At 35.9% G+C, this 72089-nt stretch overlaps 2 protein-coding genes and 3 long non-coding RNA genes across 15 annotated transcripts; 1 reads left to right on the plus strand and 4 right to left on the minus strand.

The window, feature by feature from the left end:
* The first annotated feature begins 16943 nt into the window (after positions 1–16943).
* Positions 16944–17708, plus strand: LOC113333269. Its single transcript, XR_003351839.1, has 2 exons — positions 16944–17119; positions 17337–17708. It is a non-coding gene; the product is annotated as an uncharacterized LOC113333269 (long non-coding RNA).
* Positions 17709–18497: 789 nt separating this feature from the next.
* LOC113332784 (anaphase-promoting complex subunit 11-like) lies at positions 18498–22567 on the minus strand. The gene is made up of 5 exons (XM_026579297.1): positions 22537–22567; positions 22135–22214; positions 21656–21678; positions 19533–19651; positions 18498–18905 (listed from the first exon to the last, which is right to left on the minus strand). The coding sequence occupies exons 1-5, from the start codon at positions 22565–22567 to the stop codon at positions 18793–18795; spliced, it is 366 nt and encodes a 121-aa protein (XP_026435082.1). The 3' UTR covers positions 18498–18792.
* Positions 22568–35176: 12609 nt separating this feature from the next.
* Positions 35177–36588, minus strand: LOC113332707 (chitinase 10-like). Its single transcript, XM_026579224.1, has 3 exons — positions 36118–36588; positions 35847–36003; positions 35177–35725 (listed from the first exon to the last, which is right to left on the minus strand). The coding sequence occupies exons 1-3, from the start codon at positions 36440–36442 to the stop codon at positions 35359–35361; spliced, it is 849 nt and encodes a 282-aa protein (XP_026435009.1). The 5' UTR covers positions 36443–36588; the 3' UTR covers positions 35177–35358.
* Positions 36589–44211: 7623 nt separating this feature from the next.
* Positions 44212–47125, minus strand: LOC113333273. Its single transcript, XR_003351840.1, has 3 exons — positions 45666–47125; positions 44900–44984; positions 44212–44376 (listed from the first exon to the last, which is right to left on the minus strand). It is a non-coding gene; the product is annotated as an uncharacterized LOC113333273 (long non-coding RNA).
* Positions 47126–59040: 11915 nt separating this feature from the next.
* LOC113332737 lies at positions 59041–63504 on the minus strand. Of its 11 annotated transcripts, none has more exons than XR_003351697.1 (13): positions 63147–63501; positions 62879–63045; positions 62699–62806; positions 62032–62181; positions 61700–61851; positions 61337–61456; positions 61196–61229; positions 61021–61102; positions 60427–60498; positions 59888–59924; positions 59592–59763; positions 59393–59461; positions 59041–59254 (listed from the first exon to the last, which is right to left on the minus strand). It is a non-coding gene; the product is annotated as an uncharacterized LOC113332737 (long non-coding RNA). The 11 variants fall into 11 exon arrangements; XR_003351693.1 differs by having other exon boundaries at positions 61640–61851; XR_003351700.1 differs by having other exon boundaries at positions 59592–59669; positions 61337–61851; positions 63147–63504.
* Positions 63505–72089: the final 8585 nt, after the last annotated feature.

Consider the following 72089-nt stretch of genomic DNA (forward strand, 5'->3'; position numbering starts at 1 on the left):
TTGGAGGAATTTCGAACTTTGGCGAGGTTGAAACAAGAACCTGCAAAAGGTGCATAGACATTCATCCAAAGGTCCTGCACTCAGGCAAGTCTCATTCCTCTCATGTCTATGTCATTTATTTCCTCACATGCTATTCTAGCATGGGGACTCAATTCTGCTAGCATCTCTGCTATTGCAAGACGCTATAAGTGGGTAATCTCACTTCAACATTATTTTACCAAGTGGTTGAGTCTGACATTTATCCGAACCGAGCATATCACTGAGACATATATTAATGGGATGGTGTTCAAGCACGGAAAAAAAACAATTTGGGAATTTCTCCATAGCCTTGTACAAGTGTCCTTGCGTACCACAAAATCAGAAAGCTTTGATGTCCGCACAAGTGTTGAATCCCACTACCGCAACGAAAGGAATGCTGAATCAACAGAGGATACTCGAGGACGAGACGATTAAACCTACGACATCGGACGCTTAAAGGGTGTAAAGCCTCAACACTCGAGCATCTAAGAAAATCCTTACAACAGCTGTCAATCGCCTACTTCTCCAAGGCCAACTGAAAGTAAAAAACCTCTCATCTCTGAATGCTACATTCTTCAGAAGCCTTAAAACTTTACTCCCAATCAAAGAGTACACCTTCGATAATAGCTCCTCTATCTTCAGCACAATATTTCTACGGTGACACACTGATTCAACACCGACACGATCAAAGTTCAATCGATGGGTCTTCATTATCCCGTGATAATACTTCTGGAGCAGATGCAACGTTGGCACAAACTCCTTCAACACGCTGGGGACTTGATCTTATTGAATAAATTACGATTCTGCTATTTGCCGCAACAACATCAATTCCCTGAAAAAGCCACTTCGCGGCTCACTGGATGGAGGAGCAACACTATGTTGATAATCATGGTTCTAGCCTTCTCGGTCTCTGAAGCAACTCCAACCATGGTATCAGTATCAACAAGGATATTTGGAGGAACTATGTCCATGGTCTCAGCATCAACAAGAATGTCTGGAGAAAATTCAATCAAGATCTCAGCATTAACAACGGTCTCAAGAGCAACATCCTCATGACAAAGCTCCATCAACTGTCCATTCTCTACAACCTAAGTATGGAAGTGTTACTCGATGGATCATACTTCTCCAAGCACTAACGACTCATATCGAGACGTGTGGACATGAAAACATGTTAGCATCAAAGTCTTCCCAAAGCTTGCACGATGGACAGGCACAAGCCAAAGTCTTCTACAAGATGTTCTCATCACCTCTAAAAATGAGATACAACATGCTTCATGGGTTTACAAAAACGTACCAATGGGTGAGGAATGGGACAATGCTTCCTCAACAAAAGATGTTCGTTTATGTCTCTGCTACAACATACCAAAAGGGCGCATCAATCGAACATACAAGCTGAAAGATATGGCCTTTACTGTCAGGTCTACGAAATCTGAAAAATTTATACGGGATTACAAATTACAAATGTGCATCCTTCGTTGGGTGACCTCAACAACTCCAAATGATTCTTTTCTCATGTGATAACTCAGACTCTTAGCTTCAAAATTTGGGGTCAAGCGTCGAATTCCAACGTCGTATGAGGTTCCTACAGCTTCCAGAGCGTACATGCAAGCATCAATTCTTAGACGGGATTCATAACTTCCACAGTCGATCGGTGTCCACCAGGTATTTCCACCAAGTACTCTATCAAGGTACCTCCAACTTCGACGACCTAGGTCTTTACATCAATTTTTCTACCTGGGTCCTCTATCCAAGTCTGTCCAGAAGAAGAGAAAACGAAAAGGAGAGATTCAACAAGATACTGGGGACTGACGGTCCACTGATCATGACGATCAGTTTCACAGTCCAAGACCCGTGGCACCAGACTCTCATATGCTAATCATTCATAATAAAAGGAATGCTACCACTGAGACATGAAACCATGATCATTACATCATCCCCTCTCGAGAGAAACCTCTGCTAGGGTCCCGTGACCAGGGTTTCAGAAGTGATGTTTCTACGACTGAAAGAAACAAGATGGCACTGCAAGCACCATGCTCATGTATGAATCAAGGGGTTCATATTTCAAATTAATGAATGGAATTAAAATCCTTCATCAAGTGTTCAAGACACGAGAGAATGGTCTAAAGACACAACAAGGGCGTTTTACAACAAGCTCGTCTGAAACGATGTTACACTATCTTGCACAAAGGGGTGAGCTGGGAGAAATTGGTGAATAATCTAAGGATGGATCATATACCATTCTCTTTGAATGGATGTCCTATACAACATATCCAAAATTCATAGTAATTGGATGAACGAGCAAAGAGATGTGGTCGATATATTGGACTACATGCCAGCTGAAAAGTTTCTGGAAATCTCCTGGAAGTTTACTGTTTCGCCTATTTCAGCCCCTAAACATGCTCAAAACTCGAAAAACTTCTTTGATAAAGCTTGGAAATATTCTGAGGATGAAAAAACATGGGTAGAGCGCGGAAATCCGACATCGAACGAAGATTCTACAACGTTTTTACTGAAAGACCGACTTCTGGATTTTCTGATGACGAATTATGATGAAGTTCATCGTTCGTCCACATTTGAATCAGGATCTGCACCATCAACGCAAATCCTGACTTCATCTTCATCCGATAGTATCATTTGCTGAAGTCGGCGGTGCTTCTACTGATAAGGGACGACTCCCAGATGATCGAGAGACATACAAAATACCAGCTTTCCAGTGTCTCTGAAAGGTTGATTCACCTCGGCATAAACATCTGAAGAATTCTTCATCTTTGAATTCATATTTCTGGAACATTCGCCGGAAGATCCAGAAGGGTGGTTGTAACCAGAAGTCGGCAGTATCTGAAGCGAAAGACATGGAGTCATGGATGTACCGATAACAAACACGCAACAAAAATGGTAACAATCCAACTCTTACCTATTTACAATTTCACTAGCTGTAGTGATTATAACGTCGGAATTTCGAAAAACTTGCTCGTTCCTTCAAACTTGCAAAGACGAGCAAGATTCATTATTCAAAATCATGACTTGATTTTCATAAAACCATAAACAACCCACGTGAATTTTCACATCCACTGGTTTTTCAAAAATTGGGCAGACGTCCATTCTACAATTGTGAAAACTCACATACAGACATTATTTCACCATGTATAATTGTTTATTTTCACCAGTTGTTTAAAATCAAAACATTGATTTTACAAAAATATATACATATTTTAACGTGAAACTCATGTAAGTTTGAACGATATATATATATATATATATATATATATATATATATATATATATTGCTCCATTGCATGAGCATCTGTCTTTGAAGCGAGAGTATAATTTTTAAAGATTTCTGAAATCTCGAAGATAAAAAATTTCATGAAAGCTCATAAACAAAATTTTATTACTAACAGACGCACATCTGTTCAAAAATATTTTTTTCTCTTGTACGAGCATCCACCTTCGAAACGTCACATATTTAAAAAATAAAGTTTTGTTTTTCGTGAAAGCTCATAGACAAAATTTTATCATTAGACTCAGGTCTATTTTGTTGTTTCTTAAACTAACGAACGAACGAGCGTCCGCACTAAAACGGATTCCTTTCTTAGGCCCGGATCCTTGAATCCTAGACCAACCAAGGATCCACCATCAAACCAGCGGTTCTACACCAATTTATGCTCGCTGGATGACGCTCTATTATTCCACTGGGGTTTTCGCTCAAACCATGGTTTGCTCATTCAGTCGAAATCCGGTAACGTCTTATCTTATGACTAAGTTCAATTACTTATTTTGTCTGTAGCAGGAAAACCACCATTCAGTGCTGACTGAGGAACATGACTGTCCCTCACTAAGCAGGGGGGACTTAATGTAGATGGTGGATTTTCGACAAAGGCTAAAATCGTAGACCCATAATTATACGAAGTTCTGATCCAGCAATCAGACGCGAGTATCGAGACACATGTCTCTCATCGAATCTCTGACTGAGAATACTGTCTCTCAGAGTACATGCAGATATGTAGTCTCTCGGCTAGGCAACGGCATATCTCATGAATATTGAACACTTCAGTAATTACTTCTATATAGAATCACGAGATTGGACGACTCCTAGATAGCTTGCCTGCTAGTATAGACCAATAACGTCTTAAGGATACAAACAACAGTTTTCGCTGACTATATAAAGGATATGACGCTTCAACTAGCTCATGTCGCTCAGAATAATTAATGCTCCTAGACGATCGTACTAGTATAGATCCATCAATTAATTATTCCTAAATTCTTGGATTCATCCACTGAATTTCTGAAAGTATTCAAATATTTTCGTAATATTTCGTTACTTCAATCTATGGTTCTTCCCAGCAGAATTCCATGGGTTAGTAATAAATATTCAACATACGGGCGTCTGATTAACCTTATGTAGATGGGGAAAAACGATTTGCTGGTTTTTAAGGAATTGAGGAGACGACCGTACGGAGGAGACTCCTCGAACCGAGAGAAATGTTAAACCTCACACAGATGCACCGCTACAAAGGGGGTGCTTTAGATTCGAGAGATCAATCTGTAGTACTCCGGGCTAAATCAAGACAATGACCGTTCCAGAGTAAATTCGGTCACAAGAGAGGATGGGTTGATCTGTAGGAAGGAAGCTGAGAAATGTGTGGAATCAATGGTAATCAAATATTGTGGGTGTGTGAATTCTGAATACGATAAGCTCTGAGTGATTGAAATTGTTCAATTGAGAGTAGTTGCTCAATTGATGAGTTGATGATCTCGTGTTTTCAGTTTGACGTGAGGTTGATTAGATAAGAGCGAAACTTTTCTAAAGAAAAAACAATAGCTAATAACTATTTTTCAGTGGTTGTATAGTTTTGTTGGGCCTCATTTAACGTTCTAGAAGCATAATAAATGGCATGAGGAATCTTCCCCACACGCTGCCCAAGCACCGCACCAACCGCATAGTCACTTGCATCACACATGAGCTCAAAAGGCTTGCTCCAATCCGGTGGTTTAATGATAGGGGCTGAAATCAAAAGCTCTTTCAAGCGATTGAATGCCTCCATACACTTTTCATCAAAGTTAAAAACCACATCTTTTTGCAATAAATTGCAAAGTGGTGATGCTATCTTGGAAAAATCCTTGATGAGCCTACGATAAAAACCTGCGTGTCCAAGAAAAGAACGTATCTCCCTCACCGTAGTGGGAGGGGTTAGAGCACGAATAAGGTCAATCTTAGATTTATCGACTTCCAAGCCTTTAGAAGATATTATATGGCCTAAAACTATGCCATGAGTTACCATAAAATGACACTTCTCCCAATTTAGCACAAGGTTTGTTTCAACACATCGTTTAAGGATTAAAGACAAGTTGTTCAAGCAAAGGTCGAATCACCAAAGACACTAAAATCATCCATGAACACTTCGATTATGTTCTCAACATACTCTGAAAAGATACTCACCATACACCTTTGAAAAGTAGTTGGAGCATTGGACAAGCCAAAAGGCATCCTTCTATAAGCAAAAGTACCAAAAGGACAAGTGAAAGTGGTTTTCTCTTGGTCCTCCGGTGCTATTACAATCTGATTATAACCTGAATAGCCATCAAGAAAGCAATAGTAAGAATGTCCAGCTAAACGTTCAAGCATTTGATCAATAAAAGGTAATGGAAAGTGGTCTTTTCTAGTGGTAGCATTCAATTTTCTATAATCAATACAAACCCTCCAACCGGTTTGCACACGAGTTGGGACGAGTTCATTCTTATCATTCTCCACCACCGTAACACCTGATTTCCTTGGTACTACTTGTACCGGGCTTACCCACTTGCTGTCGGATATGGGGTATATAACACCCACTTCCAAAAGCTTGAGTATCTCCTTTTTCACAATTTCCATCATGGGAGGGTTCAAACGACGTTGCGCTTCCCTTGTAGGCTTTGCATCATCCTCCAAACGAATCTTATGCATACAAACGGCAGAGCTTATACCCTTAATATCAGCGATTGTCCATCCAATGGCCGTCTTGTATTTCCTTAGCACCCGTAGAAGTTTTTGCTCCTGTAATTCACTAAGATCGTTAGAAACAATCACAGGTAACTCTTCATTGTCACCCAAGTACAAGTACTTTAAGTGACTTGAAAGAGGTTTCAATTCTAACTTAGGAGATTTAATAATAGATGGTAAAAGCTTTTCATCACTACATGGTAAAGAAATAAAAGAGATATTATGAGTTTCCGTACATCCTTGTAGCGAATTAAGATCACCAAGGGCTTCCTTGACTTCATTACCACACTCTACACCATTATCTATGTATGTAGTTAACACGGTTTCCAAAGTATCTTCACCATTCAATTCGAACATTTTTTGCGCCAAAGTATCCATCACATCAATGGAGAAACAAGAGTGGACATCACTAGGATATCTCATCGTCTCGAAAATGTTGAAACATATTGTTTCTCCATCAAACTCCATAGTTAGCGTTCCCTTGTCTACATCAATAATGGTTTTCGCCGTTTTCATGAAGGGACGCCCAAGTAGCAATGGAAGAGACGAATCCGGTGAACCTTCATCCATCTCCAAGACACAAAAGTCAGCTGGAAACACAAGTTGATTAACCTGCACAAGAACATCTTCCACAATACCCATTGGGTAAACATTAGAGCGATCGGCTAATTGCAACACAATATTGGCCTTTTTCAAAGGACCTAGATCAAGTGAATTATATATGGACGCAGGCATAACATTAACGGATGCACCTAAATCCAACATTGCTTTGTTAAATGTAGTGTTACCAATAGTGACGGGAATGTCAAAGCTACCCGGATCCTTGCATTTCAATGGGGGTTTGTGTTGTAAGATAGTCGAAGCATTCTCCCTCACACTTAGCACTTCATTACCTTTGAGCTTTTTCTTATTGGTACACAAGTCCTTTAACACCTTTGCATACTTTGGCATTTGATTTATAGCATCTATGAGTGGTATGTTCACATGAATTTTCCTTAACACGTCCAACATCTCCTTTTCTAGTTCCTCCATCTTGGACTTTGCAAATCTGCGAGGGAAAGGTAAAGGAGTAACATAAGTAGGAATAGGAGTTCTAGAGTTAGGAATCGGTACCTCGGTTATTTGGGGAGTTTCATCCCTCTTTTCCTCCAATACCAGCTCCTTGGGTGTGTCCACCTTGCCCGAATCAGTAACTTCGGGTTGCACAAGTTGTGTACCACTTCTCAACGTAATTTCATTGACACCCTCTGTTGGGTTAATAGATTGAGAAGGGAGTTTCCCACCATTTTGTGCTTTCAATTTGTTTATCTCACTCGCCATGGATCCCATTTGTGTCTGCAACTCTTTGATAGCGCTCTTGGTCTCTTGTTGGCTTTCTTTAAACATGGTACCAATTCCTTGCATCATCGTTTGAAGCTTTGCATCAATGTCCGAACCTTGACCTTGCATTGATTGTTGTGGTTGCTGAACTTTTTGTTGTTGCGGCTGAAATTGTTGTTGTTGTGGTTGAAATCCACTTGGACGGTTGAATGTAGGTTTTTGGACCGCTCCTTGTTTGTTGGCATAGCTAAAATTGGGGTGATCTCTCCATCCCGGATTGTAAGTGTTAGAGTAGGGATCATACCTTCTTTGATGATTTAGAAAGACCGCATTAGCTTGCTCATTGGAATCTTCATACCCTTGAGGAGAATTTGGTATCACCGTGGCTGCAACTTGTTGCAACATTGCTGTCACATTACCCATTTGTTGACGAAGTTCCTCCACCTCGTTCACTTCATTTACTCTCCTTAAAAGCACGTCCGAACCGCGACTCAAGAATTGTTGGGAGTTTGCTTCCATGTTCTCAATCAACTCTCTAGCTTGTGCCACCGTTTTGTTCACTAGTGCACCACCACACGCAGCGTCAAGAAGACTCCTATCACTTGAGTTGAGTCCTTCATAGAAGTATTGAATGATCATTGCATCGCTGAATTGATGGTGAGGACAGCTTTCCACCAATCTCTTGTATCGTTCCCAACATTCATATAAAGATTCCCCCACACTTTGTTTCATTCCACAAATCTCCTTGTGAATTTGAATAGCCTTTGCTGCAGGAAAATATCTCTCTAAAAAGAGTTTCTTCATCTCATTCCATGTTGTGATACTTCCGGGAGGTAAATAACACAACCAATCCTTAGCATTATCCATCAACGAGAATCTAAACACTTTCAACATTGCACCATCCGCATCGATATCCGCTGGAATCATGGTCGTGACAATGATGTGGAAGTCCATAAGATGCTTGTTTGGATCTTCATTCACCATGCCATGGAACTTAGGCAATTCTCTTAGCAACCTCGGCTTGATCTCAAAAGTAGAATTGGATTGAATACACCCCTGTTGTGTATCCAACTTGTGAGAATCCAAGTCCTTGAGTGTACGATTTTCGTCACCCATTGCTTGTTCTTCAAAAGGTGGTTCTTGTTCAACCGCCTCCTCTTGCTCTACAACTTCGTGTTGTAACTCTTCTTCCACTGCTAGCTCTTGTTCTTCCGTTGTACCTTGACTTGGTTGGAGTATTGTACCTCTTCGAGTGGCTATTCCGCACCTTGGATAGTTCCAATCTTTAGAAGCCAGGGATTAGGTACCTGAAAAAAATTCTCACAAACAAGTAAGTAACAAGACAAGAAACAAAAAGCAAGTATGGAAGCAAAAATAATAAAAAGAAACTAAAAACTTAATAACAAGCCGGACCCGGGTTCGTTCCCCGGCAACGACGCCAAAATTTGACCGGTTGTCAATCGTCAAATATAATTTCACTTCCTTACTCAACTACAATAATGTAGAAAGTGGTAGGAAAGTGTTCGTATTCACAAGGAGGCTTTTGTTGTTATATAAATTTAAGTTTCTAAGATAACCAAGGGTGATTTTTGTTGTTTTAGTAAAAATAAAATAAAACAAAGCAAAGCAAATAATTGGAATAATCAATAAAGAGAAGATATTGGTCATGGGATGGTATCATTCACAAGCATGTATTTTTCATCATTGAATAGAATTGATAATTTAATCTCATATTTATTACTAGTCCTAGAATACCTTGATCGCAAGAATATCCCGCTAATTCCTTAATTTCATCACAACCACATTAAAAGATGCATATGTGAATTCTTCCTAGAAAGCAACCCAAAGTGTAAAAGCACAATTAAGTTTAACTCCCTAAAAGCTTTAAGATTTATGGAATAAGACTAATCAAAGCAAACAAACGTGTAAAAGCACTAATTCATTTTAACCAAGGTTATGATTCATATGTGACTAGTAGGATATATCACTACAAGCACTAACCACAATTATGCTACTTAAAATCAGGGACAAATAACTTTTACGTATTGAAAACCCCAATATAGCTCTAGAGATGAAAGCAAAACGGATTGATTCCGGACTCAACCAATCAAACAATCAAATCATATGACAATATAAACCATGAATCATAAACAATAAAGTTGAGACAAAACTAATTCATAGAATCAAATAACATGCATTAAGAAATCAACTTTTATCCCATAACCAATAATTATATTTAGTTACTCATAATAATGGAGTTCATCATCATCATAATCAATAAAATAATTAAGAAGATGAAAGCAAAGCAAACCTTAGAAGTAGTTATCTCCAAAGCTCCAAAAAGAATAATAAAACGTGATATCCCAAAAGTTGTAGGAGTCTTCCTTTTATAGTCCTTGCTTTCCAAAATTAGGTCTAGTCTCCAAAGTCCTTTAGATGAAAATCTGCTTGGCCCAAAAGTCAATAAAACCCGTGTAGAAACTCTGCCAAAAAGTCACCGAAAAGTCGCCGGAAGTTGGACGGAGGGTCGCCGGAAAACAGCTCAGGTGACCGGCAAAGTCCGCCCGGTTACCGGTCAACGGTCCAACTCAGTCGGGTCAATGATTCGACTCGGTCAAACCACCGAGTCAAACCAGGTCATATGAGTCAGATGTATGTGTCAGCTGAGTCAGGGTCTAACTGGGCTGAGTAGGTTTTGGCCAAGGCCATTGCAGGCCGTCTTTCCAGGCTAACCACTGTTGCATCATCATGGTGCGGCTCACTCAACCCTGATGGCTGTTCCAATATAACACAACTCTGTTGCAAATACTGCCATCATCTCCAACTCTATTTCTTTGCATCTTCTTCAACAACTCGTAGAACTGCCAAACTCCACCTATGCTCTATCTGCCATGACAGCTCATCCTTATGCAATCAACACAAGCACTCTCCATCACCAGCTTCAGTTCACAACAATATCTGCAGCTTTACTTCATTAAATCCTCTTTCTCGCCTTCACCAGTTCTCTATCATGCTCTTCCATGTTATTTCTCAGTTGCAGACTCTCTCATTCAAGCCAAACTCAAACCACAACCATTCTTCTCATTATCCAACACCAGCTGAACTGCACCTATGCAGCACCCATTTGCAATCCAAGCAATGAACTGGTAATTAATCACAGATTCCATAATCTTCAACTCAAACACCACTTCCATTTCCCTGCAATTCAGCTCAACCAATTACTCTGCAGCTCAAATTCATGCCTGCATCATAACTTCAACACACAGCTCAACTTCAACCTCTGCACCTTGCACCTGCACCACTGCCACTGCAACTTCACAATCAAACTGTACTCAACCATCTGCTACACAGCTCCTCCACAAACCCATTAACTCAATTCTCATCTCTTTACAGCACCACCATCAGCTTCTAAGTCTAGCCTGCCTTGCTCATTTACTTGCAATTCAGTTGCAAGACTCATTATACACAACCATCACTGCTATCCCTTCTCAGCTTCCATGCTTACCTCAATTCATTCCAATTCAGCTTCACCAATCCCCTGTCAGGCCAACACTTCTTGTAGCCCATTTCTCAACAGTACCAGACCCTCTTATACTCAGGTCATACTTCAATGCACACAAGCATTACTTCAGCTCCATCTTCATCTCATTACAATTCATTGCAGCTAAGCAACTGCATTTCCAGTACCTGTTCCAACTCAACAACACCACTGTATCATTTCTTGCATTAATGAATCCAATCCATACCCCATGAATCTCATATCAAATCAACAGCAACGCCACAAATTCATATCTGCACCTGCACTGCCTAGCAAACACCAAGCACCAGTTCCATTTCATTGCTCATTGTAGCTGCAACATGTCTTTGTGGTCTTCTCCTGTTAAGAGTCCTAAGCATACATCTATAGCAATCAATCAATTGCAACAGTGTGTTGCTTTCAAGTCTCATCAATCACCCACAAATCAAGACGAATCTCATTTAATCTCAAGCATTTGCAGATTCATAACCACCTTGTTCATGGCAACATTCAGTCATATGATCCATTCTTCTTTCTTGGCTGAATAACTCGACCCCAAATTGTAGCAGACCCAAGACAACAACATCAAACTATGTTCTTCTTTGTTCTTCTCTGACTCAACAGCAAACCCTCATTTCAGAAACCCCATCTTCTATTTCAAAAAAAACCAGAAACCCTAGTTTCTATATCTTCTCAATCAACAGAATCGAACAACAACCTTCTTCTTCATTACCGACGAGAAAGACGAACCCAACACTAATTCTTCCTTCTAAGCTTCATCAATTTCATCTCTCCTGCTACCCATACCATCGTCTCCATCTCAGATCCATAACAAACCTTTCTTTGCCATAACTTCGAACCAAATTCAACAGCATCACTCTGAATCTCTACAGCATAATCATTCCTTCCATTTCCGTTTCATCACCAGCAATTCACCATCTCAATCTTCTCGATCTGTTCTCAGCCCCTGAATTCATGGTTGCTGTTCTTCCTCTTTCTTTCAGTTTAAGAGTGCTGAAAATGATTGAGAAGATATCATCTGATTTAGGGTGTAGGAATGGGGCTGGATATAGCCACCCCAACACTTGAGATAAGGGTCACCCTATCTGGAAACCCCTTAACCTTAGCTTGACTGTATTTAGAACTCCTCCAAATAGAGTTTCCCCTTAACCTTGACTGGGCTTCAGATAGTGTTCGCCCTGAAATAACATTTCTTCCCTTCTACACTCCATTGCTGCGCAACCTTAGCCTGTTCCAAGTACAACTCGCCTAGTAATTGCATATGAACTGACGCTTTTGCCCTTTTACTCCAATTGGGTGATTTCTTCTTCTTTTTCTCCGTATGACTCCAGAGTACCTAATAACTCAAAAGCAAACATAAGATACATAATTCACAAGAAAAATAGCAAAGAAAGTATAAATACTAGATATAAAATTAGGTGTTTTAGACACCTATCAAGAGGTTGGAATGTTTTCTCTAAAAGCAGAAGTTTTCCTGAAGTATCTAGGTCTAAGTTGAAAAACCCAAAGAGCCTTAGGTTCCTTTAGAATTCTCCAAGCCAATTTGGCTATAAGAGCTAAATTGAATTTATGGGCATTCCTAAAACCTAGTCCCCCTTTATGGATGGGTTTACAGAGACAAAAAAAAGAGGCTGGATAATAACCTTTATTATTAGTTTCTTTCCCCCACCAGAAATCTCTTTGAATAGCATCTATTTTGTTTGTTATTTTCTTTGGCAATATGAAGCAGCTCATCTGATAAGTAGCTAAGTTTTCCAGGGTAGCTTTGTTTAATATCATTTTGCTGGCTTGTGCTAGAGTTTTTCCTATCCATTTCTGAATTCTGTGCTCCATTTTCTCTATAATGTTTTCGAAAAGCTTTATTTTGATTTTATCTATAAATAGAGGTGTTCCTAAGTATGAATCTTTTAAATCAATATGTTTGATCTTTAGGATTCTACTAATCATTCTTCTGTGTTTAGGCTGAACTTTCTTGCTAAAGAAAATTCCTGATTTATCAAAGTTAATTAATTAGCCCGAGACTTTACTGAAGTTGTCAATGAGGCAGTCGCAGTCATCCGCGAATAACAAGTGAGATATTGGACTATTTTTCGGTGTTATTTTGATTCCATGAATTTCTAGTTTTTCTTCAGCTTCTACTAGGCTTCTAGAGAAGATTTTTATACATATAATAAAGAGGTATGGGGATAAAGGGTCACCCTGCCTGAGTCCCCTAGTAGGCTTGAAAAACTCGTCTGGACAACCATTTAACAGAACTGTTATAGAAGTTGTAGATATACAGGTATTGATTAAATTACAGAAGGCTTGATTAAACCCAAAAGCTTTTAAAGCTTTTAGGAGAAAATCCCAATTCACCATGTCAAAGGCTTTTGACATATCGATTTTTATTCTCATACCAGCGTGTTTAATTTTCTTTTTCTTTTTTAAAAGAGTGTATAATTTCCTGAGAGATTATAACATTATCAGATATCTGTCGGTTTGATAGGAAAGCATCTTGAAACGGAGAGATTATGGAGTCTAAATGCGGTTTGATTCTATTAGATAAATTTTTTGCTATTATCTTATAGATAGTATTACACAATCCTATTGGTCTAAACTGGCTAGGGTATTTGGGATGTCTATTCTTAGGTATCAGGAAAATAAAGGTTTTATTGAATTCCTTATCTAACTCCCCAGTTTTGAAAAAATTCTGTATTGTATGAGTTACCTGTTCTCCTACAATGTCCCAATTCATTTTGAAAAAACTTATTGGGAATCCATCCGGACCAGGAGACTTATTGGGTTTTAGTTTCCAAAGGACTGTCAAAATTTCTTCAGCTGTAGGGATTGCATTTAAGAGTGAGTTATCTGTATCAGATATGGAGGGGGTAATATTAGTTAAAATATTAATATTCACAGAAGAAATTATGTTATCCTCAGTGAAAAAGTTAGAGTAGTATTCTTTCAGCGTATGTCTAATTTCCTCTTTCTTAAAAGTTGGCTCTCCATTGCTCTTATTAATGCACTCAATATTATTCCATTTCCTTCTCTTGAGGGTTTTAGTATGAAAGTATTTTGTATTTTTTTCTCCTAACTGCACTGTGTTATCCCTTGATTGCTGTTTTTCTATTGCTTCTTGAGTGTCATAAAGTTTTCTAATATGAAGAGTTTATCTTTGATTTTTTCTTCTTTTCTATACACATGACTAGAATTCTTAAGCTTATCTATCTGTTGTAAAATTTTCCTAATTTCTTTAGTTGGTTTGCCGAAAATATTCTTTTTTCCAGAAGTCTAAATTCTGTTGTAACTCTTTTATATTAGAGATAAGAGTATTAGATGGATTATCCTGAATTAGGGGGTGCTTCCAAGTGTCTTTAATGGTTTGAATACACGACAGTTCTTTTTGCCATGTGTCATAGTATTTGAAAGTAAATTTGTGATTGGAAACAGAGGTATCCAGTTTAAGGGAAATTGGGCAATGATCAGAACCCACAGCTACTAAGTGATTTAGCTCATAGTTTTGAAATTTTGTAGTCCATTCATTGTTTGCTACAGCTCTGTCTAGTCTTTCCTGTATATTAGCATTTCCTTCTCTATGATTGTTCCAAGTGTATTCATACCCTGAGAAGCCTATGTCTAGCAAACCAGCATTGTTTAAAATGTTTTGGTAGTATTCACTATCAGATTTTTTGAAGGGTAGTCCTCCAATTTTGTCTTCTTGACTAAAGATCATGTTTAAGTCCCCTAGTAGGATCCAAGGTGTGGATTCTCTTTCAACCTGTTCAGCTATTTCTAGTAGGAAATCCAAAGCTATGTGTCTATTATGAGGATATGGACTTCCATAGAAGCAAGTTAGAAGCCATTTCTTAGACTCATGATTTGTCTGAACTAAGATATTAATCATGTTAGTATATCATTGCACTATTTCAAAAGCAAAACCGTCTACCCATGCTAATGTTAAACCTCCTGCTTTCCCAATTGGGTCTACAATGTGGATATTAGGGTAATCTTTCAAAAGAGATTTAACTAGGTGTCTTTGAGATTTTGTTTTTGAAAAAAAAAAAGAGAATTTCAGGTCTATCTATATCTATAATTTGTTTAAGATGGTTTTTTGTGAAAGGGTTTCCACATCCCTGCACATTCCAGGCTATTAATTTCATTGTTATATCTAAGTTCTCTGCTAAGGATGTCGAAAATTAAATTTCACTATTTAGCAGTACTAAAATGAAAAAAAAAAACTAAAGAGAGAAAGGCAATCATGGATCACAAGAAAAAATGGCAAAATAAATTAACAAGAAGCACTTCTGAGTAAGCTAAATCAGAGGGTTCAGTTTGAAATACCTGTGTCTCCTCGTTTTGCTGTGAAGGGACTAAATCTGGGAAGGGAATTGGTTGATAAGTACTTGAGCTTGATCGATGATTAGCCATGTTAGAACCGTACTGATTAATTTCAACAATCTTGCCGTCTAAAGAAGGGATTGAACATAAATGCTTCGACGAAGAAGAAGAGATAAAATCGCACTGAAATTTTAAAAGTTGATCTTGGCTGAGTCAATGGAGTATGCAATGAGGATGATGCGCTAGATGAATGATGAATGCAATTTGAGAAATACCCATCGTTGTTTATAGGCACTGATGGAGAAATTAGGGATTTAAGAGATTCCCCCAAAACAGGTGAAGAAAAGGATAATCTTCTAGCAATTGAATTGTCGGCAAAAGACTCTAAAGGTGTTAAATGGTTCTAAACCAGAACCAACTTTTCCGGTTCTATTCCATCATCGAGATTAGCCATCGCACCAGGTTCCATTTCGGCTAAGACTCGGAATGATTCCGAGTTAGCAGATCGGAACGATTCATCCGACGAAGGAATCGGTATGAAATTCTCAGGGATATTAAACGGGAAGATTCTCTTGCCCAAGACCGAAGAGGATGCAAGTGGCATATCACTCATCCGGCTGAGAAAAATGGATACTATGCAAGTTTTCAAGGGCATCATCTCGCAGCGCCGGTTCTTCATCAACATAAGTTCTAAAGATATCGTGAAAAGATTCTCTAACACCAGGTTGGCTGAGGTATTCTTGTACTTGAACAGGTACACCAGTATGATCGAAGTTATCTTTGGGGTTCCAAACTTGAACCAAGACATCATTCATCCAGTTCATGTCATCACTTGGGTAAGGGGAGTTAACAGATATATCATAAATATCTTCTAAAGGTCTGCCTAATTTTACAGCACAATCTTCAACCTTGTGTCCCAATCTCAGACAATGGGAGCAAAATTTAGAAGGAAGGTTAAGAAAATTGAAATAAATGGAAGTAACCGGGTATCTTCCTACCTTAACAAGCAAATGATGGACGAGTGGTTTCTCGATATTAACCCACAACAGTACTCTTGGAGTAGAATTTGGAGACGTGCTTCCAGTACAAACTCTAGCTACTTGACCTACTTTACTCGCAATTAAGCCTAACATTTCTTCTGTTTTATGTTCGAACTTTGTATTTAAATGGAAGCCCAAATAGGAATCTCTTTGACCATGTCAGTTGATATTTTCATTTCTTGGTAACCCGTTGTTACAGCTAAAACATTACCAAAAGGGTACCAAGGACCATTCATTATTTAACCTTAATGCAGTAATGCAGTAAAATTATCTACAATGCTAGTATTACAAAAATCTTACATGGAAGTCATTTTCTATTGGATCATTTATACAAAAATCTTACGTGGAAGACATTTATTCGTAAGTGTTTGTGGAGTCTACTTGCCTCAAAAGCTCGGATAGGGCAAAGCTAAGTGGATACAAACAGACACCAATTCGGTCAAACATCAACATCAATCCGCTCACTAGCTCGGTCGTTGGCAATCGCCACCATCTTCACCCATCATTCAAAATACATTGGATATGGGCCCTGCTAATCACACATGTTTGATCTGTCTTGATTCTTAAAGTCGCATAATTTTTATGTTTATGGCACAGCTAGGCGAATAAGTTACTTTCCAACTGGGATACGCCACGTGGTCCTCACCCATTCCTTCCCATTATAAATTGGGCAAAACGTTTTCTATTCAGTTTCATCTTTACAATTCTCCTCTTTTACAATTTCTTTAGAAAATTCTCTCTTTTAGTTTTTGTGCTGTTTGATAAATTCTCTCTTTTAGTTTCTGTGCTGTTTGATTTTGAGTAGAAGAGAAAAAAATGGCAGACGAATCAACTTTGAATTGCATAGACATCTTGTTGGCTATCATCCTTCCTCCTCTTGGTGTCTTTCTCAAGTTCGGATGCCAGGTTTGTGACTCCCTCTCTTCACCAATTTGTGTTGTTTTTCATAACTCTCTACTTGTTTAAGAATTAAAAATTCTAGTATGCTTGGTATACAAACAATAAACATGTTAGCTAGATACAAAGATATCTTGTTTGTACCTGAAGTTTTGAGTCAATCAGTCAGTTTCTAGTTTGTCTGTGAATTAACTTGTGTTTTTGTGTGTTGTTTTTGGATGTGCAGATTGAGTTCTGGATCTGTCTTATCTTGACATTCTTCGGTTACATTCCTGGTATCATCTACGCCATCTACGCCATCACCAAGTGAAGAAGAACAGACAACTGAAGCCTAATCTATTCATCATGTAAAGTTCTTGGTCTTACTACTGTGTTTCAGAGATGGGATGTGCTTATTTTAGTTTTAGTATATGGATACCATTAGGGTTTCAAGTGTGCTGCTAGCGTATGCTGGTGTCTTTCTTAGCTACAAGTTCTACAACTACTAGTTATTTAATTATTTATTGGGTGTGCTATTTATCTTCCGTGATCTTATGTTTCTATTGTTATCCAAAAGTTTGATTGCAGAATGATAAAAATTGGTGTTATTTATCTCTAATCTTCTTTATATCTATGTTTCTACTGCACAACACAAATTAGGGTTCCAAAATCCTGCATTCCACTGGAGATATGTTTGACAGAAACCGCCAATCATAGGGAGTATTTTGTTAACCTCACTTTCAGGCACTCAAAACATGTGTACTGAATTTTGTCTGATTTAAACAAAAGAAATCAAGATTCTTTAACAGTACTAGCTTCACATGCTTCCTGTCTTGATTCATACGAGAATGGACTAAACGATCTAAAGTACTGCATTGCTTTTACCAGTCTAAATCAGTTCAAAAGAACAAGTGGACTATGCACACAAAAAACCACATTCAGAAAAGAGAGATCCAAACTAAAACCGATCTACTTCACTAAACATTTTCTTAATGATGTACACAAGAGCTTTATTCGGAAAATCAGAAGCTTAAAGGGTCAGTGACTCGCACATTTAGATGAGCCTCATCGTAGAAGTAAGATCTAATTTGCCAAAAGTCCTAAAGAAAGATGCTTGTATCAGCATGAAAAGAGTTCATGGAGATTTTAATGCCTTGAATTCCTTTTGCCCCAGGGACAGGATGATTCATTAATTCTCCTTCAGGCATCTCTTTTCTTCTCTACCTTCTTTTAATTTCCTTTTTGATCTGTCTCTTCTTTCTTTCTTGTTCACTGAGTGTTGTGTGTGGTTTTAGATTAAAGTTTTCTGCCACTAGTAAACAGATTGTAACGAAGATCTAATCTTCATTAAAGATAAAAGCACATTCACATAGACATTCCTCCGTCTCTTGTTACCAAAAGCACTACATAACAAAATGAATTATACTGTATTGAACTATCAGAGAAATTTTTAATAATCATCTTCTAATCCATGAAATGGTTGCATGAAGCAAGTGTAACTACAATGAGATACAGTTACCTCTACACATATTCATTTAGACCCCTGATATGGAAAGCATATCAGAGAAATTTTTAATAATCATCTTCTAATCCATGAAATGGTTGCATGAAGCAAGTGTAACTACAATGAGATACAGTTACCTCTACACATATTCATTTAGACCCCTGATATGGTTGAACTATCAGAGGAAGCATGTCTTTCCTTATTTGAATTGCCACTCCCGGCGGCACATAGGGCAATTTGCTTGAGGAGTTTGTGAGTTCACCCATTTTAAGATGCAATGGAGATGGAATGCGTGGTCACATGCACCCCAAACTGCGAGAAAATTAATTTAAAATATAAGTTTCATTTGCTCCACAGAACACGAACAAACTAGACCAGAAATATCTACAACTCGTGAGAAATAGAAGCAGAGACATAAGACAGCAGGTAGAAATCCATGGATGATGGAACATATCTTCTAGAACTAAAACTCTAGAAAGGTTTATAAAGCGGTTCAAATGAAACTGCCAAGCACAATATCCTGATTATTACCAAGTGAGAGCTTGCAATTCTCTTAGTCCCAACCAAGGCTACAAATGATACACATCGAAAATATGTGGTGTATAAATCGAGATTTTTCATTTGCACTGGACTAGATGGAACATGGCTATAGTCTCTTAGTCCCGAGGATTCAATTAGTACACTTTGAGTATGCATTTGTGGAGTAAAATTTTGAGGTTATAATTCGCAAGGACCTAGATGGAACATGGATAGACTTCTGTTTTTCCTGCAGTGTCTCAACTAAAATCCTTTAACTAGGAAATTTCTAGATTAATTATTCCACTCTAAGCATTATGAATAAAAAGAAACAGAAGTTTAGATGCATCATGCCTTAGTTTCGACAGATAATTTGACAATATGCAAGTCTGTTAAAAAAATGAAACAGTTGATTATACTCACTTAGAGGACAGTCATCTCCAGGGCGTTTACAATCAGAGCAGCAGCCATCGAAGGCCATCCTACATATACCACATGTCTCATCTTGGGCATCCCAAGTCCAGGAAGCTACACCATGCCACCTACAAGTACAACCAGAAGTAATTATGGATAATTGGTAGGTATTGGTTACAACCAGAAGTAATTACAGTTAATTGGAAGGTATTTTGAAATTCAGTTCAAAAAAGTTGCAAGTGGTTCGGAGTACATACTCTGTTTATAATTAACGCCAAATTGCATCAAGTAGGAAGTCAAGAGAAAACTGCAAAGACGGATTGCCAAAATAGGGGAAACCATACAGAACAATGCAGGAGCCGAGCTTTAACTTAGACGATAGCAATTTCATTAAAAAAACAGCGACGAACATGTGATGACATAAATAACCGATCATACTGCTATCTTCAAGCGCTACAACACTGTACGAACTAAAAATAAAGAAAAATAAATAATAACTTGTAGTTACATTAAGGACAACTTCATTAATTGCAGAAGTCCAGGGGGCTGAGTTGTGTCCGAATCTAGAGATGTCAGAAAGCTTTGAGACAGCTATATAGTGTGTTTGATTCCATAGAAGAATGTGTGTCTTTTCTTTTTTATTGCTTGATTCCTCTTCCACTGAACGTGTCCCATTTTAGCTCAGGATTTGGTCAGCTCAAAGGAGAGCTGAGTGGAGTTGTAACAAGCCACATCTACTACCGGACAGATAGGACTACATACTAACTAGCAGTATGCATCCTTTTATCTAAGTGATTCTATTTAGATCTTGATCCATTTGGACAATATTTAATGAAGATCATTAGTGACACTAGATCATGGCAGTAACTAGCCACAAGGTTGTAGCATGATCACTGTAAATTTATTTTCAGATTATTGTGGTTCCCTTAGCCCCCTAATTGTTTCAACTTCAAGACAACAATGGGAGTATAAAACAACAAAAATGATAGCATGCTAGTGGCAGGCCACTTACTCGCGCATGATGAAATGACACCCTATCAACCTTCATATCATGGCATTCACCTCGAAGGGTGCACCATCAAAGAGGATTTAGGGGTTTATGGATGGGCACCATGCCCCTATCCACGTCAGTATGCAAGAATTTAGGGTGCAAGTGGCGTGTACCTTAGCATGGTTCATAGGACAACAAGGCAACGGTTTAGATATTGCATCATCATTCATATGCAAAGACCTAAAAGGCTAAAACTAGGTCATATCTTCATCCACTATTATCAATTAGGTGGCCACAAAACAATAGGAATTTGATACTTCGACAGCTGACATGTAAGAATGCATTCCGTCGGGAGACAGGAAGAATGAAGAACATATGGTGCTAAGTAGCGTGTACCCTAGCATGGTCGACAGGACAACAAGACAACAGTTTAGACATTGCATCATCATTCGTATGCGAAGACCTAAAAGGCTAAAACTAGGTCATATCTTCGTCCACTATTATCAATTAGGTGGCCGCAAAACAATAGGAATTTGATACTACGACAGCTGACATATAATAATGCATTCCGGTGGGAGACAGGAAGAATTAAGATCATATGGTGCTAAGTAGCGTGTACCCTAGCATGGTCGATAGGACAACAAGACAACAGTTTATCATCATTCGTATGCGAAGACCTAAAAGGCTAAAACTAGGTCATATCTTCATCCACTATTATCAATTAGATGGCCGCAAAACAATAGGAATTTGATACTTCGACAGCTGACATATAAGAATGCATTCCAGTGGGAGACAGGAAGAATCAAGAAAATATGGTGCTAAGTAGCATGTGCATGGTCGATAGGACAACAAGGCAACAGTTTAGACATTGCATCATCATTCGTATGCGAAGACCTAAAAGGCCAAAACTAGGTCACATCTTCGTCCACTATTATCAATTAGATGGCTGCGAAACAACAGTGATTATCCAACATGTAATCCAACAGGAGATAGTAAGTATCAAGATCAACATACGTTGCTAATTGCTAACCCTATGGCAACTAAGAAGATAGCAAATGTAACAAGGAGAAACAAATTCATGATAATTATAACAGCACTGACATCAAAGGAAAGGAGAAGCAAAAAGCCCAATCAAGGATACGTAATATTTTGACCTTCATTCTTCTACCCTGCCGAAATCAATAATACCATGAATTAAAAAATTAACGATTAAATCGAAACAATCTTATAAGTTATAACAAAATATCACCTCCTAGCATTTGCAGAAACAAAGAACTACAAAATTAAAATAAGATTAAATTGAAAAAGAAGAAGAAGGAAGATGACAATGGTGTAGCTAGGGTTTAAAAAAAAAAGATTGGTTGTTCTAGGGGAATCTGTTTTTTGAGCTCAAAAACACTAATTTGTATCCGGGATTGTAAAGGTGAGAATGAAATTACCAGTTAGAGGCTTTTAAGCTTTCAATACCAATTGATAATCTGGGTTTATACTTCAAAAAGATTCTTCCTCTCTTTTTGGTATAAAGACTTGGAAACGAAAGAATACTAGATGACCGCTGCCACGGTGGTGGGTAGCTGACGAAGAAATGGACCTGCATGCATCACTTTTCGTCGTCAGCACATTTCTGTGCACGAATTCAGGAGCAAGATAGCCATGTAATTCAACAAGAAAAAGTAACTTGAAATACATGCAATACTCACCTGTGGACAACACAACACAAAGTAAATTTATTCAGTTTTCTCTTGACTTCCGGATTTGGTAGGTATACCTAGAATTGAGAGCTCTCTTGTAGTAGAACTTTGTAAGGTGAAAAAGGATGACAAATAATGATATGTTACTGCTCCTCAAAGGTTCTCAGAATAGCAAAATGATGGGATATCCTTATGATGGATAAATATGCCCATAAACTTGCAAATCTTTTGGGCATCTATGCATTCAGCAATGGTACTAAGCACTTCATATAGAATTGAGAAGGGTATCAGAACTGTGCACTTTAACAGCCCAAGAACCGTGAATAATTACTTGAGCGGTACTGCTTACTTAACCTTATCATGACATCTATAAGTCCAGTACGTAGAAGTTTTTCTGGCTCAAAGACCAAATAGTATCAGCATAAAAACTAAGAAAATGGTAAATTGAGTAATTCAATGTTTCAAAAGACTAAGAAATATAGTCAAATGGCTAGAAACAGACTTAAGGGGTATTGCATATATTCATGCATCCTTTTGCCCAACTTACCTAGATCACAATAGAACTAATTTAGTCAGACCACACAAACCACCACAGAACTAATTTGGTCAGACCACACAAAGCTCAGTACTCAGTAGGACTATTTTAGTCTAATTCACACATCAAATATAAGTGATTGGTACTAATCCTATAAAATTAGCAAAGTTCTGTTTCCGAACTTAGCTCTAGCAAAGTTCTGCTTCTAAACATCTCTCTGTATAAACATATACTATATTAAAAGATCTGAAATATTCTGGTGGATCGAAAGTAAACAAGGGTGTTCAAATTGATATGTCCTGTTCCAGGACAAATATTCTGGTGGGTCAAAAGTAAGCAAGGGTGTTTCATCACATTTTTCACATTCTTGATGAAAAATTAACTGACACCACTAACATATTTTTGCACATAACCACACAACAAACAGGGCTACACCAAATGCACCATTCGGGAGATGGACATAAAGAAGAAAATTACTAGAGAGATCAATGAGACATGCAATTATGAATCATTCATGACTTGACTGCATTCTAGCAACTTGTTCTAGTTCTTACAATGCCACATAACAACATTGCTACTTCTTCATTATGTATAGATTACTATGATCACACTGAACATGAATTAAACTTTGAGTGTTGTGACTTGGGATAGCTAATTAACAACGCATGTGTCCTTAACTAATCCAAAGTTTATTTTTCGTTATTATAATTGCTCATCGACATCCATAATTCCTGAAGTGTGTATTAGTAATGAAAACAGAAAGGTACCGTTTCACTGAGCTGGCCGTATGAACTAACTATCAAGAACAGTATGGTAAGACTCTGTTGCAAATGAAACATGTTGGATTGTTTAGCTTGGTGTGTTAAGAGTTGGGAGTACACCAGGCTGTTACACAAGGAGGAGTTCTATTTCACGCCTGTTTAACAGGCTCAGTTTTAAAATCCTTCCCACAAAATCCGAATATTAAAATCGCTCAAGTAACAAGCGGGGTTTTAATTATCGTCTACAAACAGGGGTAACTTAGTTTAACGCTTGGTGTGAAGCGGTCGTATAATGTGCTTTTCATTGAAGCGCATATTAAAACAGCGCTAGGAAAGTGACTGGTCTTTAACGTACGTCTGGAATGGAGCTTGAATTAAAAATGTGTTCAGCTATATTTAGTTTCGTTCCCACTGTGTGATTCTGCCAAAAGCTAAAGCTAAAAGCCAAAATTAGCTTTGGCATTTTGCCTTTTTGACATATGTGATTGTGGACGCTCTAAGGGATATTGACATATATGATTGTGGAAGCTCTAAGGGATATTGTATTGTTAAAAAGAACAGTTAGATTGCTTTATCAAATTCTGAAAGATACGAGTTCATTCTGAACCAGCTCGACACAGTATAATGCATAGTTTACTGACAAAAATCAATTTCAAATACATATTGCTGAAACCAATAACTCAAATTTTTGTGAGGACACGTTATGCTAAAACTCTAACTAAACAAAATAAACATATCAAAATCTTTACAAAACTCTGGAATATAATCACTTTTTAATGCACACAACAATGATTTCTTTGAGATATTTCATCAGTCAGGACTGAACATTTTACAAAAATGTCCAAATGCTTCAAATTAGGTCAAATTTCACAAAATCCAAAAGAATATCCATAATAATAAGTTCTTGAATCAAAATACAATATGACAAACACTATAAAACGTCATGTATTATGATCTCAAGAATAACTCATGGTTTTACTTAAAAATACATATAAAAGCGGAAGTATAGACACAAGGAAAGACGAAGCTTTTATAAACGAAATAGTTTGAAAGATGAAGAAACCATACCACTAAACGTTTGTCCAATTACTTGCAGTCCAAAATTTGGAAGGAATGAGCTGAACCCTGCAGAGCTTGCTTAGAAAATTTGTAAATTAGAAGACAATTAAACTTTCAAAATATCATACATCTGTTTATACAGGTAAGGTCGGGTCAGTTAGGAATCCGTAACTGGTCGAAAACCCGACCCATATTATTGGTCACTGAATAATTTTAAACTCTACTGTGTTTGTTTGTTTGAATTTGGTCGTTGAATAATTTATCTAACATGTATTGGATCAGGATTTATATTTATATGAAGAAAAATAGATACTAGTTTGACCTGAATTTAGTGGATATCTAATGTTAAAAATAGATACCAGTTTTACCTGAATCTAGTGGATATATAATGTTTCTTAAAAGAGTCACGCAGATTCTCGTAGATATATAATGGATTGAGTTAGGATTAATTTAGACTTATAAAAACTAAAATGAATTACCAGATCGTAATATTGTTGAAAAAATCAAGATTATCATGTGGCAGTGGGTGGTGATGGTGGTTGGCGGTCGGTGGTGGTGGGTGATGGTGGTGGTAGTTGTTGGTGGTTGGTGCTGGTGGTTTGCCGTCGATGTTAGTGGATGCTGGGATGGTGGTAGTTGGTGGTCTGTGCTGGTGGGTGATGGTGGCAGTGGCGGTTGGTGGTGGTCGGTAATGAGGGTTGGTGGTGGTCGGTAATGAGGGGTGGTGGTGGTTATTGTTGTTGTTGGTGCACGTGACGGTTGGTGGTGTGTGGTGGTGGTTGGCAGGTAGTGAGTGGTGGTTGTGGAATAACTTAACGTGCTCTGATAAAAATAGAAAACCAAAAGAAATTCCATTAGAATCCATGAAACTCTTGTGGTTTGGATCGGGATGGAGAAAATTTTAAACTCTCGGTGCGAGTTCAAAATTGAATTCACAGCATCCTGACTATCCGATGATGGCGATCAAACAATCATTAAAATGTGGACTTAACCGCAGTTATATCTGGTATTTTGAAACATACATTGTATCTTCCAAAATAATCTCATATATCTAATATCCAGATTTTCCTACTTCTTTCTTAGTTTTGGGGAAAGGGGATTCTTCATATCCCATTCTTTTAGAAATCTTAGAAGTTTTTATCTATCAGAAGTTCTTATATCTACCAGAAGTTCTTATATAGTTTTGTGATGATAGTTGAAAACAAAGCCTATCAAATATCATTGTTTATATAATAACAGAGAAATCAACTGACATAAAGACATGAAAAATTGACAAATGGTAGCTAAACTAGCAATCAATAACTAGCAAAAGCAAGCATATGCATGTAACTTGAAGGAAAGGAAACTAAGGATCAATTAAAGAGAATTACAAATCACAAATGCAAGATGTTCCTTGTGAAAAAGCGAGGGTACCCAAATATACCTCAAGCTAAAACTTTTTCTACCTATAAGTCCTTTCTCCGAAAGTGATTGTCTATGGACTGAGTCGAGACAATGCAACTAATTGGTTCACACTTCGTGTGATCGTCTAATGATACGAGATCGAGATAATACAACAACGAAGTATGTTTACTTGATAAAAAGGTTCGGACTTAACCAAACACAATAGGATTGCTTATCAAGTAAATAGGAATTAACGTTTGTGTAACTTACTTTAATTATAATGAAACAATTATAATGCAGAAAATAAAAGTAAATGACACAGCAAGATTTTGTTAACGAGGAAACCGCAAATGCAGGAAAAACCCCGAGACTTTGTCCAGAATTGAATACTCTCAGGATTAAGCCGCTGCACAAAATTAAACCAACTTCGTATAGTTGAGACCAAACAACTAAATCTATTGTTCACCTAGTTCCGTCTTTATTCCCACGCCTCCAACTTATGAATAAGTCACGTACTTGGGACAATTCCTTTGGTTTGTATTCCAAACAGTAAAGGAACACCAAATCTGTTTGGTGTCAACTTTATTCAACCAAGTGATGTGAGTCGGACAAAGGTTCTTCTGTTTATCTTAACATAAACTCCTTCACCAGGTTCTTAGATATATCTTATTCTCAACTACCGAAGTAATTGCTAAGATTTTGCAATCAATACTTTTAATCACAAAGAATTGTATTGATGCCGATCTACACAACTAATCAATCCAATCTACTACAAGGATAAACCGATTATAGTTGGATCCTCTTATACCGAAACAAGTATTGTGCACACCAAAGATTATGAACCCCAAATCATAAATCTTTAATATCTTATTTGTCTTCAAATCTTCTTAGATCTTCAATAAACACATGCACACAACAACTTGAATCTCTTGTGACTAATCACGCACATAATGGAGTCTGTTAACAATGGATTATCACAAGATCGTCTTTAGAAATACAAACAGTCTAAAGATCTCTGTCGAAACTTCGATCTAGCTTGAGTGAATCTTATATCAGAAGAGAAGATTCTCAAGCATAAACAAACTAGATGCAATCAAAGTTCAAACATTGTTAGTCAATCAAATCAATCAAAAACAAAAGATAAACCACAATTATCTAGTTTCCCACCAACGGTACTAATAGAGCTTCTCAATACCAAAGAAGACTTTAAACTGAGTGGTCATGAGAGATTTCTCCTAATTAGGTTACTCTCCTCTCCGAATAAGCGACTTCACTAGTAACAACACAACCGAGGAAGTTTGCTGTCACGAAGGATTAGTTTGCAAGAAATGCAAACTTCAAGTATTTATAGACAAGGAAGTTTGGACACCAAGGAATTTCCAAAACCGAAAATATTCTCAAGATATGCAATATATTCCAAATTCGGTTTCCATAATTTTTGGAAATGCTCTGTCCAAAATAATGACCGAAAATCTCTTTGGAAAATCTTTAACTAGTAAATGCATATTACTAATTCTCGTTTTTCTAAAATAAAATTAAAAACCTTAAATAAAAGATTCTTAACTTATTTATCTTTCGATCCTGGGATTTTGTTCCTTTAGCTATTAAGGAATAACTTTGAATAATAAAAGATAAACATTACTGTACGTGTTCAAAGTATGTCGACATCCTTACTTTGTAAGTCCTCTTTCATACTTACAACCTTGAAACCGATTTTCCACACTTCCAAACAAGTTTATAATTGGTTCATCCGACTTTCAAGAATTATGTGATTGATCAAGAACACTCAATCACAAATCATGGGTTTAACGGTTCTACCAAAACAAGTTTCGGTTCTACCTCCATGTGAGTACTGTGCATAATCACACTAGCTTTCCAAAATTCGGTTGACTAGGTACTAGGATCGGTTCCCCATATATATATATGGTATCTAACTTATATGTGTTTCACATGTCCATAGGATTGGTTCCCCTTTGCCTAAAAACGTGTTGCACATGTCCATAAGATCGATTCCCCTTTCTACTACAAACTTGATGCACATCATACAAGGATTGATTCCCCTTTGTGATGTGTTGAACCTCTTACTAGGATAGGTTCCCCTTTACCTAGAGTCGGTCATACACAAATCACAAACTCGATCATACCATATCAGGTGATTACTTAAGATCGGTTTCACTGATAAAAGTCATATCAATACATAAGTCAGGCCTTTGTGAATAGTTTTACCAAGAACATAAACAATTCATGAGCGATTATACTAAATCACACATATTGGTTGTTCACAAGATATACAATGAATAACAATACCAATAACGCCTGGCGATTTCCTTTTCAATTCATAAATAAGTTTATGAACTTACTTCCTTAAAACACATATACATTGTTTCCTAGGATAAAATCCTCACCTCATACCCATACATAATCACAATAACATTCAAACTATTATGTCGATGCGTTATCTACAAAGTTTAATGGTTAAGCAATAAACCTCTCGTATTGTATTCCTTAATACTATGTCTATCTAGAGTGTTCATGCTTCGCAGTTTTGTTTTCAATATGCACGACTTGAAAGATATTTTAGGGAATGAAACAGTTCAAGTCAAATATCAGTAACCTCAAGTGGAAGGATGATGTTGTCGTTGGAGCTTCTTACTTCTTCACTTCTTCAAGTCTTCGCAATACTTGTAATGTCTCATATCCTTATACTTTCAAGCTAACCTATACGAAGTTGACTCTAGTACATAATCAAGCGACTCTTAAACTGAGTTTTGATTCACTAAAATATGACAACCAAACTTGACATACCAACGCTTGGTGGGTGCTATGCTCTAACACCTTGTACCATCACCACTAAATCAATGAAACAGTCCAACTGATCTTTGTTTTATTTTAAGTGTTACAGGCAACTTGAGGGCATGGAAACAACCTCAATCAATGCACCACCACCGAATAAATACAGTGCTTTTACCGACCAAACATAGATATACAATGCTCTCCATTCTTTTTCTTTTGATTCAATATCTTATCCCCACACTTGAAATCATCAGCATCACTACCTAGTTATTTAATTAGGTCTGGTTTGAGATTCATGTTTTATTTGTATTCGAGCAAGAAGATAGGCTGAGTCCTTCGCATGGTCTTTAATAAGAACATCGTTATTTTGAAACTTCCAGTATCCAACTGTGGTTAGGTACTCAGTTTGATGATGTCATATCTCCATCATCCAACGGTCAGGATGCTGCGAATTTAATTTTGAACTGGCATTGTGGGATCAATTTTTTTCCGATTGAGATTCATATGAGATAATAACATACATATTTTCACTAGAAATATCCATAAGAATCGTAATATATCTTTCTCCATCAACTATCCTAAGAAACCTTAAATGAATTGAATACCTATGATAATTGTGGAATCTAAAAAGATCCAAATTGAATACCATGGATATATAACGATTCCTTACATATCTTAATTGAATACCTAGGAGTTTTTAGAATTGTTAAGTATCCATGTAAATCCTAATCCAACACATCCCAATAAAATTTAATCTCAGTTCCGTGAAATTATGATAACAAAAGAACTAGTTTTAATTCTATATAACTCGATGATAAACACAAATATAATTTTTGATCTTACTCGGCCAACTATGTGCAAGGACTCCTATAGTTGGAATTTTTGGAGCCTAAACAGTTTAGCTGGGTTTCAGATCTTACTTGTATGGAGTTAGTTTTGTTTTCTTGATGTGATGATAACTAGATATTCAATAGCTGATTCATTGTCGTGTGACCTCAAGATAAGCAATTCAATTTTGGACTCACTCCTTTAACGCGAATTAGTTTGACATTTTTCTTTGATTGGTGAAGTAGTTATCAGGTGGTCCCACCACTATTTGTGTAAGAATTTCGTCCTTCATTACATAATTCTCACAATTATATCAAAAGATGATATTGAAATATTACGTGTTTTTGGTGAGTCTAATTTAGATTTGACTCAGGGTTAATGTTCGATTCTCAATCTCTCACTGAAACAAATCATTGATTTTGACTCATTTGATTTGGAGCGAGGAACATCCAACTAAAGTAACATAATGACATGCATGTTTCTTTTCTTATCGACAAATATATTATTTTAACTTACAAGGATAGTTTATCTATAAAAAAAAAAGAAAAAAAAAAGAAGCAGAACAGAAAAGAAGGTATAAGACATTACTTCAAAAAAAAAGGAAAAAAACACACGAGGGATCAAGCATATAAAAGGAAGATATTTACAAGCTCATTTTACGCGTTTCATAAAACGACTCGGTGCATAAGCTCTAACTTGACCTTGAATTTTTCTGCTTAAATCCATACAAATTAGACGAAAATCTTTCATGATTTTTTTTAAAGGCTTTTCTCTCTGAAGTATCAATAACTGCAATGTTTTCTAATACTAGTGAAGAAAACATTGAAAAAATTAGGTCTAATAGTGTTTGCCTGCTCTGATACCAATTGAAAACACATGGGTACCAAGTACACCAAAAAAATAAGGAGCACAATTTCAGGACGCATAGTCAACTCAAAAAGAGAACTAAGCGCTACAAATATGGTTAGATCATTTTAAGTTCATGGATATTACTACTGAAACTTGGATTAAGGAAACTGGGGGTATTGGTATTAGGCTAAGATATATGGAAGGGATGTTTAAAATGTTGAATTTTTTTTTTATTTAGACATATCTCAAATGAAATAGTTATTTCTAACGAAAACTTGTTGAAGTGAAGAAAATTTCTCACATCAAAAAAATCGAATCATTGAACATCAGAAGCAGCTTATGTACTTTAATTCTTGAAGAAGAGGTACAAGACCAAGTGGGTACCAGTCATTCACAAGAACTTCAGAATCTTCCACTTATCTAATCAGCAACGACGAAGTAAGAACAATATTATTGCTCTATCTCTAGACAATGGTGAATGGACTATTAATATGGAGGTTATTACCAAAAACCTTGTCTCCAATTTACTGCATGACATGTCAGCCAAATCAGAATGTACAAACTTCTCTTAGTATTTTCCCGATCACTAACACTATCACTATAGAGGAAAATGATCAGCTTCAAGGAATGCCTACTTCGAGGGAGATTCATGTCACTTTAAGACATATTGGTGATGTGAAACCTCGGGGGCCTGATGGCTACTCATCCATTTTCTTCAGGCGATGAGGTAACTTATCTAATTAAGAACTGATTTAGTTCTGATATACTCCCTAAATACATAAATCATACCGACCTTGTTTTAGTTCTTAAATGAAAGAATCTTAGTTCTCCTGTATATTTCAGACCAATCCTTCTCTGTAATATCCTCTGCAAAATTGTTATTTATCAAGTTGCCAAAATCAACCGACTTTTATTCCTGGCAGGAGAATCCTTGATAACATTAGTACCGCCAAAGAGTCAACCCATTCTATGAAACAACCCCAATCTATTATGTGCTCTTTTACTGTCAAACTTGATATTAGCAAGGTCTATGATAGGATGGATTTTAATTTTCTAAGACACGTGCTAATGGGGGTGGGCATCACTGGATCCCTTCTTATTCTCATAATGAATAAGGGGAACTTTGTTGTTTGGCCCTAAGCCCACAAAGTTAGTTATAGTAGGGTCCAACCAGATTTTTTTTTATTTAGAGGTCCAAAATTAATTAAAACATGGAAATGACCATAATACCCATTGTTACCAAACGTGTGTGTTTACACATTCATTATATTGAGTACATATCTGTTACACTGATTATAAATTCGAGTACATATCTGCTACACTGCTTATAAATTCGAGTACATATCTGCTACACTACTTACAAATCTGAGTACATATCTGTCGCGCTTCTTACAAATAGAACACGTATCCGCTAAACTGCTTACAAATTCAAGTATATATCTGCTGCTTACGAATTCGAGTATGTATCCGTTGCACTGCTTACAGGAAAATTACATGTTTGTTAGAATCAATGATAAATAAATTAGAAAACGTTTTACATCACATATATTGTAGGATCATACCGTTAATATCTAGTATTTCTTTAATACAATATTAAATCATATAAAAAATAAAGGAAAACCCATATATGCACAGTACACGCATAAAAAGTTGTACAAAATTAGCACATACTTCAGTATTTCGCATATGTACTCATGGATCAAACAAATAAAAAAAGTGGCAAAATGCTGATAAAACAGAACCAGAAGAAGTTTCTATTAGTACGCAATATACGTACTGCGTATTCATGAACTAAAAAATCAACTGCATGTAAAGAAGAAGTGATGAATATAACATAATCAAAGCACATATTTAGTATTACACATACGTACTCATGGATCGAACCCAAAAACAGTGGCAAAACTCTGAATAAATCATAATCAAAAGAAGTTTGTAACAGTACGTCATATACGTACTGCATATTCATGAACTAAAAAATCAATTGCATGTCAAGAAGAAGTGATGAATCCATGCATATAACTGAATCAAAGCACATACTTCAGTATTACACATACGTACTCATGGATCAAACCCAAAAACAATAGCAAAACTCAGAAATATAAACGAATCAAAGCACATATTTCAGTATTACACATACTTACTCATGGATCGAACCCAAAAACAGTGGAAAACTTTTGAATATAACTGAATCAAAGCACATACTTCAGTATTACACATACATACTCATGGATCGAACCCAAAAACAATGGAAAAACTCTGAATATAACCGAATCAAAGCACATAATTCAGTACTACACATACGTACTCATAGATCGAACCAAAAAAAATGGCAAAACTTTGAATATAACCGAATCATAAGAATTTTATATCAGTACGTCGTATACGTACTGTCAATTCATACACAAAAGCAAACTGTATCAAACCTAAAAACATAATGGCATCATGAAAATCGATTTGATCTTCATAATACAATCGAAAAAAAAATCAAATGAAGAAAAACGAACAAAATAATCAAAGAAGATGATTAGAAAACATACCCGGAAACAAAAACAAATCTTCTCGTCGTAAATCATAACGACGCATCATCATCTTCTTCTTCTTCTTCTTAATAAATTGAGTTTCTGTCAGTACGGGATATACGTACTGTTGCTTCATATATAAAAACAAACTGAAACACATCTAAAACCAACAAAATGGAAGCGGTATAAGTAAATCTAACAATGAAATGAACAAAAAATATGATTATTCATCTAGATCTGGTAAATAATCAACAAATCAAACATGGAGATAGAAAAGCGTAATCAAACACAACAACAATTCGATCGTGAAACCCTAAAATAAACATTGATTTGATAGAAACGAGAAATATTGAAGAATTTTTTTTGGATCTGTTCAGAATCCATTTGCAGCAGCAGTGAGAAGAAAGAGAAGAAGAAAACGAATATGAAAGGTTAATGTTCTTCTCGTGCTTATAATCCCTGTTAAATAGGGAGGGTTATTTGTGGTATTTTTAAATTTCGCATTAGTTATCCCGCACGTGTACATGACCTGGGCTTAAAAAATTAGGTCCATTTTTATGTTTTCTCTTAATTATGGACCTCTGGTTACTGGGATTTAATGGGTGGACCTGCCACTAACTAAGAACACTATAATAGGATCTATAGGTAATTCCTACAATGAATAATTAATGTTAGCACTGCCGTTTTCTCAGTCCTCGCCAACATGTCTCATGGAGGGTTTTCCCATGCTGAGAGAGGGATTATGCAAGGTTGCCCCCTATCTTTACCTCTTGGTTATTCTTCTCAAGGTCCCTCTGCTTGGATTATGGAGAAAATAGAAGAAACTAACCTTTATAATGGTTATAAAATCAATAGATTTTTTCATGCAATTAGTCATTTAATGTTTGCTAACGACCTTATATTTTTGTTGTGCCCAATGATAGAGAATATCAATATGTTGTTTATGTATTCTAGTTGGTCAGGTTAGAAAATAAACTTCCAGAGTCTTCAATTCATTTTAACAAATGTGTTAGCCATGACAACCAAAAAAGGATTGCTGATAAATTAGATCTCCAAATTATGAATGAAGATAAAGAATTATTTGGGGAAGTAACTTCTTAAATCGGAAAAACAAGATGCCTCTAACAAGATTTTAGAGGAAGTGATGAAGAACAATATGACAGGGTGGAAGAGACATTTTATGAATTATGCTGGATGAACCTTTCTCATTGAAGGTGTGTTTCCTGTAATTCCCCCATATTATATGGGTAGTTGTCTGGTCTACGGAAACTTGAAGATGTTAACAAGGACCAGATTGGTAAACTTATACGGAGATTCCTTACGTGAGAAGGATGAATTATGAGCGGCTATTCTAAGGGCCAAGTATCTGAGAGGAAATAGTTTTTAGGATTGCAAAACTCCAAAGGTTTGTTCCTCAACATGGAGTATCATGCTTACTATCAGGAAAATTATGCAAGAAGGTTATTTGCTAGCAAGTGAGTGATGTCGAATTCATTTTCATATTCAAAGATCCATGGGTTCCAAAGTTACAAGGCTATAAACCCATTATAAATTAAATGCGAAGAACTGGAAATTTTCGCCTATAACTCCAAGGTGGAAGGCCATAACTCCCTGATACGCCACTTTGATGCTAGTGACCGGGTCTTAAAGTATTTCATCGCTCCAGCAAAATGCACGTCCATTTTTCTTTATAAGTATGCTTGGAAAGTATGATGCCTTAACTTAGCTTCCACAACATTCTAAATTGCTCTGGTTTAGTGAACGGGATAAACACATAAAGGTTAATACACGTATCATCGGTTTCCAAATTTTGTCCAGACATAATACATTCCTTAGACTTGCGCATAGGCATAATTCTCTTTAGCTCTTTTGTTCCATTTTCTGGAGTACTCCTTTTTCTATGTTTCCCTTTTCACCAAAATAAAACCAAAAAATTACTATCCATTTTGACAGGGTCAAATGTAAAATGTTTGCAACTTGTATTCCCGGCGTGCACTGAATGGTAGAATGTCATTGTTACCTGCCGGTACTTATAACCATTTTTATTCCAATTGGAAAGAGAGATGCCATGCATGTAGAACCAAAATTAAATTTGGGGCATGAAATGTCTAATTTCTAGGCTTGGGACGCTGTAACACTAAATTACATCGTCTAATTTCTTTGTTGTTCCCAACTTTCCTTTCTTAATTTCTCATTTTCTTGCAAGGTGTATTGAGACGATAGACAAGAATCAACATCGATTAGTATTTGGAAAGGAAGTTCTTATTCAAATGTTTCCGAATTAATACAAACAAGAAGATTTACAATACGATACAGAGATAGTTTCAATCAAAAGAAAAAAGAGGAAAAAAAAAAAGACGATAGAGGGATAGTCAAGCCACGCTCCATATTTTAAAAAAGGATGGCTAGTTTGAAATGGCCTTCAATTAAAATGATTTCTGATTCTCACAATCTAAGTTAGGTCCGGTATCGACATTGAACAGCTTCGCATATCTCTGAAAATACCCAACTCGGTCACTGATTCGACCATCACCCCCCCTACCACACTCGAGTCCACCGTTGATTATGTTTGTTACCATTCCATAACCAACTGTCCTATTCGCCTCACGGTCAGCTTTTGTGAGTCTATATTTGCCGATCATCACATCATGGCATGAAGGCTTTGGTAACTGTTCAGTCATCCAAAACCACAAACCAGTTTCGAATGCAAGTAATGAGTTGTTTGATACGATATCTGGGTTTCCTAGACCATCGAATCCCAATGCTCTTCCCGCCTGTCCGTAGTTATAATTCCTGCAATTCAAGCACGATTATAAGAAATCAGTTAAGTCTAGATATGCTTACATGATCTGATACCTTGGCAAAAATACTTTTCCCGGCTTATGAGAAACAAGAAACTACAGTAATTAATTACCATGAGAGCTGAATAGGACCTCTGCCTTTGTAAGATTTTCCAGGAACGCAAGGCCATTGCGTGTTGGTAGAATCACAATAATCACTTCCTGGGCTCACTTCTTCTTTAAAACACAATCCCCATGCATATGGTCCATCTGGTGCTGTTGCCCATCCTCCTGAGTTATTAATGTTATTGCATATCAACCATTAGCAACAGAGTATAATCAGTCAATACTATCTAGATCTAGACTCGAAAACTCGATCGTTAGCCATTAAAACTACTTAATTACCTGTGGTTTCATGAGAAATTTGAGCAAGAAAAGCTGCAATTTCACGCTTACGTGAAGTTAAACTTCCAGAGTTACCAAATTTAGGGAAACGTGATGCCGCTTGAATGAACGACTGGTATGTATAGAAATCTTTAGCAGGACAAGCAGCGTCATCTTTGTGTAGAAAAATTGATTTAAACGCACTTCCGGTAACTATAGAAGATACACAAGAGTAGCGCTTGCGAGCCTCAGCTCCTGCAATGAAACTAATGAGAAACAAAGAAAGAACAATGGATACGGAGATCGAGATAGTAAGATGAGAACGAGAACGAAATGAAGGCGCCATAAGTGGAATATCAGTGGGTTTCCTGTTTTTCTTGTCTATCTTTCTGGTTGACCTTCAGAAGAAGGTGTGGTTTCAGCTGCTGCTGCCTTTGGTTTGTCTAAATTTACCTCTTTATATACACATTTTCATGAACATATAATATATATAAAAACTAAAAACTGGCAGTATTCATTTTCCAATATGGAATTTGCGTGTTCATTTTCTTCGATTCAATGATTTTCAATAATAAGGTCATGGTCAAAGATTTGACTATCTCTCCGAGTTCTTCCTTTTCTTCGTTTCTTTTTTTTGATTGTTTCTTTCATTTTCGTCTTGTGTTTTTTGTGGAGAGGAAAAGTCAAAATACTCAAAATAGTGTGCTCATTTGAGGACTTAGTCATGGGTAGTTTATTTCCCAGGATTGGGGCCTTTGTATTTATATTTTGTGGCGTAATTATTGATCATTCTATTCAGTTTACAGTCAAATCCGTAGTTAAATACGATTTTTTCCTTCTGAGAAAGCAGGAAACCAGCCAGGTAAGTTTGGTGAGTGAGATCATGTGTACCGTTAGGTTCATGCAACCATTTCTTTGCCGAAAACCAGAATATGCAAGAAAATGCTTCTTGACTTTTATTGTTCGCCTCTTGAAATATACGGCTATAGTTGATGCAGATATGCAATTATATACTACTCCCTTCGTTTCTAAAAAATAGTCAGGTTTTCTTTTTTGGGTATGTCAAAAAAATAGGCTTGTTTCAATATGTGAAAAGTCAAATGTTATGATTTTACTATTATACTCATAGAGGACCACTTCTCTCTCCATTTTCTCTCTTAATACAAAAAGTGGATCACTTCTCTCTCTCCTTTCTCTAATAATAAATAAGTGGGGACCAAAGGATAGATTAGTAAAAAACATGAAAAAGTGGCTCTAATGATTGATTTTCTAAATTTTTGTGAAAAACAAACAAATTTATTTTTTAAAAACCAAGGGAGTTGTATATATTAATTTCGGCAAGGTACCGTAATGTGATATGATAGTGGCCTAGTGGGTTGACCATTTAGATGGAGATCGGAGAACCACCTCATTCCAATGATCTACTAAGTCCCAACTTATTTCTCTTTCTAAGTTCGTAGAATAGTCAAACTTGGCCAATGAAGAGCTGTGAGTTGACTTCCTCTCTCTAATCACTCAAGTCTAGATGCAAACCTCAACCATTTAGTGCAAAATGTCGACACAACCTAGTGAATAATCTCGTGTGGTTGTGGTAAAAGGAGGGATAGTGCACGCTTGCCATCAACCCACCAATTTGGTTCCAGGGAACTCGCACAGACATTTGTATTTCTACTTGTCTAAATTGGAGAGTTTTTAAAAAGAATACTTCATATATACAATTCTCATCCTCATCAGCCAAAAGTGATATTCACCAATTAAATTAGTACCTACTAATTTTTGTTTCTATGTGTTTGTGATTTTAGCACCTGCTAATTTTTGTCTCTATGTGTTTGTGGTTGCATAAAATGTAATTATGCACTTTCCGATTTGATTTCAACTTTTCCTCTCCATCCTACGCGTGTACATACTTACAAGAAGAAAATCCTTGCCAGGAATGGGACAAAAGGAATTCTAGGAACCAAATTCATAACAAAAAGAAACACAAATATTAGGGACTGATCAAATTCGGAGTGACAAGAGTGGTTAAAGTGTTGTCTGTTTTGATCAAGAAGGCAGCTACTCTAAATTTATTATCTGGTTTCAAGGTTGGGTCTGATATACTTGAAATCAATCATTTGCAGTTTGCAGATGATCTTATAGTGTTTTTAGATGATGATGTTGAACAAGTAAAGAATTTGAAAAATGTGTTGTTAGCTTTTGAGCTCATCTCTGATCCTAAAGTTAACTTCAAGAAGAGTACAGTGGTGGTTGTGGGGAATGCAGAGCATGAAGCTGATAGCGCACTTATTTTTGGTTTTTCTATGGCCACTTTTCCAATGAAGTATTTGGGCATTCCTTTAGGAAGTAATTCAAAGTCAGTTGGGATGTGGGATGTGATTCTTCAAAAGTTTCAAAATAAGTTGAGTGTCTGGCAAAGGAAGTATTTATCAAAGGGTGGTAGGTTAATGTTAATTCAAAATGTTTTGTGCAGTCTTCCTATTTATTATCTATCACTTTTTCAATTGCCTGCTTCTGTTGAGAAGAAAACGAAGAGAATAATGAGACAATTTCTTTGGGGAACGTTGAATAATAAGCCAAAGAAAGGTTGGGTAGATTGGAAGAAGATAAATCTTCCAAAAGAAGGAGGAGGAGTGGGTATCAAGAAGTTAAGATTAATGAATAGGACTCTGCATGCAAAATGGATATGGAGATATGGAAATGAGGAGAAGGCTTTATGGATAAGAATTGTGAATCACAGATTTGGTGGCAATGCTAGTGATTTTTTTCCTAACCCTACTTCTAAAGCTATCGGAAAAAGCTTATGGGCTGGCATTCTTAAATGCACTGATGAGGTGAAGCAAAACACTACATTACAAGTTAATTATGGAAACATAATTCTTTTTTGGAAGGACAACTGGCTAAATGGCCAATCTTTGAAGACTTTATTCCCTGCTATGTATAAAATCAGTAGAATGCAGGATGTTACTGTGGCTGATTTGTGTGAAATCAACAATGGAGATAGAAATTGGAATTTAGCTTTTTGTAGACATCTAAAGGAGGAGGAAATAGATGATGTAGCACATCTTACAAATCTTATTTCAACATATAATTATGGCAATGGAGATTCGGATCAGCGAGTTTGGCAGCATGGAAGACATGGCTTTTCTGTTGCAGACTGCTATAAAGCTATGGAGTCTGATGGTTTGCTGCAGTTTCCTTACAAATCATTGTGGAATCCAAAAATGCCACAAAAGGTAATTTTCTTTGTTTGGACTCTATGTTACAATGCAGCTCCAACACAAGACTCTTATAGGAATTCAATAATGGTGAATGGATGTTTACTATGAAAGAAAGCAGCTGAATCAAATCAACATTTGTTTTTACATTGTGAAGTCACAAGAGATATTTGGCTTTTTTTCATGAGGTATTATGGTGTGCAATGGGTTTTTCAACAAACTGTTACGCAGACTATTTGGGAATGGAGAAGGAAAAAAGGGAAATCAAATAAGGTCAAAAACAATATTTGGGATATAATCCCATTTGCAGTCTGCTGGGCAGTTTGGATTGAGCGTAATGGAAGCCTTTTTAATGGAAGATATAACACTTTGGAGGCAATCATCAACAGTGTAAAGATTTTCATCTACAACTGGTGCTTGAGAACAAATTTTTTTAAGGGAGTTTCACCTAATTCTGTTTTGTATAATTGGGAAGCAATCATGTATTCTTGATGTTTCTGTTTTCTGGTTTTTCTTTTAATTTTGTTATGCTTTGGCTCTACTATAATTGAGCATGTTCTTTTGTATCTTCTTAACAGCCTATTACCGCCTTGGTGATGAGCTGTATTTTTTACTACATTCCCCTTTTTGAGTCCAGAAAAAAAAGAGTGATGGAAACGCAGTTCTTAATTGGCCATGATAAATATATTATAGACATTCGGTCTCGTCCGGTCCGCAGGCAGTAATTGTTAGAAAGACTATACACTACAACAAAATATAAAATATCCAAGCTAATCGGCAAAGTACAAAAAAAGTAAAGAAAAACATCGACTCTTCTTGTTTACATAACAAACTTGGGATCCTACAAGAGGGAGAAAAATCAGGGTCCTTTACAAAGAAGTGTGAGGCCTCTGTTTATATGGATCAAAGTGTAAACCTTCTTGATCATATAATTTCACGGATAATGGGATTTAAGTTTCACTAACGTTTTATAGTATTCTTATGATGAGTTTTTTTTTTTTTGAACAAAGAGCACACTTATATTACAGAAACAAGTTTGATACATCTTTATTTATGTAAGGAATTAACAAGTTTGGTGGTTGAGATCACTACTTTCCACATAAATTCTACTTTCTAACTGCTTTAGCTAAGGCATATGCAGCTTTATTACAAGCACTATGTACAAACACACAAGACCAAATAGGATTAATATTATACATGTTGATACATTTTCAAAGAAGTGGCATATTTTGCTAGTGAGAGATAGTGTTTTGTTGCTGAAGAACAGAACTGTTACCAAGGTTATCAGTTTCAAAGATTACATTATACCAACCATTGACTATTGCCATTTGCATAGCCTCCAAAATTGCCCAAACTTCAGCTTGCTGGACATTGATAGTTATTTTTAATGTTCCCCTTCCCATGACATATGCTCCTGTAGAAGTCCTTGTTATAATACCAATACTAGCTAAGAAAGTATGAAGATTGTAAGAAGCATCAATATTTATTTTCAAAAAGTGTAAGGGAGGAGATTTCCAAGTAAGATTTAAGCAGCAAGTATTTCTAAGAGAAACATTAAGAGTGTGAGATGTATGTCCTAGATGATGATAAACAACATAAGAGTTTACTTGATGTATGACAATGTTACGATTGGGTATTATGTTACTAAAGACAGTTCTACATATATGTTTCCAAATAAAATGCACAATGCAGGATGCTAAGTGAATGAAGTGAGGGGTTTTCTTAATAGAGATAGTAGCATCCTTATCTTGATAGCTTTGAATCCAGGAGAGGATAGAAGTATGCTGCATTATAGAAACAAATTGTCGAGGAAAAAACTTCTGCCAAATTTCTTGAGAGAATGGACAATGAAGTAACATGTGATCCGAATCTTCAATCTGGTTCAAGTTGCAGAGCACACAGAGCTGATCAGAAATATTCATATGTTTAAATATTCAAGCCTTGACAGGAACAACATCATGAATAACTTTCCACATGAAAATCTGATACTTATAAGACATTTTCAGCTTCCAGAAGGTTAACCAAAAACTTGGAGACAAACCCATTGACATATCAAAATTCAAATCTTTTTGAAAGGGAATTTTATAGGTTGAAGCAGTTGTTAAGATACATGTGGTTGTGAAAGGCCAAATCAACTTATCTTCTACATCTAATTGAATATGAATAGTTACGATAGAGTTTACTCGTTCCATAGTAAATAACTTCCTAAGAAGTAGCACATTCCATTGTTCAGATTGCATATCAATTAGATTAGCGACCCACTGATAGTCATTAGGGATATGACTACCATTACCAACCTGCCATTTTGCATACTTCATAATAATTGGAAGTCCATAAAAAATACTCTTCCAAATCCAACTTGAGTTAGAGCTTGCTGGTGGAGGAAAATTTTGTAAATCATTATGAGGAAAATGTTTACCCTTAAGCACCTTTGCCCATAAAGCTTCCTGATTATGAATCAATTGCCAAGCCAATTTTTCCAAAAAGGCTAAATTGTAATTGGTTAAATCCTTAATACCTAAACCACCAAGTTTTTTAGGTGTACGTACCTTGTTCCAAGCAATAAAATTTTGTCCATCTGATGTAAAGTGGATTATGGAAGTTCAAAAACCTGAATCTGATACATGGCCATAATACTCAGCACCGCATTCACTTGAGTTGTTCTACCTGACCGGTTAACAATTTTACTCTGTCACTCTTGTAATATGTTATTCATGTTATCAATAATTCTTTGACAATTCTTTTGTCTTGATCTGTGCATTAGAAGGGGAATACCCAAGTATTTTTCACCAAGACCCATCACTTTCATGTTAAGAATACCAGATATATTAGACTTGTGACTGTGAGAGGTATGCTTACCAAAAAAGAGAGTCAATTTATGCACGTTAATAACCTGTCCTGAAGCCTGACCAAAAATATGAAGTAAATGTTGAAGATGCACCATTTGTGAGGCATTGGCTTGGAAGAATAACAAACAAACATCTGCAAAAAACAGATGATTAATAACTGGACAATATTGATTAATATTTATTCCTTTAAGATGTCTGTTATCAACATTAGTCTGCAAAAGTCTGGAAAAAGCTTCCATGATGAACAAAAATAAATATGGAGACAATGGGTCTTCCTGACGAAGACCACGAGTCAGTGAGAAAGAAGAACTAGGACTGCCATTGATAAGAAGAGAAACATTTATAGTAGAAATACACTGATCAATCATAGTAATCCAATCATTGTGAAATCCTAGTTGACGAAAGATGGATAGCAAAAAAGGCCATTCAACCCTGTCGAATGCTTTCGACATATCTAATTTCAAACCTACAAGAGCCTGATTAATATTTTAAGCTTCATACTATGCAAAATCTCATGAGCAATAATGATATTGTCGTGGATATGTCTACCAAAAACAAAGGCAGATTGAGTAGGTGAATTTCTGCTGGAGTTTGTGAACCAAAAACAAGCTCAACCCGGGTACTTAAGTATGCGTACTTAAGTGGGTTATTTTCTAAAAACGGTTTATTCGCGAACTAAGAAATTTATAAATTAAGGAACGCAATCTTTGCAAACCGTGGCTATAATGTTCATGAACCGATTCGAGTGAATCAAAATCGTTTTTGCTTCGACTGTGTCTTGTATACTTCTATGAGATCTAAGCAATTGAACAACTCTCTAACTAGTTCATTTGAGTCATTTGAACTAGTTATGGTGAAGATGAATAAGGTTGATATGAAAGTGCTCATATGGCTAACCATTGGTTAACTATTGTTGAACCAACTAAGTGTACACGTTTAGGTACGATTACTCAAACCTAAATGAAGTTACATTTCATTTGTGTATAACAAGCTAAGTTCAATCTAACGGTTGAAAGATATTAGCTTGAATCTAACCAGGTTTTATCTAACGGTGAATATTGAATGCTTTGTTACCAAGGTAACTTAGATTGCAAACCCTGATTTGGAGACTATATAAAGGAGAACTCTAACAACTGGAAAACCTAATCCCCACACCTCCCGTGTGATACTAGTTGTATTAGCTATAATCGATTCTCCTTTAACCTTAGGTTTCTTCTCGAGACCCTGAAGGTTAACAACTTGAAGACTTCATTGGGATTGTGAAGCCAAACCCAACTATTTTCTCTGTAGTTGCGTGATCTGATCTTGCTGTTTCTATCGTATTTGAGTACAATCGTAAGATTAGCTTGAGATTAATTTCTCCGATAGGCAAGATAGAAAAGTAGTCACAAACACCTTCGTCTCATCGTTTGTGATTCCACGATATCTTGTTTCGCTAGTCGATTAGGATTATTGTGAGGTGATTGGTATTTTTAGGTTGTTCTTCGAGAATATAAGTCCGGTATATCAATTGGTTCATGTTCACCTTGATTTATCAAAAGACGGAACAAAACTCTTAGGTATTTCTGTGGGAGACAGATTTATCTATTCCTATAGACTTTTCTGAATGAGACAAATTTGTTTATTAAAGTCTTCGACTTTGGGTCGTAGCAACTCTTAGTTGTCGGTGAGATCAACTAAGGGAATCAAGTGCATAGTATCCTGCTGGGATCAGAGACGTAAGGAGCGCAACTGTACCTTGGATCAGTGTGACATAGATTGGGGTTCAACTACAGTCCAGACCGAAGTTAGTTTTTAGTAGGCTAGTGTCTGTAGCGCCTTAATACAGTGTGCGTTCAATCTGGACTAGGTCCCGGGGTTTTTCTGCATTCGCGGTTTCCTCGTTAACAGAACTTCTGGTGTCTGTGTTATTTCTTTTGAGAATTATATTATGTTATATATGTAGCGCCCCCTAAGCTAGAAGCTGAATAATCCAAGAGATTAACTAAATAAAGAGGCACTAACAATCTAAATCATTTACTTAAGCATTCAATTAAGAAATATACTACAAAACTTAACCCAAAAACTATCCCCTCTCTGATATATACATATATACATATAAAATAGTCATTTGGTTTACAAAAGAATATACAACATAATAAACATAGCAGAAGTAAACTAACTAACGATCTGGACGTTTGAAGCTTTCGCTGCGCAACTCTGATCTGTCTCTAAAACTGAAAGTGGGAATGGGTGAGCACATCATCCCTAAAAGGGGTGCCCAACAGGAATAACATTTAACTTTCAAGTAATCATTACAAGAGTTGGAAAACAATAATATTTTCCCAAACAATAAATAGTGACCAAGTCACTAAAATAAACAAACATGTATATGAACAAACTCCTTCTTCAAACAATGTATAATATTCGTGCTAACCACATTCATTAGCTATTGATGTCACCAAGACCATGATGACACACTCTAAGCAATAAAAGCTAAATTCATGTAGATATAAATGTGAAGGAGCGTATGTTATATACCACAAGTGGAAATTCTCATTTCCATAACAATTCATAAGGACAAACAAAACATTACAAGTCCTTTCCAAATCGTGGAAAGATTCACAGAATCAACAGAAATATCATAATGCAATTTAAACAAAGCATGGAATGCACGGACAGACAATGAATGAGTTTGTTAAGCATAAACTTTTGTAAAAGCAACAATAATGGTTACAAATGAGTCAAATGTATTCCCACCTCTTTTGATGATAAGCCACGCCTACCTCGAGATCCACGATCCACTGGTTCATCCTTTGAATCGATCGTTGTTAATATAGACCAACTGTTAATCATACAATAACTTTAAGAATCTAGCCAAAATGGCTCACACAAGAATCATACAAGTCTATCTAATTGTTCTAAGCCCATTTACGGTTATATACCCTTTTATTATCTATCTTTAACATATATAAGGTTTACTAATTCAATTAGGTTGATTCTATAGTCCATAGCTAAGTCTTTAATGAACCAAAGGCTAATTCGGACCATAAGGGTCCAAACAATCGAAATAGAAATACTAGAAATAGAAATACTAGGCCTAAGCCAAAGTCCACTAAACTCGGCACATTAACACAAGGTCTGACCTAATTGGGTCAACTAACGGTCATTGACGGTCAAAGGTTCAACTAACAGTCCACGTGCGTCCAAAGTCAAGTCCTGGGTCAACTAGTCAAGGTCGAGTCGGTCAAATGAGTCAACTCGGGTTAACTCGGTGAGTCATTACGGTCAACTCAGTCAGATAAACTGAGTCAGACATAAAGGAACTAAGTCAGACTGAATATGTTCAATCAGACAGGCATAAGGTTCAGACCTGAGCCATAAGCACAAGCCAAAGATTCTAACACACCTGCAATTCTAGCCTTAGTTATGTTTTACCAACCAGATTCTATCATTTGACTTAAACACAAACTTCCATTCTATAGAATTCTATAATTTCAATATACAATTATAATTCAAGCTTTACCTGCAATTGCAGTAGCAGCAGGCCTTCAAACAGACTATCATCAAGATACACATCTACCATTAAAATATCCCAAGTCATATCCACCCCTTGCAATTACAATCCTAAACAAAAACCATAACACCATCTTTAACTGATCCAAACTACAACCTCGATTCAACTACTAACTGCAATACCACAGCTACATCCAAACTTCAATAACATTTGCAGCTCCAGTCTCTATTCCACTGCCACATTCTTCTCAGTTATACGCCATTTCAGTTAGCTACCACAGTAGTTCAACAACACTAGATATACTTGCAATTCATTCACAGACCTTTAGAATCATTAAACAACCACTATCCCAAATACATCCCCACTGGGTACAACCATTTCCCTGCAACTGTCGTTCACAATTTGACATCACCTGCAGTTCTAACACCATCTCCACAGCCACCACAACAACTTAGCTAAACACTAAACAATCTGTAATTCCAGACATAATATCTCCAATTTCATATTCAACTCCAACAGATCCACTAGCTTCAACAACAGCACCACCATCTTCATAAACTTCCCCCAACACAGCAACAACACCACCACTCTCATGAATTGTTATTTCATAATTATCACGGGTACTACTAATCTATCACATGCACAATACCACTTCCACTACAACAAGGACCATCACCATCAAAACAATCCAATTCCAGTAACCATTTCAGTACCAGACAATAATCACTTCATTGCCTCAATCACCAGCTCAGTGTAATAATTCCTCTTCCAGTTCCATATACACATCTATCTCATAACTTAGATCAAAAAACAAACTCACAACTCAGTGATGAAAGTATATAAACATTACTACGTTAACTAAGAAGAATAATTACCTCAAACAACTTGTCTCAACCAGATTGAAACCAACCCCTTCTTTCTTCTGATTCCAACAAATCAATACAACTCCATCTCCTTCCTAAACCATCTGTTCAATTCTCAAAACCCTAGTTCTTAAATTGGGGAAGAACATGAAACCCTAATTCATCAATTCTTCTATGTGAATCAAAAATCAGATACTAAATCTTCTCCTTTACGTTCAATACACAAAACCCATCTTCAATTAATCTTCTAAAGTATCAATTTCATCTTCGATTTCTCTTCTGCAATTCCCCTGAAACCCTAATCCAATTCTCATCGATTATTCACAACTGAATCGACTTCAAAACTCCAATTAAACATCTACCCATTGTTGCTGATCTAACCGTAGCTCCATATTCATCTTCTAGATCTTCAGAATCATAATCAAATCTAAGAACCCTAACTCTGCTTCTCTTTGATTGTCACCACAGACAAAAACCCAACACTCCCTTAGTTGTTCTTCATCCTGATTTACAACCTCACCATCACCCTCATCAATTAATTCTCTCGAACTGATTCTCAATCGCACACAGAGAAAAGAAGAACAGGGGAAGAAGGAAAGAGAAGAAAGAAGAAGAAGAAAGAAAAGATAAGAAAGAAGAATAACCTTCTCGGTTAGGTGTAGATAAAGCCGACCAAATTTGGTGAGACACCCACTCGCTTCGACACGTGCAGCCACGAGGGTAATATTCAAAATTACTATTTTACACTCCGAAAACAAATTGATAAATCTTCTTCGTTTGGTACCCGATTGACACATTCGAGTAGTCTATTCCGCGTAACTTTTCGAGATCTATCCAATGGTACTAGTTTCGTATCTAAATTGCAGTTAGATTAATTTTTATAAATTAGAATCTATATTAACTAATCGAGTTATTAACGGCTAAAACGTCTCTTGATCATCGCTAAACCAGTCAAATAGCGTTGCCGAGCTTGAGGATCCTTACAATATAATTGAAATATCACAGGTTATGCGTTGAATCGATCAATTGGTAAATCCAACCTTTGGTTGTTGATTGAAATTGATTGATCCTTGAACATTGGTCTTTGGTACCATTCAAGTTATTTCTCTTGTATTCAATCAGGGTCACATATTTCTATTTGTTTGAGTGAGGATTGAATCGAGAAATTGAGATATAAGTCTTTGATATACTTTTTATTAATATTGAGTCTAACTGTCTAGTTGATTCTCTTAAAAGTATATTGAAGTTAGTCCATACAGATTGCTAAGCGAAATATTGGGTGAGGTTGTTGTACCCCCTACTTTTTCAATTGTTAGACCCCCGCTTTTTCAATTGGTATCAGAGCATGAAAACACTATAAACCTAATAAGTTTTTGTTTGACTAATCCCTAAAGTCTGTCCCTATGGGAAATCTCGTTGGGAAACTTGCTCTTGGCATCTGTAACGCACGCCAGAATTTCTTAAAGATTGTTCAAAGCTTATTATCCATAAGACCTCCGGTCTCTCATGATAATCTCGCTCCATCTAAGACTTCGGAAAACTTGGATGATGAGGAACAGTCTAAGAAAAAAATTAAAAGTTCTTCTAAGAAAAATTGTTCGAGAAAACGTGGTCAGCGCTCAAAGATATGGAATCTCACTAGATTAATTCTTAATCTTTTTGAGGAATACTATCGTGATGGATCAATCGACAAAGATCTATTGAAAGCGTTTGAAAGCGTTTTTAAATTCTTAGAAAAACTTAATTCGATTAAAGAATTGAATCGTTCTGATAAAAGTTTTGTGTCTGACAAATCATGTCTACGAACTATGTTTCCTACCAACTCATATGAAATTGATAAAAAAAAATCTCTGGTGAGTTTTGTGTAGGTTCTAATGATCGGAAAACGTCGTTCCTTGATCATAGGAAAAAGGAATTAGAAAATTCTATTAACCTTGAGTATCGTCATTACTATGATTATACACGTGGCACATGTCACAAATATCAACCGGAAAAGTTGTAGAAAGATCACTCTGCACTTCTTGCCACTTGGTAACAAGCCTGGCTTTACCCCATTTGTATATAACTTGAAGTGGGGCAAGTAACAGTTGACTATTTTGTCTGGGTTAATTTATTTTGTAATTTTTTTTTCTTTCTCCAAGGTTAGTTAAAAGTGATGTAGTCTCTCTACTATTCTTTTACTGCATTGTACTGATTCCCTCAGTGTGCGAACCTTAGTTGGTAAACTTTTAAGAAATCCTTCTTTCCTTTTGTGGGTCGCGGTTCATGAACGGGTCCAAACCCATTCTTGGGTCTATAAGAACTAAGGTACGCGTACCTTTCTTCTTCCTTATCTTATCCGCGTACGTGAACGTTTCTAGGGTTCATGTATTATCTCCATTAAATTTCATCCTTGGAGATTCATAAGTAACTAAGGGTTTCATTCATCATCAAGGAGCAAATCAAGTAAGTTCTTCCTTCTCCTTGTACTCTGAATTTCTAGGTCTCATGGGAAATTTCAAGGTTTTAAAGAAGGTTTCAAAAACTCTGGATTCATCATCTTCTAGCATGACTTTTCCTCAAAATCAAGACTCTATTATAATTATATTTGTCAATGATTCTAGTAGTATGATCTTTGAAAGGATTTCTTCTAGTGGTTTTATTCTGCAAAAGAAGTTGGATATGGTTAGTGGTTATAAAGAAGATTTGGTCTGTTTTGAGAAATTTAATATTGGAAACATCTTTAATGGTCTTGATGAAGGTTTTGATACTCTCACAAGAATCTTCTATGCTAAAATCCATGATGTTAATCTTGATGACATGGAATTCAAGACCATGATAAATAGAGACAGGGTTCTTGTTAATAGAGAGTTGATTTCAAGGATTACCAAAACTCCTTTGGGTAATTTTCGCCTTCCTAGACCAAGTGATAAAAGACCATCATATGAAACCATCTCACATGGTCTTTGTGGCAAGAATGTTAATTGGGATGAAGGAAAAACTAATTGTCTTAGTATTTCTTTGATGTTGTTCGGAAATCTTGGTATCTCTAATATTTGTCCCTCCACAATTGAAAATTCTCGTTGGAGTCACGAGTTTGCGGAGTTGGTCTATATCCTTGTATTGGTACCCCAAGTCTCGATATTTGTGGATTCATCATTTTTCAAATGGTTTCGATGACTTCACCCAACAAGAAGTTAGGCTTTCCTTGCTTGATTGGACAAATTTGTCGGGAAAACTCTATTGCTCCAATCGGCAACTCTCTTGGAACACCCAAACTTGTTCGCCCCTGTACTTTTAAACGTATGAAGAAGAATACGTGCAAAAGACAAAGATGTGTTTCCCTTAACGATTCTTGTGATCTTACCACCTAGAGTCTTCTTCAACAAATTCACAAGGGTGTGTGCAAGATTAATTCAAGGGTAAATTGTGCGCAAGAACAATTATGTTTGATTACAACTAAGTTTCCTTAAATCAACGAAGATATGTATATTATTCAAGCCTCTTGGATGGTCTCCGATGATGAAGATGATGAGTAAACTCCCTGTCTCTTGATGTTTCAATTTGTCTAGGAAACTTCATATGAGAATTTTATTCTTGTGTTTTAAGAAGGATAACTAGGGTTTGGAATAGCCATTACTGTGAGTACACATAGCTATTTCCAACGATTTTCATCTTGCAATGTTTTTAGATTTATTTATTTAAATTCTAAAATTTATTTGGAAGATGATTTTGCAGTATTAATATTTATGGTTTCATATATTGCAACTTGTTATGGGATATGTGTGTTTGCGTCCGTGAACTATGACTGTCCCATGCATGGTCAAAAGTTAAGTCTTTCATATGTCATTATGAAAATATTGTTAGAAGATTGAATGAACTTTTGACAAACAAAAGTTAAGCCTATTATGTCATTATGCAAATATTGATCGAATATAGGATGAACTTTTGTTTACAAAGATTAAGTCTATTATACGACTTTATGCAAATATTGATGAAAAACAGAATGAATATTTGAATATTCCGCAGTATTGGTTTTCATGATCCACATCTTTGTGTAAATATTGTGCGGCTCCGTAAGTTTTCTTAAGTTGAGCATTTCCGATTAAATTAATCATGGGTTCTCTTGTGGTTAATTTAATTGAGTATTTTGGATATAAAATTCATGTTTCATGAGATTTGTTAATGTCCAGAGAAATCCTTCTTTTCTTGTAAAAGTAAGGTCGCTCTTGTTGTTCTTTCGGGAATGACATTTTATGGGGGAGAGTTCTTATTTGAACTTGTGCTTAATTGCCATATCTTTGTGGGGAGTGCGACTGTGGAATATTATAGGGGTTATTTTGTATCTTTATAAACTCCTTGATGAATGCATTTAGCTTTGGCTATATGATTGCATCTAAACGAAGTTTATATGTGGTTCTCTTTTGGTCATGAGGTATCTCTATGGAAATTTCATTAGGATCCCACTAGTTTTCGTACCTTTGCCAATTTATATTGACAAAAAGGGGGAGAATTAATGTGTAGTTCACACTACAAATACATATGGTTTACGGATCATTATGTTAGGGGGAGTGGTTTTCATGTGAGCTGAAGTATTGAATAAATGGGAGTGATACATATCACCATAGTATTATTGTCAAAGTTTTGATACAATTTAACTTTGATGTTGTGTAATAATACTATGAAATTGTATAACAATGATTGAGATCTATTGTTTTCTCATTGTTTTAGTTGCGGATCTTCAATAACTATGATGCTAAGTTGAACATCTTTAGAATCATGGAGTACTTGGAAGTGACGAAGATTTCGAGTAATGTTGAAGAACCAAGGAGATCAAGCATTTGGATGAGAAGCTACAAAGTTTATTTATTTTGTAATCCATATGTATTGATAATTTTGTAACTAAAATTGACAAAGGGGGAGATTGTTAGAGCACTGCTCGGTCGAACTCGCAACCGTTGCTATCTCAAGCTTGTTTGTCAAGTTTAGTTTCCAAAATTATAAGCCTTGATTTCTAGTCTACTTATAGCTAAGTCTCGGATTAGGATAGAAAGTGTAGTTGAGCTTTAGACTTCACGACGTTCATCAAATGAAGACGAAGAACTACTCAAGGGAACACTTGGAACTTCATCAACAAAAGGTATGTGGAGACTTGAACTCATATATCACTTAAAAGTCTATCACTCAAAAGTCTATCTACTCTATCTCCTATTTGAGACAAAAAGTCGTATTGCTATATAGACTTCAATTATACACATTTGGTATTTCGAGCTGATTTTAACTCGCTTACATATTTCTCGAAATATGTGTTGGTAAACTTTCGCTTTAACCAAGTTCATCTTATATTCTTTACGAAAGTCAAAAGATGATCATGTGAAAATCGCCTTGTAACATCTTACATGATTTGTGTGAGACAGTCATTTGATGTAGACTCATAATGTTTCGTATTGATCATTCGATCACTTGCAAATTGCTTTGAAGCTAATAGTTTGTGTGAGACAGCTATTGTCGTCTTCCAAGAATGTTTCAATGATTGAAATGAGGGTTTAGAACATGTAACCATGATTGAATATAAACATAGTGTTATTCACATTTGTGTAAAGTCCAAAATAGGGAACCATGGTATGCGTACCCGTACGCGCTCTGGTTGGTTGTAGGAAGTCCGGAAACTAAGTATACGTACCCGTATGCGTGGCGGAAGTTCAAGTTCCGTGAATTTCTGCTGGAGTTTGGAAGAGTAAATTGGTATGCGTACCCGTATGCATACTGGCGTAACCAAACTCAGTCTGGCTAATTAGGTATGCGTACCTGTTTACATACTAAAGTAGGTTATGTTTTAAAATCGGTTAGTTCATGAACTAATACATTCATATAATAAGGAATGCAATCTTTTTCAAACCGTGGCTATAATGTTCATGAAATGATTCGAGTGAATCAAAATCGATTTCGCTTCAATTGTGTCTTGTATACTTCTATGAGAATATAAACAACTGAACAACTCTCTAACTAGTTTCATTTGAGTCATTTGAACTAGTTATGATAAAGATGAATCATGTTGATATGAAAGTACTCATTTGGCTAACCTTTGGTTAACTATATTGAACCAACTACTTGTACACGTTTAGGTACTGTTACCTTTATCTAAATGACGGTACATTTCATTTGTGTATAACAAGCTAAGTCCGATCTAACAGTTGAAATATATTAGCTTGAATCTAATTAGGTTTTCATCTAAAGGTGAATATTGAATGCTTTGTTACCAAGGTAACATTGATCGCAAACCATGATTTGAAGACTTTATAAAGGAGAACTCTAACAACTGGGAAACCTAATCCCCACACCTCCTGTGTGATGCTAGTTGCGACTAGAGTCGATTCTCCTTTAACCTTAGATTTTCACGAAACCCTGTAGGTTAACGACTTAAATACTTCATTGGGATTGTGAATCCAGACCCAACTATTTTCTCTGTAGTTGCGTGTTCTGATCTTGTTGTTTTCTATCTTGATTGACTAATATTTTCTTTAAGATTTGCTCGAGATTTATTCTCCGATAGGCAAGATTGAAAAGTAGTCACAAACATCTTCGTCTCGTCGTTTGTGATTCCATAATATCTTGTTTCTTTAATATATTAAGATTATTGTGACGTGATTGATAATACTAGGCTGTTCTTCGGGAATATAAGTCCGGTTTATCAATTGGTTCATGTTCACCTTGATTTATCAATAGACGGAACAAAATTCATAGGTATGTCTGTGGGAGACAAATTTATCTATACAATAGACTTTTCTGTGTGATACAGATTTGTTTATCAAGTCTTCGACTTTGGGTCATAGCAACTCTTAGTTGTGGGTGAGATAAGCTAAGGGAAACAAGTGCATAGAGTCCTGCTAGGATTCAGAGACGTACGGAGCGCAACTGTACCTTGATCAGTGTGAGATTGGTTAGGGCTCAACTACATTCCAGTCCGAAGTTAACTTGGAGTAGGCTAGTGTCTGTAGCGGCTTAATACTGTGTGGTGTTCAAATATGGACTAGGTCCCGGGGGTTTTCTGCATTTGCGGTTTCCTCGTTAACAAAACTTTTGGTGTCTGTGTTATTTCTTTTCTGCATTATATTTTGTTATATAATTGAAATATCACAGGTTGTGCGTTGAATGGATCAATTGGTAAATCCAAACTTTAGTTGTTGATTGAAATTGATTGATCCTTGAAAATTGGTCTTTGGTACCGTTCAAGTTATTTCTCTTATATTCAATCGGGCTCGCAAATTTCTATTTGTTTGATTGCAGATTGAATTAAGAAATTGAGATACAACTCTTGGATATACTTTTCTTGAGGTTGAGTCTGAATGTCTAGTTGATTCTCTCGAAATTATATTGGAGTTTGTCCATACAGATTGCTATGCGAAATATTGGGTGTTGGACCTCCGCTTTTTCAAGAATGATCATGACTGTCCAACTTGGCCGGTTGAGTTAGCAGGTCTAAATTCATCCTGGTGCAACCAAGAAAGTGCCAGGGGGACGACTTGTCTCCATTTTCCATTCGGACCAATCAGAACACTCGAAGCTGACATGACAACTTGGTTTCACACCGACCAATCATATTTATTCAACTTGGTCGGGCAATATCCAAAAGGTCATCAGAGATTGTACAAACATCTGGGAGCAATTGATAAATAATTTGAGTATGAGTTATATGCCAAAAGTTTCGTATGGATGTCTAGTATAACATACTAACAAATCATTTTAATCGGATTAATGAGGTAAAAGATACATCTTAAAAGGCTGAAAACTGACAGAAATCCTCCTGAATTCTTCTAAGTTTTCATTGTCGGTCTGTTTTCACCTCCTAAACGAGCTCAAAACCTGAATACTTTATAGTGGGATGATAGTAAATTCTTTTCTAAGAATGGAGGGGAGGATCATCAAAATCCGAGTTTGTATGAGAATACTACAGCAGTTTTGGTGAAGGGTCTCACATCTGAATTTTCTGATTACGAAATTTCACGAATTTCTTCATGTATTAACATAAACTTCCACTGACTCTTTCATTCAAAAGGTGGGTTAATATGATTATGAGACCATATGTCTTGCTACATATGCGTGACTACTTCCATACTCATATATATTTTTCTCCACTCTTTCATGAACACTCGTCACCTCTTGTTGATATCATGAAAAATAGTGTTTGACCTGTCACTTACTACCACCTGATGCCTAGCTTGTGTGTGATTGGTCGATATAATTAGGTCTTATAGGCAAGACCCATTCAACAACTGCCATATAGAACTTGTTCAATTCTTCATCAGGGTATTGGTCTAGTGGTTTACAGCGTACGACGTGCAACACCCCCATTATGAGAAAGTGTCAGGAAAGGCAGACAGTTAATGAGTGAAGAAGTAGTGATTATGCAACGGTCCAGTCTTCCTCCATGATAGGGACACAGTTCCATCAATTTCACACGATCTCCACCTTCTCACTCCTTCAAAACTTCCACTTCCTATGAAATCAGGGTGTACAGGCATGGTTACACATAAATAGGTTTTCTAATTTATTTCTGAGAAGTAATCATCATCGCCAACACGGTAGTATGAGATTGAACTGGATTGTTTGGTTGCAGTTCATGGAGTTGGCAGTGAAGTTGAATACCAGGAATTGGTTTGTAGATGAAAGAATTGTAGATTGGTGGTTGTGGTGGTCTTAATATTGAATTAATGGTGTTGGTGGTTTGGGATGGTGTATATGTATATTGAGGTTGATCAGGTTATGGCTAAGATGGATATGAGGTTATAACTGAGGTTAATATGGGTTATTAATGAAGTTGAGATTAGTGAGTGTAGATGGTGTTGTGATTCTAAATGAATCGTAAGTTTAGATGAATGGATCAATGGTATGTGAACTAGAGAAAGTAATTGAAGGTGACTGTAATTGGATTTGGTGTTGATTATAGAATTGCAATTAGTGTTGTTGTAAAGCTTGGAACTGCAATTGCAGGTAACCAGTGTTTGTAATTTTTTTGATTATGAAGTTTGTTTTAAGATTCAATGAATTGATGCAATGAGTAGATTGAAGTCGAAATTGAGTTAGAGTTGTACGTGTTAGAATTGAAGTGAATTTGTATTTGATTTTAGACCTATTAGTTATCCCAGTCAGTTTAGCAGACTCAATTTGTTTAGTTGACTCAGTTTGACTGAACTGAGTTAACCCTGTCAATCTGAGATGGATCGGTTTGACTCAGAGTTGACTCAGTGGATCTTGACTGATTGATTACCCTGGACATGACCTTGACTGGACGTGGACTGTTAGTTGACCCCTTTGACAGTCAGTGATCGTTAGATTGACCCATTTGGGTCAGGCCCTATGTAATGGGTTTGTTTAAGTGGACTTGGTCTTAGGGATAGTCATCCTAGATTGATGTTTGGACCCGTATGGTCCGAATTAGTCTTTGGTTCCTTCTACAAAGTTGTACATGTTCATAAGACTTAGATAATTGACTATAGAACTAATCAAATTGAATTAGTAGACCTTAGATATGATAAAGATAGATGATAAAAGATGTAGAACCATAAATGGTCTTAGAACCATTATATGTAACTATATGATTCTTGTATGATCCATTGTGGCTAGATTCTTAGATTTCTCGTGTGATTAACAGTTAGTTATTAACAACGATCGATTCAAAGGATGAACCAGCGGATCATGGATTTCGAGGTAGGCGTGGCTTGTCATCAAAAGAGGTGGGAATTTACATTTATCTCTTTTGTGATTATTATTGTTTTCTTTTACAAAAGTTTATGTTTAACAAAATCATGCATAGTCTGATTGTGTATTCCATGCATTGTTTTATTTTAAACTCCGAAAGTACCGTTGATTCTTTTAATGTTTCCATTGTTTGGAAAAGAATTGTAATGCCTTGTTTGTATTTATGAATTGTTTGGGAAATAAGAATTTCCATTTGATTGTTTGGAAATGAGAATTTCCATCTGTGGTATATAGGGTACTGCTCCTGCATTTACTGGTGCGGGACGAGTCACCATATTATTATCTAGGTGCGGGACGAGTCACCATATTATACATTGTTTAGAAGGAGTTAGTTCCATATACATGATTGTTTACTTCTGTGATTTGGTTGTGTTTAGTGTTAGAGAAAACATGAATTGTTTTCAAATCATTTCAATGACTACTTAAAAGTTAAGTGTTATTCCTACGGGGAACCCTTTTTAGGGATGATGTGCTCACCCATTCCCACTTTCAGTTTCAGAGACAGATCAGAGTTGCGCAGCGAAAACTTCGAGGAGTTGAGTCCGTTAGTTGGTTAACTTCTGATATGTTTATTATGTTGTATATTCCATTTGTAAACCAAATGACTGTTTGATATGTATCATTTGAGAGGAGTTCTTGTATATGTATATATTTCAGAGCGGGGCTAGTTTTGGGTTAATTTTTGTAGAAGATTTCTTAATTGAATATTTAAGTAATGTTTTGGATTCTTAGTGCCTCTTTATTTAGTTAATCTCTTGTATTAGTCAGCTGCTAGCTTTGGGGGCGCTACAAAAGGTGTAACCGGTCACAACCTAGTTGGGGAAGAATGGTATAACCGAGTACAACTTACATTGTGAGTTTTGTACAACCGATCCCAAGGAGCAAAACCGAGTTTCCAATGTTCACATATCTCTTTATGTTTTGTGTGAAACTTGGAATTAGGGTTTGCTGAGAAACTTCTAGATGTTGACATATTTGAACATGACATAACTCTTATCATTAATTGTTCAAAGATATTCCTTGATACTCAAGGTGATCCCAGGACTGAAAAATTGAAAAGCATTTAATTATGATTTTCATAATATATATTTTAATTACCAGCAATTAAAGCATATTCTCTGGAGAATAATTTTAGTTAATGTGCTAGACTAATAATATAAGTTTTCAGAAATATGGTTTGGAAATTAATTGGAAATATGAAAATCGAAATTAGGTACTTTAATAAGAATATTTTCGGTTTTGGAATTTCCTTGTTGTCCAAACAACCTTGGTCTATAAATACTTGAGTTTGCATTTCTTGCAAACTATCCTAAGAGCCAGGCAAACTTCATTCTTGTTGTTTCTGGTGGATCTGTCTATCCGGAGAGAAAAGTACTATAATTATGCAAAATCTCTTACGACCGCTCGTTTAAAGACTTCTATGGGATCAAGAAGCTCTACGAGTACTGTTGGTGAGAAACTAGATAATTGCATTGTTATTTTAATTTTCGATTATTGATTTAATTGACTAAGGGTTGTTGAAACTTTGATTGCACCTAGTTTGTTTATTCTTGAGAACCTTCTCTTCTGATATAAGGCTCACTCAAACTAGATCAAAGTATCGATAGGATCTTGAGAACCATTTTTGAATCTAAAGACATCTTGTGATAATCCATTGTCAACAGACTCTGTTCTGTATGTGATTTATCACAAGCAGATTCAAGTTGTGTTGTGCAGGTTATTATTGAAGATAAACGAAGATTTGAAGACTACGAAGTTTTTTTTATTATTTTTTTTATCTTGTGAATTGTGTGCACAAACCTTGATCGGCTGGGATCCAACTAGAATCGTGTTTATCTTTGATAGGGTTGATTGTCTAGTTATGTGAGATCGGCATCACCTTATAGTTACTCTTTGAGTTCTATATTGATTGATTTCAAATTTAGAATTTGGTTATTTCGGTAATCAAAGTTTATGTTGATCTAAATAGACAAAGGAGTTTATTAGATTAAACAGAAGAGCCTTTGTCAATGACTCATTAATATCTTATTACCAAGATTGAATAGAGTAGTTACCAAACATATTTATCCTTTACTGTTTGGAATACGATCAAAAGAATTGGTGATTCACGTGCGTGACTCTAGAAGTCGAAGGCGCAGGGATACTGAGGAAACTAAGTAGCTAGGGGTAGTCTACTTGGTCTCAACTATACGAAATTGGTATTAAATTTTCTATTGCGGCTTAATTATGAGAGTATACAAAACTAGACTAGGTCCAGGGGTTTTTCTGCACTTGCGGTTTCCACGTTAACAAAATCTTGCTGTGTTATTTATTTTGTTTTCCGCATTATAATTGTTATTATAATTAAGTAAATTACACACGTATGTACTACACCATTTCCAGGATTTTGTCACGGGCTATACCTGTTACTGATTGAATTTGTAACGATTACGACTGTACTAAAGAGGCAGTTATTAATAATTGTGATGGTGTTTTGTAACGGTTTATTTTGTGACAATAGCCAGATACAGTCACACTTAATAACCGTTACATAATTAACGGTCACAATTGAACTAATTTTATGATTGCGACACGTGTTAGTCTTGCCACGGTTGTTCTAATAATTATAAGTGTTACTCAATATTTGCAACAAACAAGCGGGGGACACGTGCAGTCCTTCAGTTACGACTATTGTAACAGTTAAATTGTTACTCTTATTTGCAACAACTCTGAGATGACGACACGTGTTGCTTTTACTCACTATTGTTGTTACAGTTATAACCGTGACAAAACTTTAATTACAATTAGAAAAAATAGGCAACCCAGGTCATTCTCATGGACCTGGGATCTTAGTTTACAGGCCTGCGATACAGGTCATCATGGATCTCAGTTTACAGGCTTGCGATACAATTAAATTTAAACCTGAAACATAATTGCAATATGATCTTTTCGATACACAATTTATAATTCAGGGAAAACGTAAATCATAAGTAGCCCAGGTCATTCTCCTATGTCCATCTGAAGCAACAAAAAAAACTATAAATCAGAAGCAAGAATAAACGCTAAACTAAGTCATAGTGATGCTTCACTCCTAATATTAAAGCCTCTTACAAACACAAACCACTAACACAGGAAACTAGTCTGGAGTGAATGTACCTTTACAAAACAGTTTGAAGTGAATAAGCTCAACAAGATTATGTGCTCCATATTCTTGAGATATTAATCCTACACAAAACAGTTTGAGAGTTTAGTTCACATAACAATTTAACAACACCCACAAGAATAAAAAGAAAACAAAATAAAGATCTTTCTGAAATGATAATTCTACAATTTTAAGCATCCATAAAATGTTTACCTTAGCAAAAGGAAGAGCTGAGTAATTAGGGCCTCTTAGACTTAAATTAAGCACTTCCATCTTGGTTGAAATGACATACTTGAACATGTAAAGGAGCCCCGATGAACAAGATACATGTAATAGACAGAATGCGTACTTCTCATAATCTTGCAGTTGCACACAATAATAACATCTGAAAGCAATGATATACTATACATACTTATCATATTGGCTATATCAATCTATTTTCTATGAATAAAAGATAATTGTTTCTAATAGAGTGGGTAATCCATAACCAAGTAATCTGCAATTATTACCTTGACATGAACAGACACAGCAGGTTGGTCCCATTCACTGGAAAAAAAATCACAAGAAAGCAATACGTAAGAAATCTGTAACACCAAAAATAAAAAATCATAGCAAAATCAAATTATTCTCACAACCGATATAAATTATGTAGATGAGTATTGACTGGGATCAATTTATCTAATATTTCATAGTCCCAATCAGACTCACATAACTAAAAGAGTTAATAAGTAAGTCTTCATACATGTGATGGTTTAAGTAGTCAAATCTTAGTTGAAAGCACGTGCCAAGCTATACATTTGCACATGTATATTGCACAACTACAGCAATCATATGGTTTTCTAACTTAAGGATGTGATCCCACAGAGTATCCATAAATCTTTTTATGACTACATTTTCCAATTGATTGCTTCCGTCAAACTATAAATTTACCAATCTTTTTACAGATATATACTTCCGAAGTGATTGCTTCTGTGAAACAACTACTAATCCCTTAACATATGAAATTGTGAGCTATGTCTGTGTCAGTAAAGGAAAAGAAAAATTTCACCTTTGCAGCTTCTATTGCTGGAGCTTCCGCTGCTCCACTAGCAATTTTAACACCAGCAGCTTCCCTGGGAAGCTGTTAGAAATAGCAAAAATGACAATCAGGTCAAATGTCCAAATCTGACATAAATTTTACTAGAGATGAACAAGAAAGTAAGACAACCCCGATCATTCAATCCATTTACTTGAAACTCAGTAGTTAAACACAGGAGATGGAACAAAAAATGGTAAAAGAAAAAGAAGAAATACAATACCTGACAAACATAAACAAACATTAACCAATGTAAAAATGATTTCGCTCCTTGGACATTTTGGAATAAAGATATTGCACATCATTACTTATATACCTATCAGATTTGAACAATATTGGACTGTTATCTGCTCATTCTCCAAATTTTGCACATCATTACTTATATACCTACCGAAGGACAAGGCGATCACTTGAAGTAAAATTTTCAAGTCAAGAACTCATCATATGTAAAAGATCCGAACAACCCTAACTAATGGAGAAATTAAGATCCTGACCCAAAACTTATCACAGTGAATCTATAGAAGTCTTAGCAGATAATCCACAAACTTCATCAATTACAATCCTTACCAATCAACCTCGTTGGTTGTCATTCGTATGGAGGTCCATAGCTGCGTCCCTTGCCAGTTCTATGCTCAAACCTTGAATCCACCTGCAAAAATAAACAAAAAGTGAGTTTAAAACAATAACAACACAACACTTAAACTTAAGCAATTCAACCACGTGTGAGTAAAGATTTTGGTACCTCTACATCGGTTGAACCAGGACTCCACTTCCACCTGAACAATAAGACAATAAACTTAGAACGATAATATAAAGTGTAGTACAAATTACATGGAAAAAAAACACACAAAAAAATAGAATGACAAGAACATATCAGACATACCTGCACTTAGCAGCATCTCGATGCCTACGCCATCGAAAATACCGAACAAATTGATAATTCTCCACTGCTGCGGGATCAGGTTGCGGATTGACATTTGGTCAGGGATATTACTTGTGTCATCTGCAACAAATATGAACTTCCATAAACAGGGTATTATAAGATACAACAGCTCACATCATAAAAAATAATCTAACATGTGCATTTGAACAACAAAAACAGGATTGTGGACAGTAAATAGTTAACTTATTACAAGAACATCAAAAATTAAGATTTGAAACCAACACTTTAACTCAAGAACACTACCAATTGACCAAATGCTTTGACCAAGTAAGCAGTAAATAAAAGCACCCTGTGGTGCTTTACCAGTTTGATCCGCTTTCTTCAAACTTTCAAAATATTAGGCACAGTCCCAGATTGTAGATACAAATAAGTCCTCAAGAACTCAATACCATCCTTAGTCAAAAACCAATAGTGATGAATCCATGCGAACCAATCAAAAATGATGACTTTCATCACTGCGAACCATTAAAAAATAATGACTTTCAGTTTGTTTTGTTTTTTTCAAAAGAAGAAATAACACCTGAATCATGCAACCTAAAATCACACCAAAATGAACTAACCAAAATGCAACAAAATATCAATTTTATAGTAGTAGCAACTAGTGGGAAGTTACGTAAATGGTTTAAAAGCATGACCTTTATAGACTACAGAGCAAAGCATTTGTATACCCATCTTTTCTCTGTTTGACAAGCTCTCTTAGCTGTTAATTCAGCTTTTTCGTTGAAGCCGCCACACAAACACAGATCGACGTGTTTGTCTCTCTACTTGCTTCAAATATAAACTACCTGAAAAAGAAACAATAATGACAATGAGTCCGACCATTTTTCCATCACATTAACACACCATCAACACCAACAAACAAGAGGAAAACAACACCAACCAGCCCTACAACAAACCTACATTAGAAGCTCGACTGAAGCGAATTCAAAGACAATCCCCAAGATAATTTATTGTATACCTTTGCTTCCATGAAGCTTTGCTTTATAAAATAATTACCACTTAGAAAAAATTTTGTATTTGCTCATATCAATTAAGCACAGGAAGAAAAAACCAAAAAGAAAATTTGCCGATAAAAAAATACTAATACAACCTACGAATGTTGAAGATAAGGTGTCTGCTCTTATGAGCAGGTTCATCACGTCACCACAAGGCAAATATTTCATGATCAAATACAAGTATTCAGAATCTTGAAATGAAAAGTAGAGCTTGACAATGCAGGGGCTAGTAACTTCTGCAAGCAGGTTCCTTCGAGCACTAACATGTTCAACCTAGAAGAAAAAAAAACTTATCGGATAACCATACCTTGCAAAAATGCATCACTCCGTGGTTACTTGGATCTAATACCACCAAGACATTTTAGATCAAGTCAATTGAAACCCTAACAATCTTACATTTAGATCATCAATTCCACTACAAGAAAAATCAAAAGAGATTTAATTTCAACCAAATAACAAAAGACAAAAATAAAAACCCAAACTTTACCTGCTGATGTTCAAGAAAATGAAATAGTAAGTCCGTCAATACAAAATCAAAATCTACACCTACAATCAAATCTCGCCTAATACTGCTCAACATTAGCAATTTCTCAACCAGCTTCTTGTACCTTCTATCAATAGCCACATCCCACATATCATTACCCATATGCTTGGCTGGAAAAAATAAATTACTAAATGAAATGAATAAATGAAGTATAAATCAAATTTACAAAAAAAAAAAACTGAAACTAATAAAATTAGGGATTTCACTTCACCATAGAGAAATCCACCGATAATACTACTGATGATTAAATAAAAGGGGATTTAAAACGTCTTCACTGTTGATATTACTCTTCTTTACTGATGAGGAAACAAAATGGTTTCCATCTTTTTTCTACTATTACAAGACGAAATACAAAAAGGTACAGTTTAAGATTCAAGAAAAAGATGGCTCACAGTTGAGATTAAAGAAAGAAAATACTTATAGATCGAAGAAATTAGTTACAGATTGAAGTAAATGATGCAAAGATTGAGATCGAATCATGGTGGGAAAAAATGACTTGTGAGAGAAAACGCTAGGTTTTGGTATGTTCTCTGAAAAATGAAACATGAATGAATAATGAAAAACGATGAGGATATAGCTGATAAGAACGAGGTGGGATGTTCATCTCCGACCGTCTATATAGAAGACTAAATCTGATCTCTATCCGTCCATATAAAAGACTAAATCTTATTTCTAAGTACAAAGTAGCTGGCAAACGGGTGGGGCGGGCTGGCTTGTTACGGGTTAAACGGGTACGGATTAACACGGGCCAAAATTTGTGGGTTGTTATTCTTCATGGGTAGTCATTTCTTTAACCCGCTCCCGTAGCGAGTAAAGCTTGCGGGCTTACAGGTTAGCCCGGCTTGATTAATTAAAAATAAAAATTAAATTTAATTAAGTTAATTTGTGATCCTGAGGTCAATAGCCAGCCATCATCTTCATCAGATGAAGACAAAAATTATCAAACCCTAACATCTCAATTCTCCTAGTTCTTTGATTAAGATCCATAGAACTTCAGTTTCTCCATTGTTCTCCTCTCTTTCTCGAAAATCTTCATAATCAGATCAAGTGATTAAACAAAAATATCAAAAAACTAACACAAACCAAGAATCAAATACCAAAAGACAGACATAACCGAGATGAAAAAGCGGGGGTCTAACAACACCACACAATATTTCCCTTATCAATATGTATGGAGTAACTCCGAAATACTTTGCTAGAGAATCAACTAGACAGTCAGACTCAATCTAGATAAAAGTATCTCAAGCAGTTAATATCTCTCTCCTGTTTTTGATATTACTCAAGCTAATAGAAATCAGCGAGTCCTAATCAAACACAAGGAATACTTGGACGGTACCAAAGACCAATGTCCAAGGATCAGTCAATATCAATCAGCAACCAAAGGTTGGATTTCCAATTGATGATCTTTAACGCACAACCTGTATTATTTCAATTATATAAAAAATATAATGCGGAAAAGAAATAACACAGACACCAGAAATTTTGTTAACGAGGAAACCGCAAATGCAGAAAAACTCCGGACCTAGTCCAGATTGAATACACACTGTATTAAGCCATTACAGACACTAGCCTACTCCAAGCTAACTTCGGACTGGACTATAGTTGAACCCCAATCAGTCTCCCACCGAACCAAGGTACAGTTGTACTCCCTACGCCTCTGATCCCAGCAGGACACTGCGCACTTGATTCCCTTAGCTGATCTCACCCACAACCAAGAGTTGTTGCAACCGAAAATTGCAGACTTGATAATAAACAAATCTGTCTCACACAGAAAAGTCTATCAAAGGATAAATCTTTCTCCCACAGAAGAACCCTAGGTTTTCGTTCCGTCTTATGATATGAAATCAAGGTGAACAAGAACCAATTTATAACAATCTGGTCTTATATTCCCGAAGAACAGCCTAGATTAATCAATCACCTCACAACAGTCTTACTTGTATAAACAAGAGGACGTCGAGGAATTACAAACAGTGAACTGGATCAGAAATATATCAGTTTTCAACATCCGGGTTCAAATATTACTAGAGTTAGACCTGAGTCTCTCGTTAGGATGAACTGGATCAGAAATATATCAGTTTTCAACATCCCAGGTTCAAAAATTACTATAGTTAAACTTGAGTCTCTCGTTCGGATGAACTGGATCGGAAATTTATCAGTTTTCAACATCCCATATTCAAATATTACTATAGTTAGGCCTGAGTCTCTCATTAGGATGAACTGGATCAGAAATATATCAGTTTTCAACATCCCGGGTTCAAATATTACTAGAGTTAGACCTAAGTCTCTCGTTAGGATGAACTGGATCGGAAATATATCAGTTTTCCACATCCCGGGTTCCATCTTTACTAGATTTAGACCTCAGTCTCTCGTTCGGATGAACTGGATCAGAAATATATCAGTTTTCAACATTACCGGTTCAAATATTACTAGAGTTAGACCCGAGTCTCTCGTTCGGATGAACTGGATCAAAAATATATCAGTTTTCAACATCCCGGGTTCAAATATTACTAGAGTTAGACCTGAGTCTCTCATTAGGATGAACTGGATCAAAAATATATCATTTTTCAACATCCCGGGTTCAAATATTACTAGAGTTAGACCTGAGTCTCTCGATCGGATGAACTGGATCAAAAATATATCAGTTTTCAACATCCCGGGTTCAAATATTACTAGAGTTAGACCTGAGTCTCTCGTTCGGATGAACTGGACCGAAAATATATCAGTTTCCAACATCCCAGGTTCAAAGATTACTAGATTCAGACCTGAGTCTCTCGTTCGGATGAACTGGATCAGAAATATATCAGTTTTCAACATCCCGGGTTCAAATATTACTAGAGTTAGACTGAGTCTCTCGTTCGGATGAACTGGACCGGAAATATATCAGTTTTCAACATCCCAGGTTCAAAGATTACTAGAATTAGACCTGAGTCTCTCATTAGGATGAACTGGATCAGAAATATATCAGTTTTCAACATCCCGGGTTCAAATATTACTAGAGTTAGACCTGAGTCTCTCGTTCGGATGAACTGAACTGCAAATATATCAGTTTTCAACATCCCAGGTTCAAATATTACTAGAGTTAGACATGAGTCTCTCATTAGGATGAACTGGATCAGAAATATATCAGTTTTCAACATCCCGGGTTCAAATATTACTAGAGTTAGACCTGAGTCTCTCGTTCGGATGAACTGGATCGGAAATATCAGTTTTCAACATCCCAGGTTCAAATATTACTAGAGTTAGACCCGAGTCTCTCATTAGGATGAACTGGATCAGAATCAGTTTTCAACATCCCAGGTTCAAATATTACCAGAGTTAGACCTGAGTCTCTCATTAGGATGAACTGGATCAGAAATATATCAGTTTTCAACATCCCGGGTTCAAATATTACTAGAGTTAGACTTGAGTTTCTCATTCAGATAAACTGAAGACGAAATATATCAGAATTGATCAACACAAGTTCAAAAACTACTAGAGTTAGACTTGAGTTTCTCGTTCAGATGAACTGAAGACGAAATATATCAGAATTGATCAACACAGGTTCAAATGCTATTAGAGTGAAAATGACCAGACTACCCTTATCGAAAATAAGTAAAGTAAATATTACAGATTAAGAAAATGACCATATTACCCTTATCGGAAATAAATAAAGTAAATAGTACAAACAGTGAAAATGACCATATTAACCTTACTAGAAATCAGTGCAATAAATATCATGTAGATAGTGAAAATGACCATACTACCCTTATCATAAATAAGTGAAATAAATATTACAGATTGTGAAAATGACCATATTACCCTTACTAGAAATAAGTGCAATAAATATCATACAGATAGTGAAAATGACCATATTACCCTTATTAGGAATTAGTGCAATAAATATCATGGAGACAGTTAAAATGACCATACTACTCTTATCGGAAATAAGTAAAGTAAATATTACAGATTGTGAAAATGACCATATTACCCTTACTAAAATGACCAAACTACCCTTATCAAAAATAAGTAAAGTAAATATTATAAACTGTGAAAATGACTATTTTACCCTTACTGGAAATAAGAGCAATAAATATTGTGGAGACTAACAAAATGACCAAACTACCCTTATTGGAAATAAGTGCAATAAATATCACACAGACGGTGAAAATGACCATACTACCCTTACTGGAAATTAGTGAAATAAATATTATGGAGACTGTGAAAATGACCAGACTACCCTTATAAAAAATAAGTAAAGTAAATATTACAGACTATGGAAATGACTATTTTACCCTTACTGGAAATAAGTGCAATAAATATTATGGAGACTGTTAAAATGACCAGACTATCCTTATCGAAAATAAGTAAAGTGAATATTATAGACGCTGAAAATGACCATACTACCCTTACTGGAAATAAGTGCAATAAATATTATGAAGACTGTGAAAATGACCAGACCACCTTTTTCGGATATGTGTAAAGTATATATTACAGTCTGCGAAAATGACCATTTTACCCTTAGAGGAAATAAGTGCAACAAATGTTATGGAGACTGTGAAAATGACCAGACTACACTTTTCAGAAATAAGTAAAGTAAATATCACTGACAGTGAAAATGACCAAATTACCCTTACTAGAAATTAGTGCAATAAATATCAAGGTGACAAAGAAAATGACTAGACTACCCTTATCGGAAATACGTTAAGTAAATATTATAGATTGTGAAAATGACTATTTTACCCTTACCGAAAATAAGTGCAATAAATATTATGGAGACTGTGAAAATGACCAGACCACCCTTATCGGATGTGAGTAAAGTAAATATTACAGTCTGCTAAAATGGCCATTTTACCCTTAGGGGAAATAAGTGCAATAAATGTTATGGAGACTAACAAAATGACCAAACTACCCTTATTGGAAATAAGTGCAATAAATATCACACAGACGGTGAAAATGACCATACTACCCTTATTGGAAATTAGTGCAATAAATATTATGGAGATTGTGAAAATGACCAGACTACCCTTATAAAAAATAAGTAAAGTAAATATTACATACTGAGAAAATGACTATTTTACCCTTACTGGAAATAAGTGCAATAAATATTATGGAGACTGTCAAAATGACCAGACCATCCTTATCAGAAATAAGTAAAGTGGATATTATAGACAGTGAAAATGACTATACTACCCTTACTGGAAATAAGTGCGATAAATATTATGGAGATGGTGAAAATGACCAGACCACCCTTTTCGGATATGAGTAAAGTATATATTACAGTCTGGTCATTTTCACATTCTCCATAATATTTATTGCATTAATTTTCATTAAGGGTAATATGGTCATTTTCATAATATGTAATATTTACTTTACTTATTTCCGATAGGTAGTTTGGTCATTTTCACAGTCTCCATAACATTTATTAACCTTATTTCCAAAAAGGGTAAAATGGTCATTTTCACAGACTATAATATTTACTTGACTTATTTTTGATAAGGGAAGTTTGGTCATTTTATAGTCTCCATGATGTTTATTGAATTAATTTCTAGTAAGGGTAATATGGTCATTGTCACAGTCTGAAATATTAACTTTACTAATTTTTAATAAGGGTAGTCTGGTCATTTGCGCACTCTCAATAATATTTGTTGCACTAATTTCCAGTAAGGGTAATATGGTCATTTTCATAGTCTGTTTTATTTACTTTACTTATTTCCGATAAAGGTAGTCTGGTCATTTTCACAGTCTCCGTAAGATTTATTGCATATGTTTCCAATAAAGGTAAGGTGGTCATTTTCATAGTCTGTAATATTTAATTTACTTATTTTTGATAAGGGTAGTTTGGTAATTTTCATAGTCTCGATGAAATTTATTGCAGTTATTTCCAGTAAGGGTAATATGGTCATTTTCAGTCTGTAGTATTTACTTTACTTATTTTTGATAACGGTAGTTTGGTAATTTTCATAGTCTCGATGATATTTATTGCATCTATTTCCAGTAAGGGTAATATGATCATTTTCACAGTCTGTAATATTTACTTTACTTATTTCTGATAAGGGTAGTTTGGTCATTTTCATAGCCTCCAGAATATTTATTACACTTATTTCCAGTAAGGGTAAATTAGTCATTTTCATTGTAAGTAATATTTACTTTACTTATTTCTGATAAGGGTAGTTTGGTCATTTTCATAGTCTACATGATATTTATTGCACTTATTTCTAGTAAGGGTAATATGGTCATTTTTACAGTAAGGGTAATATGGTCGTTTTCAAAATGTGTAATATTTTCTTTATTTATTTCCGATAAGGGTAGTTTGGTCATTTTCACAGTCTCCATAATATTTATTGCACTTATTTCCGGTAAGGATAAAATGGTAATTTTCACAGTTTGTAATATTTTCTTTACTTATTTCTTGTAAGGGTTGTATGGTTATTTTCACAGTCTGTAATATTTACTTTACTTATTTCCGATAAGGGTAGTCTGGTCATTTTCACAGTTTCCATGATATTTATTGTACTAATTTCCATTAAGGGTAATATGGTTATTTTCACAGTCTGTAATATTTCCTTCACTTATTTCTGATAAGGGTAGTCTGGTCATTTTCACAGTCTGCATAATATTTTGTTGTACTTTTTTCCATTAAGGGTAATATTGTTATTTTAACAGGCTGTAATATTTACTTTACTTATTTCCGATAAGGGTACTCCGGTCATTTTCACAATCTTCAGATTTTTATTGCACTTATTCCGATAAAGGTAGTCTGGTAATTTTCACCGTCTTCGGAAGAAGCAGATATGTCAAAGTCAAATTTCTATAAAGTCATGACTTCTTGACTTGGTCTTGATCCTGTTTTCTAATATTAAGAAAATTAAAAAGAAAAAGAAAAATGTATTTTGATTTATAGAAATGAAATATAATTGTTAGTTTGTACAAATGTGGGAAAATTAGTGACAAGTAAAATTCAAAGTGTTATAATTTTGGGGTTGTTTTAGATGTGGTGAAATATTTGGGTGGAATCATCACTTTGAATTATAATTGTGATTGTCTGTAAAATTGTCAACAAATATTATTGTGACTAATAAAAGAATTTAATATTTCTAATTATTATCACGAATACAAAATTTAATAACAGTTATAACTGTTGCAGGACTTATCACAGGTGTATCAGTGACTGAAAAATAAACTGTGACAGGTTGCACTGTTACAAAATCCTGGTTTTGGTGTAGTTAATCCTAGTCACTTGATATTCATCCTATAGAGTTTCGGTTTTATATCGTACCTATTATCAAGTGATCACTTTGTTGTCGTATTGTCTCGATCTCGTATCCATAGACAATCACACAAATTGAATACCATAGTTGTCATATTGTCCCGACTTTTTCCATAGACGATCACAGTTGGTATCAGACTTATAGGTTGATATTTAAAAGATTGTGGTGTATTTGGGTACCCTCATCTTTTCATCCTCTCTCGCCTTTGATTTTGGTGCTTATTGAAGATGTTTTGAGCCGTGACCTCTCTAAACTCTTTGCAAGAAAAAATATGCATGCTATAGTAAGTAAGAAAGGAGTGGCGCATTCTCATCTCCTTTTTTCTGATGAGATCCTGATTTTTTGCAAAGGCAATTGGCATAGTTTACACAATTTGATGGAAATGCTCGGTATGTATCAGAGGGCTTCTGGCCAATATGTGAATCGTACTAAGAGTAAATTCTATTATGGAGGTGAATCTAATTCTCGTGTCATTGTTATCTCCAATTTTTTGGGCATGGAGAGGGATGTTTTTCCGGACAGATATTTGGGAATTCAATTGAAGCCGGGAATTGTTCGACATATTCATGTGAGACATGCGGTAGAGAAGATTATGGAAAAATTAGCCGGCAGGAAGGGTAAGCTTTTATCTTTTCAAGCTAGGATAGTGTTGATTCGTTTAGTCATATCAAGTTACGTTATTCATTCTATGGATGTTTATAAATGGCCAAGACGGATTGTTGAGCAAGTTGAAAGAGCCATTAGAAATTTTATATGGTCTGGTGATGCTGAGAGACGTAAGTACTTTACGGTTCTTTATTATAGCTTGTGTTGTCCACGAAGGGAAGGTGGCTTGGGTCTGAAGAGGTTGGTTGTGGTTAATAGGCCATATTGATGAAGTTATGGGTCATTATTCGTGATTCTAATAAAATTTGAGCAAGATTTTTGAAGGCCAAGTATTTTAGAATCAATGGCAACTTGATTGATTACAAATTTGCATCTACCATTTTTCCCAGCATATATTGGGTTTGTTCTTTTGTTGAAAGGTACACACGCAGTATCATTGGTGATGGCGCTAATACTTCCTTATTTTTTGATAATTACTTCTTTGGGGCCGAATGACTTGGAATCTAAGGTTAGTGATTTGATTATGGATGACCGATGGTTTATTCCAACTAGAACTCGTGAATTGATGGACATATGTGATGTTGATCTTAATGCTCTCCCTATTATTGTTGGTGGGGAAGACTACAAAATCTAGAACTTGGATAATAAAGGGTTTTTTTTCGGTTAAGTCTGCAAAGGCTGCAATCAGAACCTCTTACGAAAAACAGCCAGCAGCCAAGCTTTTTTCAAGGTCTGTTGTGCATCCAACCTTGGCTGTACAATACTAGAAGATTTGGAGAAAAGAATTTTGTGCCACTGATGATCAGGTAATTAAAAAGACGAAAAGGGAGATGCCTTCTCAGTGTTTGTTGTGATAGTTAATCTCTTTGTCATATTATTTGACATTGTCGATTTGCTAGAAGAATTTGGGCGTGGGATGCGAGCATTTTTGGAATGCAGCCAGCTGAAAGATATTGTTATTTTTATGGAGCTGCAAAGGGTATATGCAGGATGATTAAGGATCTATGGCTTGTTGCTAACCTTAAAATAGTCACGGAATTATGAAAGCTGCGTAACAAAGTCTTTTTTGAGGATGCTAAGATTTCTTGGCTCGGTTTTTAAGGGAAAGTTTATCAGGTAATTCGTGATAACTCTATTCTCATGAAAGGCTTTAGTTTAACATTATGGAAGACTTGCGCATCTTGAATTATTTAAAAGTGCAATTTAGAGCTTGAAAAATTTCTACGCCCGTTGAGATGTGTTGGTCTCCTCAAAAGGGGGAGTTTCCGTGGCAGCTGACTCAGAAATGCAAGATGGCTTGT

The sequence above is a fragment of the Papaver somniferum genome, unplaced genomic scaffold, assembly GCF_003573695.1.
Source record: "Papaver somniferum cultivar HN1 unplaced genomic scaffold, ASM357369v1 unplaced-scaffold_132, whole genome shotgun sequence".
Classification (NCBI taxonomy): Eukaryota; Viridiplantae; Streptophyta; class Magnoliopsida; order Ranunculales; family Papaveraceae; genus Papaver; species Papaver somniferum.

Bases quoted from the DNA above. Each gene is read 5' to 3' on its own strand.
- LOC113332784 (XM_026579297.1), bottom strand. From the start codon at position 22,567: ATGATAAGGTTAAGTAAGCAGTACCGCTCAA. The intron at 19,652-21,655 runs GTATCCTTGATT...TTGTACTTGTAG, and splicing joins AATGAAGGTCAAAATATTAC to GTGGCATGGTGTAGCTTCCT. The intron at 18,906-19,532 runs GTGAGTATAATC...ATTTTCTCGCAG, and splicing joins TGGAGATGACTGTCCTCTAA to TTTGGGGTGCATGTGACCAC.
- LOC113332707 (XM_026579224.1), bottom strand. From the start codon at position 36,442: ATGGCGCCTTCATTTCGTTCTCGTTCTCATCTTACTATCTCGATCTCC. The intron at 36,004-36,117 runs GTAATTAAGTAG...TTAATAACTCAG, and splicing joins AATTTCTCATGAAACCACAG to GAGGATGGGCAACAGCACCA. The intron at 35,726-35,846 runs GTAATTAATTAC...CTTGAATTGCAG, and splicing joins GGTCCTATTCAGCTCTCATG to GAATTATAACTACGGACAGG.